The sequence below is a fragment of the Cariama cristata genome, unplaced genomic scaffold (genome assembly GCF_000690535.1).
Source record: "Cariama cristata isolate BGI_N322 unplaced genomic scaffold, ASM69053v1 scaffold12793, whole genome shotgun sequence".
Lineage (NCBI taxonomy): Eukaryota > Metazoa > Chordata > Aves > Cariamiformes > Cariamidae > Cariama > Cariama cristata.
In genome coordinates this window covers 1-52,495 of record NW_009607902.1, presented here as the reverse complement: position 1 = coordinate 52,495, position 52,495 = coordinate 1, and the positions used below count along the sequence as shown (strand labels likewise).

At 45.3% G+C, this 52,495-nt stretch overlaps 1 protein-coding gene across 1 annotated transcript; it reads right to left on the bottom strand.

The window, feature by feature from the left end:
- Positions 1-2,034: 2,034 nt before the first annotated feature.
- Positions 2,035-25,933, bottom strand: SLC5A9 (solute carrier family 5 (sodium/sugar cotransporter), member 9). The gene is made up of 14 exons (XM_009696927.1): positions 25,856-25,933; positions 24,375-24,446; positions 21,724-21,828; positions 19,722-19,886; positions 16,789-16,894; positions 16,129-16,209; positions 15,139-15,344; positions 14,064-14,199; positions 13,049-13,156; positions 12,714-12,864; positions 11,336-11,504; positions 10,606-10,821; positions 4,204-4,351; positions 2,035-2,243 (listed from the first exon to the last, which is right to left on the bottom strand). Exons 1-14 carry the CDS (start codon positions 25,931-25,933, stop codon positions 2,035-2,037), a joined length of 1,950 nt encoding a protein of 649 aa, XP_009695229.1.
- Positions 25,934-52,495: the final 26,562 nt, after the last annotated feature.

Here is a 52,495-nt window from a genome sequence, read left to right as displayed (position 1 = left end):
CCGGCTGTGGGCCAAGCTCAGAGCTGCAGTCACATGTCTCAAAGAGTGCATTATTTTAACTGACATAGACATCATCATTTTAAAGGAAACATCAGTTTCCAGGGTCCATGGGGTGAGACAGAGAGGCGAAGAGGTCAGCATCATATATGCAAAGATCAAAACTATTTGTGTCATTAAAAAAAAAAAAAAAAAAAGGCTTAGTAAATTTCACTTCTATTCTCTGTAAAACTAGAAGTTTCTTAGGGGAAAAGAATAATTGCAAACATTTAAACAACTGCCCCAGTATTCCTCAGCCTGCTCCGCATTGCCTTCCCCATGGCTTTAGTGTCTGTGTTGTCCAAAAAAGCCAATAAAGCCATTGAGTTCAGTGCTGCTGAGGGGCTCTGTGGCTCAGGATCGCTCAGCACCTCGCTGCTCTAGGCAAGGAGGAGAGAGCCCTGGTATTTCTAAATGCATTAGAAATGTGTCCGTTATTATTAGACATTTACCAGCTATTAATCATAGCTGGTAACCTGATGTCCTCTAAATGTTTTGAGGCACCCTCTGATTTGGGCACCACCTGCTTGAAATTGAATAGTGGAAAGGTAAGGCAAGCTCTGTGTCTTATGTTTCTTCCCATGGAGATGGATGGGCGACTGATGGGGCTGAGATGTCCCTCATTCAAAGGAAGGCTACTTTTTCCTTTTAGAAAAAGCAAATACTTTTATTGAGCTGTATGAACACAGCACAGACCCTATCCTGCATGGCCAATTCAGTTTCCTCCATCCAAACTGAGGATGAGTGGGGTAACCTTGACCTGGGCTCGCTGTGCCAGGTGGGCACAGAACCTTGATTGTCCTCTCCTTGCTGGATCATGACTCATTTTCTTCATCTTTATGGCGTTGTGCTTCCTTCACCACATGCCCTCATCTCCCCACACAGCCCATGCTTGGTGGCTTGGATGTGCCCCTCAGATGCTGGAGTGGACGGTGACATCTCCCCGGGAATTTTTAGCCTTCTCCAGGTGAGCATATTAACCACCAGACAAAGACACTAACTGTGAGTACTGCAGTCTCTTCCTCTGGAGTTGTTTTAAAAGGTTATGGCCATGCCACATTACATGATGGCACCAAGATGGGTCAGAGAAGCCTGGACTTGCTCAAGAAAGCAAGGTGCAGCCTTGGTCCTGGCCCAAGGAGGGATATTTGTTTTCCCTACCACTGCCAGGTCACCGTGGTCCCAGGGAGACCTTTGTGCGTCAGTGCAGGATATATAACCACAATAACCCAAAGTCAGAATCGGCTTTGTTACTAAGGCACTTTTATTGCTGGTAATGCTGTTAAGGGGCAGGATTGGCCTGATGAGTAAACAGGCTCATGCGGTTGTAAGACCCACCGTCACACAGCAGAGTGGGCAGGATGGGGGGGCTCGGGGAGGGCGGGGAAGCCCCTGTCCCCACTGCCAATGCCAACAGTGGTTGGAGGTGGAAGGGGTCCAACACGGGTCCTGGGGTGCCTGTGGGAGCCAAGGTTGTCACTGCTGAGCTAATCCAGTGGTCTCACACTAACCCCATCTGAATTTTGGCCATATAAAAAAAAAAAAAATGCAGGTAGTGCTTGAGTCTCTTTCCCCACACCAGTGTGAACCAGAAGAAGTCCTTCCTCTAAGAGCAGCGTGCAAAGTCAGCCCTGAGCTGGTGCATGAGGGGAGCCAGGACCCAGCCATGCCACAGCTGGGCTTTCCAAAGACTTTGCTCCTTGCTGGGCTCAGCTCTGCACCTTTAAAATTGACCCCAGGTCTCCTGACTTGACCCACATGCGGTCCCACACATCCCCTGCATCCTGGATGTGACCGGTGTTGAGGCTTGGTCACACCTTATCTTACAAAGAAACCGAGCCCCACAGTCATTTCCAGCAAGCCGTGCCTCTGGGGAAGGGCTGCACCAAGGCATCTCTGGGGACCATCACAAGGGTCTCTGTCACCCGATGCTTCCTGCTTAGACATGAAATGAGGACCCCTGAGAGAAACCAAAGCCACATGCTGCCTGACCCCACCTCAGCCAAAATATGCCCACAGAAAGACATTAATAGTCAGCAGGAGAATAGCATTAACATTGCAAACGGTCTTCCACAGGGGCTTTTCCTCAATGCTGGTGAGTCTCTGCTCCAGGGCAGCTCTCTCCTCCTGGGACAGGGTGGGCGTGGGGCCGGTGGACAGACCACAGAACCATAAGTACAGCATTTTCCAGCAGGGAGGCTTGGCTGCTGCAAGAGATGGACCAAAAAATGGGTGTTACCATCTAGCTGGGACCCTTTCCTCCCTCCTTCCACTAGTTTGGAGGTGCAGTGACCAATCTGGAGTGGGGCTTGAGATGCACCTTGGATGGGAGCTGCGAGGTGATGATGGGAGATGGGAAGGGAAGGGAAAAGAGAAAGCTCTGCCTCAACCATATGCAGCACACCTGATTACAGTTGGTTGATTGCAACTCCAATCATTCATTCGTTAATTAACAGACCAGCTTCCATCCACTTTCATAAATTCCTGAAAGCATGATGGTCCATTTAGGGATAGCCTGGCTTATTTATTACATGTGACATGCCAGATGAAGTATGTATTTTAATTGTCAGCCCTGTGCCGTGTGTATTTCACTGGCTGTTCTTTCCAAATATAACATTTTTTGAAAATGCAGAATGTCCTAAGGCCTTGAAAAAGGTGTTACCCGGAAAAAAAACCTCATTAAACTGTCAACTGCTGTATTTCGCATTTCCTTTCCCATCATTGCTAATTACCAAAATACCAAGACATTTGTTTAGAAAAAACTAAGCTAGTTAAGTGAACGAGGAATCATTACGAAATAATAAATAATGCTGAATGTCTGCATACAACTTAACCCCAAACTTATTCTATTGGGAAAAAAATATTAAGAGATTTTGTTAGCTGTTCACTTCTGTTTAGCTTGGCTGTGATTGGTACCAGTGTCCTTTGGACTGACCGGCAAAAGGAAGGAGTGAAGAAATCTTGTGTATATGCCTTTCTTCTGAGACTTCTGCTCTGTAGCCTTGGAAGGTCAAGCTCAAAACCAGAAAGCTGCATTTATTAATGGGTTTGCAGAATAAACCTCTGTCCACTCTGAAAAGAACTTGTGTATGTAGCATCTCCTGCTACTGTTCTGTCTTCTGACAACTCTTTAAGTTGATTTGACTCTTTGCCTTCCTTCTAATTAATACTCTTGGTAGGACACACATCTATTTAAGCAATTTGGGTCTCAGTTTTAACCATGGTTTGTGTCCTGAGGAAAGATGAAAGATACTACTGGCATAATGTAAATGTGAAAACTGAGGCTTGTAGATTTATCCTAGGACAGTCACGAAATGCACATGTCTGCTCCCAGTGTTTCATTATCCCTTCGGACCATGATGCTGTTTTGATACAGTATGTCACAGCATCACTGGGTGAGTTTGACCAGCAGAGCCCGCACAAGGGTATGGAGCTGGCATGTCTAGCACATAGACAAGGGGTTTATCTCCTAGCAATGATGAGGACAGGAAGGGATGCCACTTTTACGTGCTGGAAGTTGAAATTACAGAGCCTGCCATGACTGTCATAGTGCTAGTGGTAGCTGCTGCTTTGGTTATGCCTGCAGTAGTGCTACGGAGCTCCTCAAGAGCATCTTGGTGAGACAGACGAACAGATGCAGTGCCATGGCACAAAGCCCCAGTGTCAATGGGGCAAGGAGCAGTGTCCCAGCAGCACAGACCTCCACCCTCCCGAGGGATGTTCATAAGTGGCCATAGACTCTAAGGCCATTGACATCTAAGAAGTCCAGCACACCACGAAGTGTCCAGGCCTAAAGTGCTAAAATAATGCTGTGACTTGGGAAGAACTAGACTGGGGTAGTTTGCGTGGGTAAATAACTTGTTCTAGGGAGGAGGAAAAACATTCTACCGAATGGTGGGTTTTCTTTTTTGTCTGGGAACAGCAGCTCTTCTGAGCCATTCAGAGGACTGCAACATGAAGGTAAATGCTTGCAGATATGTTGGGAGGACCAAGAATCACAACACTTTCATTTGTCACATCTTTATAACTACTATACCCGTAAATACAAACCCCAACTCCAGTGAATGCAAGAGATGGCCTCTCATGAGCTATAGAGGGATTTGCATGAGATCTTGACTGTGCACTCACATGCACATGAGTGTGCTTGCTCACAGCCAGCCACCCTACCTGCCTCCTCCTTATCGACTGAATTTGTACTTTCAACCAAATCACTCGCTCCGTTTTCTGCATTGATCTGTGCTGCTTCACTCTTGTAGTTTTTCAGGTCAATGGAAGGTGCTTTTCTGTGTCTTGTCCACCACGTCAGGCAAGCGAGCTGCGAAGTGGGACAGAGAACAAACAGGTTATTGCCTGTCAGTCCCAAACTGGCATGCCAGTCATCTCCCTCTTGGAGGGGCACAGCTCCAAGACATTCTGGATCAGAGACCTATTCTGGGGCAACGGTTGTTGCCCCCCTTTCTCTCACATCCCTTCTGCACAAGTGTCCACACCCTGGAAAAGAAGGCTGGCACCAACCAGCTGGAGCTGAAGAGCTGAGAAGTGTGAATTAACCTAGTTTCTTTCCTTCTGTTTTTTTAATCAACCTATTCCATCCCTGTCTCTACCAGGAGTAACCTTTTAGTAGACATTGAAGAAGTAGCTTCCTATTTGCTAGGCTCACTTGATTGACATGAAATAATGATGATCTGCATCCAGAATGGCAGCCCTTCAACAGGGAAGGGTAATAAAGTCAATTAAAAAAAAAAAAAAAAAGAAAAAGCCAAGATAACCCTCTCTGGATACGGGCAATTGCAGCCATTGTACCCTCAGCAGAGAAAGATCAGTCGGGTGTTGGCAGGCAGCTATATGGCCATAGGGGCATGACGTAGTTACATGGCCATAAGGGCACAATGCAGATATATGACCATGGCAACACTGGTATTCGAGTAGCTCCTTCTCTGGGACATGGGGAGGGACTGGAGGATCTTCTGTCTCATCTCAGTTGTTGTTTTATCGGAAAAGAAAACCCAATGTGAACATTAAACCCCACAGTTGAGACAAGCTCACATCAAAGCGACAAGCTGCACTTCCAAATGAGCTTATCTCAGGGCTCTTAGTAGGAAAAGCAGCAGTATTGTGTTTCTGCTCTGTGACTGCAAGTATGTGCTCAAGAATTGCAACTACGTGGGCAGCGCCATGATGGCAAATAAGTCACAATTCGCAGGGAGGATTATACCGTACATTTGACTGAGAGGTGTAGTTAGAAGTAGAAAAAAAATGACCTCTGGGCACACACTGTAAGACTTGCCCATCCAAACGCCTTTTCTCTTTTTTGTTTGTTGGTTGGTTTGGCTTTCTCTCCTTTGTTTTTTAATTCCAGTTTTCTCTATTGGGCCAAAACAAGACATTACCTCTCTCTGCAGTCTCCCAGTGAAAGAACCATCGAAAGCCATGAAAGACAGTCAGTCCTGGAGAGGCTGCTGTGGCTGCAATCTGCTCTGCTTTACAAAAGCAGGAGGTCTGAAACTCTTATCCTAGGGCAACTCTGAAAGTCTTCTCCTCCCTGGGACACAGGCAGTGCACAGGCCACAACAATCTCGCAAACCTCACAGTGGTCCCTTTGCAGCTGTGGGGTGGGGTTAACCATGCCAGGGGCTCAGGTCTTTGAATTTAAGCCAGCCCTGCTGCTTCTTTGGCTGACCACGGCACACCAAGCAGCTTGGTGACATTGGCACTTCCTAACTCCTGCGTGCTCCAGCCAAGCCAGGCAGCAAGGACCACGCTCATCAATCCCACTCAAACGCAGCAGCCCATGTCCGTGGGCTGCCCTGCAGAGGAGCCCCAGGATGGGACTGGGGCGGTGAAGCTGCAGTGGTCACAACAGGTCAGGCAAAGTCACGTATTTGCCTAACAAGCGGCTGCCTCCCTGCTCTGCCCCTATGGAAACAAACGTCTCCAATGGGTCACTTACAAAGGAACGTGAGATTAATCTTTGAATTTTACACACACAAATCTAGGCAGGAGTTTCCAGCTGACACAAAATGTTGCATAATTTCCAGAAGATTTATAGCTTTATTTAAATCATTTTCAACCAAGATGAGCATTGGGCAGGGCTAATCTTTCTTGTCACGATGTGCTAAATTGCTTTGATTTGATGATCCTCATCTTTCTCAGGGATTCTTTTTTTTTTTAATCTCTTAGGAAATGTCAGTGGAACATAGCAAAGTTTCAGGGTACTAAAGGATTTCCAAAACTTTTTTCTTTTCCCTCCTTTTCCCGTGAAATCTGCAAGGGACAGAGTTTACCTGGGGCTCAGACTCTGCCAGATAAGAGCGATTCCCAATTGAAAGCAGCATAGACACACACCTAACTTCATCTCATATCATCCCACTGACCCACCCAGGAGCTGGTGCTTTGACCATGGCCAAATAAAGCAAACCACCACCCTAGAAAGTGCCTTGGTGAAGCATCATACCAACACTCCAGCTTCAAGCTCCCCTGTGGTGGGTTTTGGCTGGCTAAATTCCAGGAGATCCCCCTTTCTCCTCTTTGCCAGTGCCAGAAGGACATGTGAGAGGGCAGACCGGCAGCATTGTGTGGACATAGAGGCCACCATGGGGCTGGCTACGCTTCCCTGGCACAGACTCATGAAGGGATGGGGATGGGAGAGACAGAGGATGGCACCTGTTTTGCATGTCTGAAGAAAGCAAGCAAACACATAAATAAGGAGAATTGCTGATGGGGGAGCTGCATTAGCATAATTGACTTGAACCTTGGAAATGCTGCCTGAGGCTGCCATGCCCAAGGGCAGGGGAGTGTGGAGCAGCCACTTGGTGGGTCCTGGGGAGCCCTGGGGCTCTGGTCCCCACTGCAGAGCCATGCATGGGCACTGCTCGGAGAGCTCTGTGTCTCCCCCCCTTTAGTTTGCACCTCTACGCGTGCCTGGTTCCCACAGGAGCTGAGCATGCTTTGCTGTCAGTGGCACTAAATGATGCTGTGGGAGCTTCAGCTGCAGCACCTTGAAGTGCACGGTGTGGGTTCAGGCTGGACAAAGCAGGCTTGGTGCTCGTCCCAGGCTATGCACCTAAAGGAGCCACTGAAGCCAGACCTCAAGACACAGGGAAAACATTCCTGACCTCAGAGTACATCAGGTGGAATTGCCAATTCATCAGCCTGTCTGGATGAGCCCTGACCCCTGGGGAGGTGACCTGCTCATATAGCTCTCGTGCTTTGTGGGCTGTTTTCTCCCTTTTCACCCTCACATCCTCCTTGGACAAGGGAGTTTTTGCAAGAACTCAGCAAAGTTTTTCTTTTGTTGTTTGTAAACTAGAATAAATCCTTCTGTTCCAAAATGCCATCTGGCACCTGACAGTTGTGTTTCAGCTTCACAGTCTCAAATTTAATTGTAAGCTCTTTTGCAGGGTTTTCAAGGACAGCATGACACAATATGGACTACCTACAATGAAGACATATGAACTCTGGAGCATACCAAACAAATTCCTTGCATACTTGTTTTCCAGCACAGCATCAATCACCACAGAGATGGGAGAGTGTCCAAAACAGCAGGAGAAAATGCTACAGCTTGCAGTTCTTGGATTGTAATTCATTTAAAGCCAGGCACATTAGCTGTACCACTCTAACATCAGATACAAATCTCTTTTCTCCTTTTCCCCATTTACTATCTCAAAAGCATTGAGATTCAATATTTAAAGTTGTCCAGTGCAGATCCTCAGCTGGTGTAAAGCAGCATAACTGTGCTCAACAGCTGTTCCTGGTCTTTGAAGGCAATGGAGCTATGCTGATTTACATCTGCTGAAGTACGATCTATCCCTATATTTCCTTGGTTTTTTCTTTGGTGGCTTATTTTTCTTTTCCTTGTGCTTGACAAAATAAACAGCGTAATTCCTAGCTTTTATACGGTGTCTTTCATCATTGCATCTCAAAACACTGCACAGCTAAGGGCTAGCAGAACTAGACCCGTGCAATTTTATGGGGGAAATATCTGAAGCTCATAAAGTGAATTGACCAACACATGGGATTGGGAAGCACCAGGGCTTCAGGTATCCTCAGCCAGGACACCTGCTACCAGCCTCCCCCTCTCAGCCACTATCATGGGGACACACAGTCTCTTCACCACAGGTTTGCTCAGTTGCATACCAAAAATCAGCAACCCAAGGTTGCTAATGGCTAAATAACAAAAGTTCAGGTGCTAGTTTCTACCCATAGGGTTAGACCCTGACACGTCCATTCTGATTTCTAACTCCTGCCCTTCCTTCCCAAAACCCTTCTGTCCTTCAGCCATCTCAGCACACCCAGAGACTAACTTGAGATGAGACAAGCCCTGCTTGCAGGACACCGTGAGAAACCACGCCACCAGGAGTGATGGCCTAAACCTACATCTGCACTCATGTCTAGGGCAAAAGTTGGGGTGAGTCTGACTGAGGGAAAATGAAAATGTTGGGTTTAATGCTGCCCACTCAGATTCATGCCAGACAGGCGGCAACCCAGCAATGTTGGCACCGACCTCAGCTTAAAACCCACACCTTCGCTTTGGCTGTCCTCTGAGGAACAAGGTCAGAATTTTCCTGTTGAAATTGGGAATAAATAGTAGAAATTGAATGGAAATCAAACTAAAAGCAAATAGGGGCAGGCTCTCCCATTCCTACTGAGTTATGGGAAGAGGACATTAGCTACCACTTAGTGGCACAAACTGCTTGGCAGCCCATCCCATTTTGCTTATGGTGGGAAGATACAGAGGGAGCACATGGGACATGGATGGTCATCACCACCATCAGGTGATTGATCTGGGTCTCTGTGTCCAGCCTCTCACTGCCACAGGCAATATCATTAATTCTCATTGATTTTCTTCAACACAATCTGTTATACAGAGGTCAAGCACTGAGCTCAGCACTTTGTGGGGTCCATATCCTACCAAAAGGTTATCCTGAACATCTGTCTTTAGAAAACTTCTCCCAAAAAGCCCAGCCTACATTTGTTCATGGCCAGCACTGCCTTTTAGCAAGCTCTCCTCCCTCCCAGGCTCTCCAGATGTATCTGGAGGGCCAGCCATCACCCGTCCTTTGTTCCTCTGAGATAACTGCACACAGATGTATCAGACAAAATCCTATCCTCCCTGACCATCCCATTGGCTTTCCTCCCTGGACCGTTTCCAGTCTGAATCCATGTTTTCTGAGCATTGGCTCTTCAAAGAATATGTCAAATAAAGTCATTTAATTCCAGCATTTATAAAGTCACCTATTTCTACTGAAAATCTCCTCCAGGGAATCTCTTATGATCATAGCCTCTCTTTTCCCAATTCTATTATAGCAGGTCTTCATCCTGAACTCCTCCTCTTAAAATGTGCTTTAAATGTTCCTATACCTCCAAGGTCAGACTAAAAAGCCTGTAGGTGCTGTGGCCAGTTGCTTCAATTCCCGAACTGTTGGTATGATGTTCACTATTTGCCAGTGCTATGTTAATGCATCTTATCTTGCTATTGCTGTGGGCAGGGAGCACTGCACATGTTTAGTTATCACAGGTCAGATGATGAGTGGGAACTCATTAAACCACAGTAATTAATTGCTGGCAACCATCTGGCCACCCCTGAGCAGTAGTGAACAACGTAAGCAGCAGAACTAATGGTACCTCCTTGCCAGTATTTCTCTCTCCCATGTGGATCCTCTGATAGCTAATAAAAGCTGAGACTTTATCTCAAAGCAGACACAAAGACATCCTCCCTCTCTCTCTCTCCCCCCTCCTCTCCTCTATCTGAGTACCTGCTTTCATGTAATCTTTAGGAGCAGAGTGTCTTTGACACCACTAACATTCAATCAAACATTGATGGAACCAGTTAATGCTTTACAAATTATGAGGAAGCAACAGATAGAAAAGGCTATGATGGCATCACTCTCATTTCCTCATGCAGTTAGACAGGAAAAAAATAGGTCTTTTAAATCTATCCAGTAACCTTTGTTTGGAGGTAGATGGCAGTTTTGTTATATTGACAGCTGCTTTAAAACTTGGGACTGGGAAGAGTTGCTTTAAGGTTTTATTATATAAAGCCTCCCAACTCTGCACCATTTTAATGTGTTAAGTAAAAGAAGGTTGTGCCTGATTCAAAGTTATTAAATGTAATTGAGATCACATTGGGACAAAATGTTATTTTCCTAAATGCCCATGTTCCAAAAGATATTAATCTAGTTTGCCTGCAAGACTGATGCTGGCTCTGCTGAAACAGGGTAGATGCTACAATTACATATATTTAATTCCTCCTCAGCAGTGCTCTGTAATATGATTTCATCTCCTTCCCCTTCCTCTCTTTGTTCTATTTCAGTTATGATGGGCTGTGGTGTCTGCCCAGCTCCAGGCACAGCATGGGAACTCACACTCAATTTGAAGCACTCAGTGCCTCAGGAAGCATTAACACTATGCAACCTGGGGAACAGAAAGCTGAGGAGCAAGGGCTTCTTTGCAGCATACGCATTATACACCATTTCTTAACCATGGGAGGAAAAGAAAAGGACAGATTTCAGAAAGTTTTGGAAACAAAACAGGGTCTCTGAGAAAAGGATGCCACTGCAAGTCACTTACCTTTTCTTCAGGGATTGGTGGGGTGCAAAGACTAATAAGGACAATGACAATTGCACTGAGGACACAGAGGATGAGGGCAAAGTAGAGGTAGTGCAAGTCCTTTAGCACAGCTGGTCTTCCATCCTCCTCACCACAAGACGGTGTGCTATACATAAACTCGATGATCATCCGCACAAGACCAACAGCTAGCCCAACCATGAGGCCCCAGAAGGCACCCTGAGAAAAGGCAAGCATAAAGAAAAGGTCGCTGCATGGTTTTTTTTCTCTTTTATTTTCTTGACCAAGACTTTTATTTCCGATGCTAACCCATACTGACATGCATCAAAGGAGGATGTTTTCAGGTAAAAATCCTCATTTTTCTCTTTCTGCCCTTGACCATGGAACAGATAGAGAGCACAGACAATGCAAGATTCTCCTCCTAACAACATGCCTCCAACTAGATTTTGACACATCATCCCGAAAGTGCGGAACAACTTAGCCTTTCGTGCTTTCAAATGACACTGCCAAGAAGTACCACTTGCAGTGGCCCCTTGGAAGCAAACGCACATACACTAGAGACTGGGCTAAGATCCACTAATGCATGCCAGGGAAAGGCTGTCTAATTGACACACTTTAGCTGGACTGGTTTTGAGTTTAAAGAGTCTCAAAGGCTAGGTACTGATGGGAGAGTTAGTTATTTACTTTATCAAATTAAATATGTATATCAATTGGTTGTTGACACCGCACTTACAGGCTCATTAATCCTCTTGCAGAAGATTGCCAAAATGAAGAGAGCTGTTATCGGTGGGGCTAGATAGCTGGTTACGGACTGAATGTAGTCAAAGAGCTTGCCGCTGTTGGCTGACTGAATGATCGGAATCCAGAGAATACTGATGACTACAAGGACGAGAATAAAGACTCTGGAAGATGAGGATAAAATTGTATTAGTTCTGCAGGTGGTGGAGTTCATGTGAAAAATGAAGTTTTGCAGCAAAACACACTTCCAATTGCTCTCAGGATTTCCTAAGAAAAAATCCACAGATCACTCTCAAGAAGAACCTTTCCCTGTGTACATGAGAAAAGAGAAAATTGTTCTTGTCTATGAAGTCAATTCAACCAATTCCTAAAGCTAACTTCACAGATTTCAGAGTGAGCTGAGCTAGGATTTGCCAGTCAACATGCATGAGAGATCCACAATGGCATGGTAGCTCCCACCGTGAGCTGGATGAGTGCAAGCCCTTCAACCTGACATGAGAGTGACATGTTCTTCGAAGGACTAGCTCTTGGATGTGACAGAAAGAGGGAGTTGGAAGTGTGTGGAAGCAATCTTTCCACCACCTTTCCAAGCGGATAGCATGCTTCTCTAGTGCCTTTGCCAAATTCCAACTCATTTGTTGCTTATTAAAATTGCTTCTGGGGTCTCAGGTGCATATCATAACTCTCCTTCATCTTTGCACTGTATGTTACAGAGGTTTCTCCATATTGCTGAACAAGAGGCACTTCCCCACTCACTGCTTTACAGTGGTGGAGTATGAGATTGCCTGCAGCCTTCAACCACCCCACAGCAAAGTTTAGAACTTAATGCTCACGACCGGAGAGGAAAAGCACCACAAACGTGCAGAATGTAGCTTAAATTCTGCTATCAGGAGGATAACTTCATACGCCCCTGATATAACACAGTATCAAAGCTTGCTCACAAGGGGCACTATAACTTATCACAGACACAGAGAGCTGGGAGGCCCAGCTCTCTGCACTTTTCCTGAAAAAAAAGAAGTAATTGCAATGTATCACTCCTATCTGATGCAAAAATAACATGTTCTTAAAGACCTCTGGTGACAGTGACTCCAGAGTACCTTTGGCTTTTCTAAAAGGAACATTTAAGGCAGTATTTATGTTAAGTTTAGAGAAGGGAGAGACAATGATCTACCTAGCTCAGTGGTACACTCAGTGTTCCTCTTCCACCAGGTCTATCTGACATCAAGCTGGAAAATGTAATGCTCTTTCCCAGGCTGTGCTCCTGCTCTATATTTTAGGCACCAGACTTTTCTCAGTGAGTCCAGACTGAAGAATGTAAATGCTGCACTCAAAACAGATGATGAGAGCAATGAGACATAAAGAAATGTAAGGACCTGCCCACAATCATCAGCTCCTGCTCTGAAGCCTTTCTGCGGATCCGCTGCCAGATGTCTATAACGAAGAGAGTGCTGCTGCTGTTGAAAATGGAGGTGAGGGAACTCATCAAGGCTGCCATCATCACGGCAATCATCAAACCCCGGAGCCCTGGAGGAGCAAAAAAGGGAAGGAAAATCAGAACTAGACCTTTGGCCTCTCAGCATTGTTTTTCATCCAGATGTCTGGTAACCACAGTAAGATTTCATCATCCTAGGACAGATAAGGGCAGTCTGATCCCCCCCCATGCAGAGCATGGCTCAAGCCCACTTCCACAAGTGTAAAGGTTTCTCACCATCAGGCATGAGTTCTACCACGAGTTTGGGGTAGGCAATGTTGGAACAACCCACTGCAGCTCCACAGACCCTTTTACAGATGTCTGGGTCCACACAGCCCACTTCATCTGTAGAATACAGGAAAATAACAAGAAGTCAGTGTAAACCCTGTTGAGCCATGGGTTGTTTAATTCAAGAGCACAAATCTTGATGCCTTTTGCAGTTTCATATAAATTCAGAGGTGCAACTGGAATACAGCTAGAATAAGTGAAGCTGAAGAACATTTTACATCGTAAAATAAAGGTGAAACTTCAAGATGACATTTTGCAATTCTGTTCAGGGTACAGGTATAACTCTCCTAGATCTTGCATAATTGTAATTCTTGATGATTTGTCATCTATGGGAGCTGGACTGTTTCCATGAACCTGTCAGCTGGGTTATCAAGCATGTTGGAGGCTGACTTATTCCTATTTGAGGAAATCTGGGAGAAAGGCACCTTCCTCCAGGAGTGATCCTCCTAACTGGGGTATTTTTCTGGGGAAGTGGCATGCTCTCGAGAACCCAGCAATGAGAGCTCCTTGGGAGACAATAGGAGAGGAACACTTACTCTTTCACAAAATAAGCTGGTTTGCATAATGCACCAGAAATCGAATGAATCTGTGTGGTAGACTGCAAAAACTCTCACCAAATACCTAATGAAAGTAATCCATAGGACCTGAAGGACAACCTCAGTGCTCTGTGTATTTCATCTCACTGGCTTCCTCCAGACAGAAAGATGCATGCAATGTCCACAGCATGGAGCTATATGCCCCCAATGGCAAAATATCCCCTGTATGGATACTCCCAGTGATTCTGCCACTGTGGGAGCACTGGAGGTAGAAGAAGGACATGGGAACACCATTGTACAACAGGAATCTATACGAGTATGCCTGCAGGACAGCAGTTTCTGAGCTGTAAAAGTGCTGCTGGACCTGTGTAGGATTAGTGGTCATGGCAGGTATAAAGCCCTATGGCAAGGAACATGGGAAGGCTTACCTGGGTAAAGAGCTCTGCTAATCATTCCTGGCATGACAATGAAAAACATAGGGAAGATTTTCAGATATCCTCCCAGCACTGATCCACCTTTGGCATGGGAGAGGTTCTTGGCAGAGAGAGACCGCTGGACTATCACCTGCAATCAGTGCAGAAAGGGAGCAGAGAGTAAACCAGGAGGACTACAGTGAGCGCAGGATCTGTCCTCTCTCTCTCTCTCTCATTCTCATGGATGACTGTCACCCGGCAGGATCCCAGGGTGTTTTGCATGCCAACAGCAACTTTCCCATCTCGGTTGACTGCAGCCTGCTGCCACCACTCAGAGCTCAGTGCACAGGCTATAGGAGAGGGCAGCGTGGAAATTTCCTTTACAGGAATCATTCTGCCCTTGACTGAAATGAAACTACCTTGAGGACTGGAGACAGCAGCTGTATAGCAGCAAGAGACAAGGAATGGAGCAGACTGTAGGTGTTTTGGTAAAAGTTCAGTGGTAGGTTTTCATAATTATGCTGTCTAAAAGCACAAAAGCACTGCGTCTTGAGAAAAAACCACAGTTTTCCTTGTTTGTAGCTTGGAAAGGAATAAGAAATGTGAGACCTCCGGGAATATGAATGGCTTGTGTGGAGGTCTACACAAGGTCACTGCAGAGCCAGCTCCAGATTCACCTTTTCATACCCTTGTCATGCTAACTGCATGAAGACTCCCAGTACTCACCAGTCCACATGGGACAAAGACTGCAGAAAATAATCTCTTCTCTCTGCACTAAGAAGTGCACAAAATTAGCAGCTTGAGAAGGTGGAAGGAGTGAGATATGCTGGTCTAGACCAGTAATTCCCAGTACTCACCAGTCCACATGGGACAAAGACTGAAGAAAATAATCTCTTCTCTCTGCACTAAGTGCACAAAATTAGCAGCTTGTGAAGGTGGAAGGAGTGAGATATGCTGGTCTAGACCAGTAAAAAGGTAGTAACTCCTGCACAGTGAGACACAATTGTGTTTCAGCTCACAGATCCACAAACTGAGTGGGCTGGAAATAACAATGTGGTGGTTTGCCTGCAGAGGGAAAGACTTTCTTTACCTGGTCAGTACACCAGCACCAAACAGCCAGCACAGAGAGACCAAATATAAGGCCAGGCCAAGGAATGTCTCCTGTGACTGGATCCCTGAACAAATGAAAGGCATCCGCACGTGGGAGGTGACAGGTTGTGTTTGGGACTATGATCTTTGGTATTGCTGTGCTGTATTTCTCCTGAAGTCCTTCATACCAGCCAACTTTTTCAAATCCTGAAAAGAAAATGGCAATGATTTAAGGTCTGGTGCATCCTGCAAAGTTATTTCCTTATCTGAGTCTCATGATTATTTTTCTTTTCTCCTAACATCCTCTTATCTCCTTTCTTTTCATTCCACCCTTGCTTTTGGCAGTCAAGGTTTCTACAGGAGTCAGTTGGATTTTGCCCAGACTCCTTGTGGTTTTAACAGTGCATCCTGGAAGAGGATCAATGCAGGAAAATCTCCATGATCCTAATCCCCACAATGTCCTCAGCATCTAGTCTTTGCTCATACACCCTCCAAGAGCTAGAGCAGGAAGGTATGACATGACACAAGATATAGATATATGTTTTGTTTGCCAAGAAGGCTTAAAGCAAAGACTGATGATGGTCAGTTCCTTGTTGCTTTTTTATTTTTTTTATAATGCTCAGTTACGCCCAGGTGAATCTGCAGTAATTCCCAAAGTCAACAGGGAAAGTCAGCAGAATTACTCTGAATTTACATGAGCAGAGAGAGCGCTGAATTTGGCTCTGGGAATGCAGTGTTGCAAGCTGTTTGGTAACTCCTTGTAAACCGAAACTGGCAAGATGAGATTATCCAGAACCTCACCTCTATACAGTCAGTGCAAAGGATGAAGCAAGTCTGATGACTTGGAGAATGAGAGTTGTGCTGGCACCACTTCCATGAGAGGTTAAAACAAATTTCTGCACCATAGTTGAAAGGGTGAGGTACCCTGCTAAGGTCTAATGACTTTGGGACCATTAAACTAGGGCAGGATGCCACTGCAAGCTCCCCTTACCTATGAACATAAGGCCCAAAGCTCCCAGGACCATGACCAGGGTCTGCAGCGCATCTGTGTATATCACAGCTGTTAAACCGCCTGTCAGGAGAACCAAAGACAACAGGCAGAGTGCATCACTATGTACAATGAAACAGGTACTTCACCTGGAAAAAGGTTTTTCTTGGCACCAGCCCTGTGATTTCAGGACAGACTCGTTAGGAGAAGCTGGCACTGAGCTGGTCCCCAGGAGCCTATAGCTGCCATAAACCCTCCCGTGAGGAATGGCTTGAAGGGCTTTTCCATGTTAATGAGAGGACTTGGAGGCAGTTCAGCATCTTAATATCTAAAGCTGCTAATGTTGCAAAAAGAGAAAAAAAAGAGCAAATATGGGCAGTGGTAACTATCTGCACAGAGAGAGCCCTGAGCCTTCTGTAGTGTTAGAAAATCCTCTCAAAAACAGTGATGTTCCCCCCATACCAGTTTCCCTTGGGCCAGGAGGGGAGAGGGGAATAGTCAGAGGTCTCCAACAGCTGGGAACAACAGGGCAGGTACTACCGGCAACCAGAGCAATCTCTCTCTCAAATCTCAGGACCTGAATACTTTCCCCTATGTAGGAAAGGGGAAACTTATATCCTAGGCTCCACTTTATAATGTTTCTTTTAAAAATCAGCTATTTACCAGCTATAGTGTAGACAGCAGTCACTGCTAGCAAGACCACAGTGGACAAGTAGAGGTTCCAGCCCAAAGAGATTTGGATGAACAATGCTCCGGAAAAAATGTCTGTCTGGAATAAAAAAAAAAATCAAGGGCAGTCTGGCATTAGTAGTGCTTCGTGCAAGTGAAATCTAATAAAGCAGCCTGCAGCCCTCTGCGGCTAAAAGCACTGACGAGGGAGGACACCACGAAGGTGAAGTGGAAGAGGAGGAGAGAGCACAGGGCTGTTGGCTGCGAACCTTCTTGTTCTCGGTGTAAGGAAAAGTTTTCCTTCAGGTCAAAGCTCTCAGCATCTGGGAGCTGGGGCAGCAGGAGGGTAAAAATCAAGGTCCTGTGGCAAGGGACTAAAAAGTAATCAAAATAAAGACTCTCTTACAGGCAGCCTTCATGGCATGTAATTGTCACTGGCACAGAGAGGTATTGGTGGAAACTGTCACTCCTTTTGCTGGCTGTGAAGACATCTGTGGGGAGCAGGAGCCCAAGTATCCACAGGCAGACACAGGAGGGAAATGGGGGGCAAATAGCAGAGACCAGGTTCTTCCCAAGACTACATCTTGGTGGTCTAGTGGCCAGGAGACACTCCTGCTTGAAAGACCCCTAAAGAATCACTGATGTCTTGTGCCATAATTTATTTATCTGAAAAGGTCAACAGCTTGCATTTCTATTCATGCAGTTCAGCATACTAGAACGACTCCAGAAAAACAGGTTATACCTCCTGAGGACCTCACTAGAAATACAGAAATCCCCATTGGCCTTGTTTTGTTTGGACCTACTGGCAGAGAGAGTGAAACCCGAAACTGGGAGAAACCTGGAATTACACAGATAACATCATTCAAAGGCAGAAGGTGATATGGGAGATGTTTATGTTGGGAAATCAATTTGAAGGAACCCTGCAAATCTGGTATGGGGTGACAGACAGGTAAAGACATCTGCCAAGGGAGATAGAAGAGATGGGGCAAGATTTCTATTTGCTGTGCCTGAAATAAGCACCTTAAAAGCAAGCACTCAGTGTAAATCCTGATCTCTGCAACCCTGAGACAGGACAAACACTGTCAGTACACCACAGGAACCACAGTGTCTTCTGGTTTTTTACTTCCCAGCAGAAAATACAAACACCTCTGTAGCCAGGCAGGATCAGTCCTTTGACAACACTGTTTATGGAGATCTCTGTTTTTCTTTGCAAGCAGGAAAGACTCTGTAATGCCCTAGTTGCTAACCTATGTTTGGGCAAAAAAGCACAGGGAGAAAAATCCTTCTTGTAACCAACTGCCTGATGTCCAGCCAGCCGCTAAATGAGCTCTCTACAAACAATAGCACCGCTTAATAGAAAGCACCTGTCATGCCCATAAACTCCACCAGCCACATCCATCAGCCACGCGTGAATTAGCTGCACAGAGGAGAAACCACTGAGATGAAACATCAATGACTGAGGCCAGGGTCCTGCTCTGAAAGGTATTGGCAAATGCTGCTCTGCTGAAGGTCATTTTGAAAGACTGATCTGTTTTCACCACATACGTTGACCACGTAGCTGTGCACATTGTGGTGCTGCTGCAAGACAGATCTTCCATTTACCTCTCATGGGTAAAGAGGCTTCAAGTACTTCTTTGCAAGACCTCATCCTGGGCAATGCTTCAGTCCCACAGAGCAAAGCTCCTGGAGGCAGTGGTGACAGCAATCATAGAATCATTTGGGCTGGAAGGGACCTTTAGAGGTCATCTAGTCCAACCCCCCTGTGGTGAGCAGGGACATCTCCAACTAGATAAGGTTGCTCAGAGCCCCATCCAGCCTGACCTTGAATGCCTCCAGGGATGGGCCTTCAACCACCTCTCTGGGCAACCTATTCCAGTGCTTCACCACCCTCCTGTAAAAAATTTTTTCCTTATGTCAAGTCTAAATCTACCCTCTTTGAGTTTAAAACCATTACCCCTTGTCCTGTCACAGCAGATCAAGAGCTGCCCATTAGAGGAGGAAATCTACCCCACAGACCCAGCTTGGAACTCCTCTTAATGCACCTCCCAGGACCTGAGGTATAGTAAGCCTGGAAGAAGGACCCTGAAGCCATCTGCGAAAGGCACATGGGTGCCTCATCTCCAGTCAAAGTCTTCCAAGGCAACTTGACATCTAAATACTTCCATAGGGTCTAGTGAACACCGACTTATACTGGCCATGGGACAATCAGCTGGCGACAAAGGACGACAGTCCTCTCCCTCCAAGGGCACGGGTAGTTCTTAGCAAATTTGTGAGCGTAAGCTCTGCCTCTTTATTAATGGCATTTAAATGAAGGGAAGTAGCTTACATTGCTTTTGGCTACCAGCAAGGTACACTGCTAGCAGCAATCCAGGAAAGATGCTGAGTTTTGTCTTAAGCCACAACCTAACTCTCTTTCACCGTACTCCTTTTATACGACACAAGTGACAGAAAGACAGAGCAATAACAAACCTACTGCTGAAAACTCAGCTACTAGAAGAACAGCAGATTTATGATCATTTAAGAGAATTTCACATCTATGAGATACAGCCAGCCAGATCTTCAGATAGGGTAATGCTGCAGTTCCCCTGTCTGTCTTGCCTAAGGTTTGATCTGATGAAAAGCAGGCAGACAGTTTACGGTACTTATACTGTTTAGTAATTAGCTGCCATATCCCTGTAAAGTTCTCTCTGTGCATTGCTGTTTAATGAGGGCTCTCTCTCTTAGGATAGGTCTGCATGATCAATACAGAGGCAGGTATTTACTTGAGCAAAGCAGCACATTAACACAGTGCTACTGTTTCTGGTAGCTGAACTGGTCCTTTCAAGGACATCTGAGTTATCTCTGAGCAGCCCTGGATTGTACCAAGATGATCTACCCCTGCCCTAGACACAAGGGTCATGTTCAAGGGTGCGTTTCATGATACATACGGATATCTTGGTGAATATATAGAGAATGAGGGACAGTACAGACATGTAGATTTGTATCCTCTGCCCTCCAAATCTCTTCTGCAGGTACTCAGGCATGGTGACCACTCCTGCTGCAATGTAAACTGGCACAAAGATCCATCCGAGAGACAGAAGTGCCCAGGTAGCCTGTTAAGGAGACAGAGAAAATAAAGGCACGTGATTCAACACATGGGAATGTCCTTCTCTGTTCTTTCAGTGGACATCCTAAGAAAGCAGAAAGGTACAGTGCCATGCAATATATTTGGGAAGCAGTCTGACTTTTTCTCCCTGCTCAGAAGATGAAATGACAAATGGAGCAATTATTACAACACAATTAGAAGCTTTTGAAGTGATCCTCCTAAGTCCTGTGTCTCTCTGTCACAGGTGGCACATCCTGTTCCATCTCCTGGACTTTTTGGCAAGATGGTGTACTCTGTTGCTCTGGAGCTCTGAAAGATGGTGTTGTATTTGGTGGCCTTTGAAACCACTGATGCTGTGGCAGTGAAGCGTTAAGTCATTCAGAGAAGGATGGGAGCATCTGTCTGTTGCTTGATTAGGAAGTGACGAGGCTGAGGCAGCAGATTGTCCCTGTGGAGCATAAAAATAAGCAAGAGCAAGACTCTGCTGGGATGTTCTCCTTGCAGGCTTATGTAGATATGCTTCTGTCACTGGTAGATAAAGGGGCAGTTCAGTTGCTTTGCAACAGGTGAAGGGTCTTATGGAAGGTGTAAAGGGATCTCCCATCGTGTATTTCTTCTCTGAAACCCAGCAAAAGCCCAAACAGGAGATCTTGAACATAAATAAAAGCCATTGGATTATTAAAGCTCACCTCCTGGCTGTCTCAGGCCATTACCTTTCATCCAAGTACCTTACATTAGTCCAGATTTTATTTTGATCAGCTATTTAAGTTATCAGAAACGAAACTGATCCCTGTGAGTTGAGATTGTGAGTGACCGAGGAGAATAGCCATGGCTCCTGCAGTGGCAGAGAGTGGCTTCGTAAAAGTGGCTCATATAATCCCTGCAGCTGAGTGATGTCCCATGACAAAGGGAGAGAATAATGACATATCTAAGGTCCTGTTCCAATCTGAAAGAAATTAATATAAACTCATGAAGTTCAATCTGCCCTGACATACAATCTTGTCTTCATGGGCTTCTAAAATGACTTGCACAGTGATATTGGTATGTCCTACATGCACCAGGCTGAACACAGGCTCTGGTTTCTTCACAAAGGAATTAAAAGTGATCTTAATGGTTTAGAAAAAAAACAGGGCAGTGAACAGATATCCCAGGAAGGAGCTTTTGGTGGGCCCTGCCTGTGCTTGGCAAGTATCCGGCACTATTAGCAGTCTCTGCTGACACAGATGAGATTTAGAGTTAGGTGAGTGATGTTTAATGTGAGGCTGGCACTAATCTCACTCCTCATCACTGCAGCTGAGAAATTTCATTAGCATCACACACAAAGGGCCTGGTTTTCATGCTCTGTGTGGTGTTAGTGGCAATCTTCCAGGCCACTTCACTAGGGCAGAATGAGACCTGCCTTCACACCCAGATGTTCACCCTAGAGACATCACATTTTGGCAGCTGACCGGTGAATGCAGAGTTGCAGATTCTCATGGCTTTACACTGAATTTAGGAGCACATGCTGCTTTTTTTTCAAACTCCCTGTACCCAGAATCCTGTGATTATCCATGTACCTTTTCAGCATTCATTGTATTTTATTTTAATCTTCATGAGTGCAGACTAAAGCTTAAAATATGGCCATGTGCTTCTGGGAAGGTCAAAGAGCTAATAATTTTAGTGGATCCCACTTAAACTAAAATAAAAATCTCATGTTTTTAAGGCTGTCTGAATGTCTGGAGGCTTCTCTCCTGAGGCTTGAGAACTTGTAATGGCTGATACTGTTAGCATCTGATTTTGGAGACAAACCCCCAGTCCCTTTGCAAACAGTGACATCTTAAGTTGACAACATAACTGACTCTTACGTTCCACTCAAAGCCCCCAACAGCAAGGCCCCCAGCTGCTCCAGTGCCCGCCAGGCCGATGAATAAGCCACTGCCCACGTTGCTTGACATCAGGGATGCTCCAATCTGAAACACATTGCACAGGCACAAAACCCAGAAAGTCACTTTGAGGAACTCCTGTATCAGCCCAAGCATTTTCCCCAGGCACTCTCTTTCCCGAGGGGCTCACCTCCTTGTAGGCAGGTAGCTGGGTGCTAACAGAGAGTTGGGTTTTCCTTCTCCTTTTAAAGAAAACTATGTTTTTATATCTTAAAGTGGGTGTGTCTGCTCTCTTCCACCACCCGTACTCCAATGCAAAGTTTAATGTCGGAGTCGGGGTTCACTTTGTCAATGTTCTCCTGAGATACACACTTGTTATGGGGAGTACAGCGGGGTGAGGGAAGTCTGGTGGCCGCCACAGATACCTCAGTGTCCACAAAACGTGATGGATTTCTCCATTTCATTACTTAGCCAGCAATGTGCCTTCCCCAACCATTCTGACCCTCACTCTACCTTCCCATGTCTTGCTGGCAGCCCAGCCTCTTTTAAGTCTTGCACTGAACATGCATGTGGTGGATTACACAGCCATGGCAACAGGAGTGCTCTGTTGGAGCTCCTCCTATGGAAGGAGATTCCTGAACCATTGCAGGGAGAATGTTAGAAACATGCAGGCCTTTTGTGTTTAATGTCTACACATAGGTTCAAAAATACTCAGCTCTGCAGTAGGCTGGAAAATGCTAATGCCTCAGGTTAACTTTAACTGTAGGCTGTGGGCATGGTAGGCTGTCCCTATCATGGCTCATTGACACCCTAATTGGAAGAATGCTAGCTCCAAGGCGCTTTAATCGGGGCAAAGACTATCTGACTTAATTACTACTTTTATTTGGCACAAAGTCTCACCTCCTTTCTGTATGCCAACATCAAATCTCTCTCAGGGTCAAATGAGAAGTTACCCAAAGGACAAGTCTAGCCCTTTTGCCTCTAGAGAAAGTTTGCTTTTAGCCACATCGCCTACGAGGAGCTTTTCTCTCTTTGGTACTGCCACATGTGAAACAAGGAATGATGGAATTTGATCTGCTTCTCACCTTTGAGTAAGGTAAAACATTAATATGGCATCAACACCCACACTGATTCCTGTCAACAGCTCTGCTTTCTTCTCTAAGAAAACTCTTGATTAGAGAGCTGGCTGCTGCCACATGAATTTGCAACTGAGGTGGGGACTGGTGCTCTCAAGAAATTTAAACAGTTTTCCATCTATATCAGACACAGAAATACAAAAGATACATTGCACAGGAGTAGCAATGTAATACCAGGGTTTAGTCGAGGCTGTCTAACACACAGCAGAAATCTGTCACCCCTGTAAAAAAAAAAAAAAAAAAAAACACACCAAAAAACCCCACAAACAAACAAAAAAAACCCCAAACCAAAACAAAAAAACCAACACGTAAGCCAGTCGTGTACTCACAGTGACGGCCACAACGGGCTGAGCCTGCAGGAGTGCTGCAGAGGTGGAATCAGCTCTCTGACAAACAAAACTGAAAAGTCAGCAGCATTCGAGGTTGCTTTGAATCTAGAATTGTATGTCAGGAGAGCTGAGAGCCAAGAGCCAACCTGTACCCAAAAGACTCTCTGGCCACCTGTGGCTAGAGCCAAAAGCAATGAGAATGTTTTTGGGGTTTTTTTAAAGAAAAAAAGAATGACGTCGGGGAAAAATGTTCCATTTTAGTATCTTAATTTTTCCCCTCCTAATTAAAGAAAACTGTCAAGCTAAGCTTTTCCATTAAATGTCACTTGGCCGAGACAGAAGTATAAAGAACATTTAAGAAATAACAGATTTTGGAGAGGTGTATGTGTCTCTGATGGAAGAGGTTGAAAATCTAGCCTAGTGAATTTATGGGCAACTTACCTCCAAAGGAAGAAAATTAAAAAATACAGTGTTTTGGTTAAGAAGTGCATTCTGTTACCCATGACTCAGTGGAGAGATATATGGTGTTAGAGTCTGGCATTGGCTGAGAAGGATCTTTATTCCTGTGGAGTTTTATTCCTTTCAAACTTTAAATTATCTTTATATGTACCTTTCACTCCCAAGAAAAGGTGCCTTCAATAGATTTTTTTTTTTTTCTTCATAGTGAAGATTTATACTTTGGTGGTTTGGAGTTTATATACTCTACATCGTTAGTCAATAATCTCAACTTTACTCTAAATAGCAAAGGCTTAGAAAGTCCTGGGCTTTGGGATTGTTTTTTTCTTCAGTTTCTAAATGCCTTTTTACTGGATAGCACATTCCTAGATTACCTAATGCTGTCTTGGCTTGAGGACAATGGTATCTTTGGTGAGCTGGGGCCAAAGAATTTCAAACCCAGCTCAGTGTTCCCTCACTTCCATCAGTATGGACATTTTTGATGCTGACTTTAGCAGAGAAATTGAGTTGAAAAACCATGAAGATGCTGAACTATCCTTTTGGCCCAGCAGCTCCACACTGTAGCCCTTTAGCAAAGCTGTAGTGGATGATTCCTGTCACCTCAGGACTACAGTCAAAACATGTATGGACTGGGTCTCCTCACTAGACCTGCCCTCCTTACGTCTGGAATTGCTTTTGAACCATGAGAAACAGAGGGATGCATTCCACTCACAGGCCACCAAGTCATGGATCTTCCAGCTAGGAAATAGCCTCCAATGGTCCCCCGGCTTGCTCGTATCGATGACTAGAAGCACAGGAAAAAGAAAAATGTTTTCCTCCATTCACTCACCCTCATCCATCCCAGTAGCCTTGAAACATCCCATCATCAACCTCTTGCACCACTATAGCCCTACTCCCTTGGGTGTCACTGCAGTCAGCTGCCTCGCCCCACTCAGAGCAGCACAGACAGGTAGTCCTTGGCTCTGGCACAGCCTGAAGCAAGGCCCCTGTGAAAGGCATCAAATTTTGAGAACTCTAGGGGTTTGTTTGCTCTCAGACATGTGAATATACATGTTTGCAGCTCCAAGAAAGGCTGTCCACCCTCTGACGATGGTATGCATTAAGAGAAAGCACTTCCCTTCCTATTCAGCACCCCTAGCAAATGCCTTCAGAGCCAAATAAGCCAGAACATGGCACAGGGGTGAGAATCAGAGGATGACCATGTTTCCCATGGGATGCCATCAAGGACTGCATTTGGGCCTGACAGGCAGGTGCACTCCAGGATGACCCTCAATGCCTTGCTGCAGCTCCTGCTCCCTCGCTTCTTCCCACTACTGTGGATTCAGCATGTCCAGGGGCCCCACACTCGTATGGCCACATCACACAGCCCCATCTAGGAACTGCATGAGAACTGCAGGGAATTTCAGGAGCAATAGGATGTCCATAGGCCAGCAAGCCCCTCCGATGTGACTGACTGAGGCTGACTGTGCTTGCTGTTTGCAGCAACCAGGAACTTGCAGTCAGGCACTGTAATAAAATGGTTTGCTTCAAAATGCCTATGCACATGGCAGCACCCAGACTGGTGACCAGCACTGCCACCAAGCCGGGAGAAGCCTGAATGCCTGGCCTCATAATCAGCTCCGAAAATATTTTTGTGTATCTGTTAAGTATGCCAGGTTTCACCCATTGCTTTTGCCTCTCTTTGTGCAGGTTTCTGATAGTCCAGCTTTGGAAAGAAACTGCTTGTACCTATTTAATGACTTCTTGAATGTACCAACAGGGAAAGAAAAAAAGACTTCAGCCAACCAGAACACTATAAGTCTCTATGAAAGAGGCCTTCACAAAGCAACATGAACAAATAATTAGCAATAATCTTTCCAAAGCTTTTTAAAGTCCCATTTCAGTCTTCCCCACTCCAACCCTCACTTTTCTTTTGCCCCCTGCCTGCCCACACCCTGGTGTGAGACTACTTTGCAGTATGGGAAGTAGACATCACCTCCAGAAAAACCTCTAGGGAATGACCTCTTGGTCATCCCCATGTGGGGGTGAGAGCTCACAGGAAGATCACTGTCACCCCCAAAACCTGCTCAATAGGCTCTAGGATAACGGTGTGGACAGAAGATGCCCTTTGCAGGCAAACACCGTTGTCTGCAGGGAGGATCAAAGGCTCTTCCACCTCAGGCAGACCTAAACCCAGTCACCTCAGGGACTCACCCATATCCCGACAGCGAGGACAAAGATGAAGTAAAAAACCACGACGATGATGTCTGCCACCCCAAAGGCCACTGTCATGTCCCCTGGCAGCGTGGGCAGCTCCGTGGTGGTTGGGGTCGGCTGGCTCATGGCTGCGAGTGAGCTGCTGATTTTCTCTCTCACACTGGACTTTGGTGCACATTGGCCTTCATCGCTGCCCTTGTAATAATTAACAGGGTAGAGAAGGTGTGAGTGGGGAGCAGGAGCCAGGCAGGACTGTGGATAACATTTTCCCAGCAGGATCTTTGGCTCCACGGTTCATCAGTGAGGACCTCTCCAGAGCTCTGTGGTGTGAGCATCCCTCCCAGATGTTTGTGTGTCTTTTTACCAGTGACCTCCTCTCCTGCCCATTTACCCATCGGTGACAGCCACTGGGATGGCAAATGGATAAGTGTTACATTGTCTTGTCCCCCACCCCTCTTTCACATCACTTTCTCTGCAGCATCCTATAGGGGAAAATTCCTCCTAAGAGGAGCTGCCATAAAGGGGAGTTGGGCTTTCTTCCCGGTGCGGGTGGTAAGGATACTGATCTGTGCAGGATGAGTGCAGCACCTGGACCCCTCTCCAGGGTCAGGACCAGCCGCAGGTGAGGGCAGCGGTACCCCTTTACTCACTGGGTCCAGCTGTGTGCTGCCTCCTTCCCCACCCCGTGCTACAGCTCAGGGATACGCTGTGCTGCAGAGAGACCCACAGCCCCGGCAGATGGTCAGCAGACAGGGAGCATGTGTTACGCTGTACGTTCATTTTGCAGATAGCAAAGATTGGTGGGAGGAGACAGCTGAGTTTTCTTGGCAGGCTCTCCAGCGTGCATATGGCCAGGAGTGAAGGAGTTAAGCTGCTTGTTTGACAAGCAGAGTCAATGCCAGGTCACCTACCGAAGGAGCAGCAGCTGTCTTGGGGCATAGGCAGGTAGGAGGGGGTTGTCCCCTACCACACAGTAAACTGCGAACCACAGGTCCTCTTCCCCATCCCACCAGCTGCCTGGTACAGCGGAGCCATTTCTCAGCGGTGTGGGATGTCTCGCCCTTCTCCATCTCTTAATGCCAGGGCCAGGCAGGACCTCTGCACCAGAGCCCTGCTAGAGGCACTGAGAGGAGTCCAGGACAGTCCCTGTGGTGCTTCAGTTGATGGTCATAACCCAAGAGCCCAAGACACGCAGACAGGCACAGACCTGGCTTCTCAGTGTGGCTCCCAATGATGATAAAAGACATTCACCTCCCACAGATTTTGGCTCCAGACACCACCCCCAAAGCCATGGGGGCTTGTGCCATCCATTTCCTCTTTAGTATGTAAATACAAACATCTCCAGACCATGGCTGGCCCAGGTCTCCCTCTGGAGATATCTCTCCTTTCTCTCCACTGGCTGAGGAAGAGCTACTTTTCTCCTTTCTGCTAAGGGCCCACAGTGCTGTGAATGCCCCTCCAAGACAGTGTCGGTTCCCTGCCTCACTTTCCCCACCTGCAGTAGCAGCAGAGAAATCACAAGTATGCTGGAGATGTTTCCTGAGCACTCCTATGGAGGGGATGCTGCTGTAGGAGAAGACAGGGCAGTGGGTTGGGCTAGCAGGCAAAAGCAGGGGCTACAACTGATGTCCTTGGGAGAGTTTGGTTTGGGGCTGCCACCCTGGCAGGCTCAGGGGGGCTTACCCTGGGGCCTGTGAGAAAACAAATCATGAAAGGCTCTAGCTGGAAGCTGGAAAAAAAAAAAAAAAAAAAAAAAAAAAAAGAGGAGAACACTTGGGACACACATAGGCTGGTTCTGACTGTAACACCAGCCACCAAGACTCAAGCTCGGTCGTGGCTGCAAAGGTCCCTCCTTTACCTCTGTCTGCAGCTATCTCATATCTGTCAATGGGGGACAGGACACCTCAGCTGAGGGCACCAGCCTGATTTGAAGACAAGGTGGGGACCCTCCAGCACCAGCCCAGCTCTCCTTGTCACCACCAGCCCTCTGGGTGTGGGTCACACCACCCCTCCGCTCCTTTGTTGGGGCAGCTTTGGGAGGATGGCCCAAGGCTCCTACTGGGGTTTGCAGAGCCATTACAGAGCTGGCTGCAGGGCACAAGCCTTCTCCAGGCAGTCCCTTGGTCCTCAAAGCAGAACCATCTCCTACCTCCCCCACGCTCCGCCACCCATGGTCCCTCACCCCATGACATATCAGGTGGGACATTTTAAACTTAGGTGAGCTTTGCTTGTTCTTGGTTTCAAGGGAGGCAACTAAACCTCTCTCTCATTTTGTTTTATCCCCCTCTCTCCCAGTGTTTTCTCGCAAATGCTGGCTACCTACTTGCTCATTAATTGCACTGCTAAAGCAAGGCCCCTGTCCACCCCTGCTCCCCAGTCCGAGGCTCTCTGCGAGCGGTGCCTCCCCATAGTCTCATTATCCACAAGAAGCTCTTCAAGACTGAAATGTTTCAGCAAGCTGAAGTACAGTTACCAGAAATTAAATATCTGGAAGCCTAAACCCCCTGGTGTAAACAGGCAGCTCTCCCTGGGCAGAGCTGATTTATACTCACCTACACACTTCTACCTTTTAACAACAAGGCACCCAACAGCAAACAGACAGTCACCCAATCTTGAAACGCATTAAATTCCTGCTCAAGAAGCAGAGCCAGTATCTCCGGTCTTCCCAAACCAGGAATCCTGCTCCCCATGGGGAGCCCAACCCAAAGTACTTGCCGAATCCATCCCTTCACCCCACCTTCCCGAGGTCCTGTACCAGCAGCATTTAACACTTGCAAACATCTGAAAGTTTGCACCCCCCAAAAGTAAATACATCTAATAAGCCATTCCCAGCAGCTGTGAGCTATCATGAGTCCGTTGGACCCACTAGAAAGACATTGGTTTATGGTGGTGGGACGCTCTCAAGTGTTATTACACTAACTGCAGCATCCCAAGCCATAGTTGCCAACCCCATTGCTTGTGCAATTGGGTAGGATTGCAGCAACTGCACCTCAAACATGGACGATACCTTGAGTGCGTCCACGGCAGTCCTCTTCGCTGCTCAGCGGTCTCGTGGCCCTCCTGCCTTTGATCCTGTTCAACCAGGAGTTGCTCCACTCCTCATTCCTTGGGGCCAGCTGCAGTGGTGCACTCCTCCCGTGTTTCCCCCAGGACGTGGCCGCCGTCCCTGCCCACAGCCAAGGGGATGACGCATGTCGGTGTTGCATGATCCTCGCCCTGGCTCCCAGCCCCGCGGCAGGAGCCCCAGGAAAGAAGCGCAGTGCACGGTGTGAGGTGCACGGCTCCACCGGGCCTCAGCAGCAGGGCAGTGCTTATCTCCCGCTCCGTGCACTGTTAAGTCAACACTGGCCAGGAGTCAACATCCACGCCCAGTAGACGTGGCACTCCTTGCCCTGGGAACAGATGAGGGAATTCACGTGCCCAGGAAACAATAAAAATTCAACACAGCTGACAAGCAAACAAACAGCCATTGACATGAAAGATATTACAGCAGCTTAAGCCCAGCAGGTGCAAGGAGGTGCAAGAATCTCTTGATTCTGGGGGAGGCACACTCCTTTGCTCCCGCTTATCTCTAGGGGACCTGGCAAGATACCTTGAATGCTCTGGTTAACTGCTACAGCAAACCCATCTTCCCCAGCAGGCAGAGCACCTCAAAGCTTCTTGGTCATGTAGGTAAAGCCGAATTTTGCTTCCCCAAAGCTAAGGGACATGTTGGCTTACATCATCTCTGCTGGTGGGAGCGGTGGCAGTGGCAGAGGAAGTGCTGGGCATGGTGGGGAGGGGTGAGCTGGTGAGCACAGGGGACAAAGCTGTTGTGGGGTGTCACCCATGGCATCAACAGGTGATGGTGGAGGTGTTGGCTGTACTCGTGGGGGTAATGGGCACAGAGGGCTGAGCTGAGGAATACGGATCTTCATCCTCTCCCCCTACCCCTCCTGAGAAATTATGCCTCTACCTCACAAAAAACCTTTCCTCCTCCCTCCAGGACTCACTCCCTGGTGCATGCCTGGCTTCATGCAGTCTTTCTTTTGCCTTTGTGAGGGCTGAGAGCAGGGCTAGCAAACGGGGGGCAGAAGACAGCCTCTGCAGCTCAGATGGTGCAGCTGGGGCTACCTTGTGTGTCTCACCTCCTTGGCCAGAGACAGGCCCGTTGACACTGAGCCCTGCAGCCACAGCCTCTCCCAGCACCATCGTCATGCCCAGCAGAGCTGCGGGACAGGCTGCAGAGGAGCAGCAACCCTGTAAAACCACACAGTTTAAGCAGTACCTCGGATCTGCAACCCAACTGCCAGAGGCCTCCTGCAGCACAGTTAATACGCCCTTCTCTCCTTGCAGCAAAAGTGACAGGACGTCTAGTGTCCTCTTGTGGAGTGTGCTCCCTCACTCATGTCACAGCAGCTGAGAATGAGTCCTTCAGGGACTGGAAATTTTAAGTCGCTTTTCAAAGTCTGTAGCAAAAAAAAAAAAAAAAAAAGGGGGGGGGGGCTGAAGAGCAAGTGTTTCTGGGGCAAAGGCTGTTTGGTTAAGTAACAGGCAATTATTTTTGCAAATGTTAACGAATAAATGGATTTCCTCTTCATTACAAAGCTACTTCACAGTCGTCAGCAAATAGCTCCAATGACAATTAGTGAATTTCTAAATGGATTGAGAAATTGGCTTATATACAGATAACAATGCAATGGGGCAAGGTGATAGCCAAGCCTCACTTCTCACCTTACCTCCTGGGGGGATTTTTTCTGCTTGCTGGATGGGTGAGGCATTCAGCTAACCATCCTTTTCTTCTCAGCCCTTTCTCAGGGGGAATGGCTCTTGAATAAAATCCAGCAGTTTAATTTTGGTTTGATATGAATGGGCTTTAAATGTATTTAATGTTTAAAGGCAAGCCATTCAGCTGAGAGCCTGCTCAGGAGGAACAGGGCAGTGGAAAGAAGAGCAGACCCCCGGGAAGCTGCAGCGGTGCTACCACAGCTCTTTTCTTCCCTCTGCAGGCTACGCTCTGAGTTTCACTCCCGGACCATCTCATAAACCTGGAGCAAGTCCATCACTTCAAGTGTCCTTGCAATCATTTTTTTTTTGTTGGTTGTTTAACCCTGGAGCGAGTCAGGGATACCTGTGCTGAAGGCAGTGGTATAAACACCGTGCAGAAGAGCCAGGGAAGGTGCTGGTTTCGGTGGGATTCTCAGTACCTTGGCAGACTCCTTTGTGCTCCCATCACACCAGGGGGAAAGCTCACAGCTCCGTGTGCTGGAGACTACTCCTGTCCGCTCCTGGGGCAGGGGAGAGCCCCGCAGGGGATGCGTTTGCTCAGTTTCAGCCACGCAACGCAGGTGCAGAGGTAGATGGGTTCACATGGGATGTGCTTTGTTTAGGCTTTCCTCTCAGCAGGGAGCTGCAAGCATGGACCTCTCCCCGTAAGCAGCACTGACCATCACTTAACCCCTCCTCACTCTGTCCCAAAGATCACCTGTAGCTCCCACCTGAGCATGGTGGACTCATGACCCCGTCAACTGTGTGTAGATTAAGGATAGCCTTGACATACAGGGCAGTTCCAAGTTAGCATACAGTTTTTTCTGCACTTAATTGGGAAGTTAAGTGAGAAGAGATGCCTTGGGCTAAGCATGGTGTTACCAACCTGTCAGTCTAGGCTGAAGTGAACGTTACTGAGAGTAGAGTCTCATCCTATCTGCCTTTATCCAGACAACTCATCTGTCACCCCAAAAAAGAGTTTGTGCCTCCCTATTCAGCTGAGCTGCCACAACTCCTCTGGTTGCCCCTTCCATCCTCATGTGTCCTGCTGGGAAACTTCTGTGACTGCTGGGAAAGTAAGGTGAGAAGCCACAGGAGGAGTTTCAAGTCACACTTCCAGCTGTGGCTGCCTAGAAAAATCATTCTAGGACCGAGTAGACTTAGTAAATGTGACATATTTTATCCAGCCTGAGTGACTTTTCTGACTAACAGCCAGACTTTGAAAGATATTAGCAAGGGTAAACCATTAAGTGACAGAACAAGGACACTTTAGATGAAGGATGTTGTTCTCCCTTTAATTTACTCCCCTGTACAGCCTTGCAAAGATCTCAGCAGACTAAGTGTCCTTATTGATGGATACGCTATCCTTGTTAAGATGGGACAATATACTTATTTACAGCTTTCATCATTGTCACGAAGGCACAAAGCAAACAGATATAACTAATGAAGATTTAGCTATTACATAATGTCTTTGCCAACTCCATGCAGAAGTCTGGGTAAAAGCCCTGGGAATAAATCTCTTTATAAGAGCATTTTTTAATGAATTTAAGACATGAAGACATCTACTTGTAGTTTGTATTAGGACTCTGGGTATTGCTTTTCTGGAAAGATAGCTCAGGTTTGGAGTACAAATGAAATGATGGCCTGAGAAACACCAAGGAAGTGAAAGCCACATAAACCCTATGATCTGAGCTGTGAATTAGCATGTTCATGGTGATGCTCCACAATGAGGCTGTCATGAGCTGTGACCGTTAGCTACCACCAGCAAGATGAAGATTCAGTAATAACGAATCAAGAAGGAAAAGAGATGGAGGAGTTGCAGTAAGAACATGTCCACTTCATTTTATCCTCACTGGCTGCCTCTGAAGATGACAGACAGCCAAGGAGGAGGGCAGGAGAGGGCGAATCATGCTGCCTGGGACAGTAACGCTCCACAGCAAAGCAGGTAAGGTGACACTTCACAGCCCCTGAAAGGACACTTTTGGTAGGTACTACAGGAACAACCAGTTTCCTTTGGTGTTCTACTGCAATCCATTGTCTGAGAATCACGAGGAACTTAGATCAAGACTGGTAAAACTGGAGGTGGTGCACAATCACCTGGAAAGCCCCTGTGTGGCAAGGAATAGGATGCCTATCTCTGTTTCCTGGTATGACTTTGCACAACCCTTTTACAGATCACACAGTGGGGAAGAAAACAGTCTTTGCGGAATTATTTTGACATATGCTCTGTAAAAAAAAAAAAAAAGAAAAAAAGCACTCCCTACACACAACTAAAAAGTGATACAATGTGTTAAAATTTTCACTGTGTGGCCCATTTCAAGAGAAAATGCCCGATGACAAAACCACAGATGTCAACAGCCTGGATGTTTTGGAACGGCAGATTCAGACAGGTTGATCCAGGTCTGCTTGATGACTATTTAGAAAATCCTTCTTCTTCATGTCAGGGAAAAAATGGCAAGGAAGAACTAGATCCTTCATTTTAGAGTTAGGCAGCAGGATAAGGACATTCTCCCTTGTGATAGATAAGTCAATGTTTGGGGGTTTGGCAGTTGTTCTAACCAGGAGGTGAGGTCTGGTACAAACCTGCTTGTTTAGAAATGTTTAAGTCCAACAGAAGGAATCAAGGAAAGGTTTCTTCCCAGCTGGCACTTTGTCCTAGACCTCTGCAGGGCTTTCATTGGTTACAAGGTCTTCCCCATGATCTTCTGTGCTCCTTTCCTTTCCTCATATGCAGTTCCCTCACCCAGTGTCTGTTCCCCACGGCTGCATCAGGGCCCTAGGAAAAACAACTCTGCCAGCATGATTTGGCTTGTGACCCTCCCTTGAATGCAGACTTGAGGGTCTGGGGCAGGAGCTCCCCTTGCTCTAGTGAGCAGTCTATGAACAAATCTAATTTCTTTTCACATCCAGGCTCAATGAAAGACAACTATATTTCATTGTCATTCCCAGTACTCACTGTGTTACCGACTCATGGAACTGGAAATGAAATCCATGTCTTTTGAGTCAAAAGACATGGAGCAGCTGAGGAACTGGGGTTGTTTAGTCTGGAGAGGCTGAGGGGAGACCATATCACTCTCTACAACTACCTGAAAGGAGGTTGTAGCCAGGTGTGCCTTGGTCTCTTCTCCCAAGTAACGAGCGATAGGACAAGAGGAAATGGCCTCAAGTTGCAGCAGAGGGGGTTTAGATTGGGTATTAGGAAAAATTTCTTCACTGAAAGGGTTGTCAAGCATTGGAACAGGCTGCCCAGGGAAGTGGTGGGGGTACTGTCCCTGGAGGTATTTAAAAGACATGTAGATGTGGTGCTTAGGGACATGGATTAGTGGTGGGCTTAGCTTTGCTAGGTTAATGGTTGGACTTGATGATCTTAAAGATCTTTTCCAACCTAAACAATTCTATGATTCTATGAAACTGTATAGCTGCAAGACCCTCTTTTTAGCTTCTGCAAGAGCTTTCTACAAAGCCTGTCGATCCATTTCTAGTTGGAATGCTCTTCAAAGCAAACTGGGCAGATAAGATACAACTTTTTTTTGTATAAAGGAGAATTTTTGAAGGATGCTGCATTTCCTTTGACTAGTCGATAAAATGAGTGTTGAAAAGGTCTAAGGATGAAGGATATATATGAAGTGAGTACAGTCTTCAGAGATACTATCCCTAACGAAAAGAACCAGAAAGGAAGGCTGAGCCAAAATGGTTGCTGAAAGAATGAAGCGGGGGGGGGAAAAAGAGAAAAAAATAAAATCAAACTTAACGGTTTGTTACAGTTTGTGGGGACTCAGGAAACAAAGTCTGGAACTGAAGGAGTTGTCAGGCAGTGAGATAGGGTTACACTTCCTCCACACAGAGCCTGCAGTGTTGGCTTGATTAGGTGAAAGAACTTGGGATCGCTACAGAGAAAGCCGCCTTGCTCCCTGTGAACTTGCAAAAGCTAATCAGCATCCCAAAATGACAGCTCCCTCCAGGGCTGAGATTTCTTAAACCAAAACTAAAATAAAAAGTCTCTTTGGTCCAGTTTCAAACATAGCTGCATTACAAAAAAAAAATTAGAATGAGGTAGAAAGACTGTAACATTCTCCAGCAACACCCCCAATGCTAATCTTCACCATGAAAATAATAATAACAACAACAATAACTACTTATATGACTCCTGTACCTTAGTCAAGCAGCTTGTATCCCAAGGAATACATCAGACTTGATAAACTACTGCCATCAACTTGCACAGTGTGATGAGACTTGGCGTGGGAGGATGCTGCTGTTTCGTGATGCCCTGGAGAAGCTGAGGAGAAAATGTGATAAAGAGCCCCACGCAGAGCTGGATTTCCAGGGGAGGGTTTTGAGCACACGGAAGGGGAATCATTTGGTTTGGGACACTGGCCAGGACACAAGAAATAATGCCCTTATTCTTGGCCAAAGCATCAGTGGAGTTTCGTTACTGCCAACTCCAAGCCTTCAAAATTCTTGAGCTGGGGGCCAAAATTGAATGATATTGGTTTAGATGTCATGAGGAATTTTTTATTTTTTTTTTCTTTTTTAGCAGTGAAGTTTTCTTTGTTCCTTCTGGTTTCTGTTCCCAGAGGGTGCATTTTTATACTTTTCTCCACCACAAGAAGTTCTAGCAGCGAGTCTCATATTTGCACGAAATTTGGGATGCTTGCTGCAGTCCCACAACTCCAGAAACTGGGACTTTGGGGAAAACAATAAACCTCCCCGGTTCCGCAGGAGAATTGCCAATGCTGATGCCCAGCTGAGGCCCCGCTCTTACACTCCTCCACTCTCCTAGCACAGTCTCTGCTCTTCAATGTGCAGCCTTCCAAGCTGCAGCTCCAAAGGCAGGTCTCCAAGAGGACTCCAAGAAACAAGCTCTTCTGTGAGCAATTAAACTGATGAAACTTGCTTTCCTTTGGATGGACATCCTACAACAGGAGGCTGTGGTGTCAGAGGAAGGTGTGAGCTCTCACACATCCATTCTGGTGGTCAGAGTACACCACTGTTGCGGATTCTCTCCTGGCTAATGAGGCTTAAAGCTCACACTTCAATTTTTTCCTTGCTGGCAGGACTGATAGGGTCTTTCTCCTCTGCTCCATCATTTATTCTCATGAACCTTGTAAGGACTTCATACTTCATATATTCAAAACTATTAGTTCTCTACCACAATGCATGCACTAGGATGTGATGCTCACAAGGACCAATGGATCCTCGCCACCTCCCTCCTTGTGATCACCCCAGGAAATCCCCCTTCCAAATCCAGGGAAATAAATTCCTCAGATCACTTCTGGCAGTATCTGTGGCTTTTCGCCTCCCACCTACTAGAGTCCCGCGCTCAGGGAAGGCAGGAACGGTGTCACAGGGCCTGGCGCTGTCTGGGACATTTGCACACCTATTAGCTTTATACTATAACCCAAAGCAGAAGGGGTGATGTGTTGCGCTGTATGCAGAGGGGACAGATGCCTGCTGGCAGGTCACACAACAGGCCATGCCTGGCCACCGTGTTACGTGACGTACCTGACAAGGTCCGAGATAAGAGGGGCAGCTGCAGCGCATGGCTGCAGGCAGGGAAGAGAGTGTTTCCAGCCCAGCCGGAGACACAAACAGCACCATGAACCTGCTGTTCACACTGTGAGGACAGTGAGTATTCACACGATAGACCTGGGACCCATCTGACTCATACCTTCTTCGGCAAATATGCAGCAGAACAGCTCTGAAGTTGCACAATTCAATTAAAAACGAACAAAAAAAACCCCCACAAACCCCTACTAGTCAAAGACCAAAGCTCTCAATAACCACTTCACTTTTTCCTAACTTGCTTTTCTGTGCCTAAGTGACCAGAAAGCAGCAGAAACATATTTAACAGATTGTTTCCCACCTCTTCCCCGCCTCCCCAAGGCAGATTTAATATCTCTCCAGGAAAAAAATCAGTCTCCAATAAATCACCAAGTTTACTGCAGTGCTTAAACCCTGCTTGTCCTTCAGTGCTCTGCTATAACAGGATTGATTCACCCCCACCCACCTGGAAAGGTCCCTTTAGCTCAGACAGCTCTTTGCCATCTCTTGTGCACTGCTTTGCCCTGACTGGCGTGGGAAGCCAGCAGGTCCTGCTGCAGGTCCCTGGTCACCCAGGGATGCCTAGCCTTCACCCCAGCCAGGGGAAGGTGTCCAGCAGTGAAGCGCTGGCTGTCCGGCTCCGGCACCGTGCAGTTACCAGCAGATGGCAGCTGGAGATCGCTGAGGTGCTGCTTCGCAGTGGCATGGAAGGAAATTTGGGGTTTCTCTGGTCTTACAAGTGCAGCCTGCAAATACTGGGTGACCTTGGCACAGGCATGGCCTCAACATGGAGCAGGGATGTGACCTTCCCGTTTTTCACCCCGACTAGGAGCCCCACCAAGGGCAGAGAGAAGAGGCTGGGAAGGACATGGTGCTTATCCTTCCATGCACAGGAAAAAGAAAAAGAAAAAAAAAAAAGAAATCAACCAATTCACAGCCCACATCTCTCCTCCCTCCACCCCAAGCTTGACCTCTCAAACCACAGAGTCATTTAGATCTCATTTTCCAACCTGATCCACCTCAGACTTGCTCATGCAGGTCCCAGCCAGTCCCCAAATGCATTTTGGACAGAGCAACTCAGAATACAGGAGCAATCCCTGCTACCCCTCCACGCCAAAGCCTTACCCACAACACATCACACTCCTGGGCTGCAGCAGTTCCCCACAGCACCAGGCCCAGAAATAAGCATTAGCCTGTTATTATCACTTCTTCCTTTTGTTTTCAGGCCCCACCACTCAGAAAGGTCCCTCCCTCCATCCTAGTCAGTCCTGCAACAGAAGCATCCCACTGCACCATGCCACAACTCCTGCTGCTGCTCCAGATCCTCTTCTGAGATGTCCTTGTTCTTGTTCATGTCCTTCTTCTTCTTGTCATTCTTCTTTTCCCTCTTCTCCTTCCTCCTCCTTCTCCTCTCTCTTCTTCCTCCTCCTCCTTCTCCTCCTCCTCCCAGCTGATGACCTAGGTGGTCAGTCTCACAGAAGGGAGAGATGCAAATCCCAGCTCACACAAAGCAGCTGTGAGATGCAATCAGCTCCACCTGCTCACCTAGAGGAGCTTTCTTTGAGGAGCTGCAGAAGTGAGAGGATCCACCCATGCCCTGATCCATTGACTAAATAATTGATCCTCTGTCAAGAGGCCATGATGGGCTCTGCTAATGCAACTGCTTGGGTTACCCTCTGAGGCCAGGCAATAGGAATGCTTTATATTAATATATATAAAATTCCCAGAGATACTCCATCAGCTTAAAAAAGTCCTCTGTTGCCCAAGGGCCAGATTCACGCTCAATGCCAGGGTGTACGGAAGCACTGTGCACCAGCTGGGCCCTTACACAAAGACAAAGAGCAGGTGCTGTGTCCCACTAGGGTGACTTCTGGGGAGCCTGCAGCACAGCTGAATCTGGGGCCACTGACCCCCTGAGCAGTGCTTTACCCCCAGGAGGATACTTTCTGTCCTGGCTCCTTGCAGCCTTTCACGGGCAGCACAGAGAATACTCACACACCGAAGCTTTTCTCGGCAAGGTCGAAAAATGGAAATATAATTTCTCCTCCCCGCCCTCCCCAATCCTCAAAGCTTCCATTCTGCAGAGACCAATGGAGCCAAAAAAGGGACTGGACAACACATCAAGCACTACCAGTTTAAGTCTACTCCAGTTCCTCATTTACCAACGTCAGCATCTTATCCAAGCTTTCTGTGGCTTTCATCTCTTCTTTTATCTGCGTGCTGTCTCTGGTTTGCCCCTTCTGGTTGCTACTGCTTTGATCTCTTGAACCTTTGTAATCCAGAGCTGAACCCATGATAGCTTACGCTGAAGAGTTCGCACGTTGTTACACTCTTTAAATTCTTTCTTTTTTTCTCTCCTGAAACTTCAGGCAGATTCCTTCTGTGCAGCAAACGGGCATTTTAGATGTCCGGCCCAGACAAGTGACCCTTTTACAGTTCCCCAGACCTGTGGACCTTTGCACCTCTCTGCTTCGGTTTCTTCCATCACAACGTAGTAGCAGTTCCCACTGTGCAGGCTAAGGGCTGTACCTGGCTTGTGGAGGTCTGCAAGAGCCCCAGGATTAATCACAGAGGTTTGTCTATGCAATGTTATCTGGTCCCTAAATGGCACAGAGAGTGTCTACTGTTCCATGAATAGTTTCATTGGACAAGCATGGGAGAGACAGTGGGAACTGAGTCTGTGAGCTAACTTACTTGATTTCAGCTGTTTTCTTACCCAGAGGTGGATGGTGATTCTTTATTTCATCACGAGCACAGTGAGAAAAGGAAAAAAGACAACAGTGGAAGGATGAAGATAGGCTTTTAAGAAAGTTTTGCTCTTCCCAGGTAGCGATGTAACCATCAAGCAGTTATGGGAGCACTCATCTTTCCCATCCCAGAGAGTGCAGGAGCACTACCATAGAGCCAGAGCACTGCAGTAACCCTGTGGATTCCATTTGAATGGCACTCTTAGCTTGCTTGCTCAAAAAGCAGCCCATCATGTTGTTCACCAGTAGTTTTAGAATAGCTATGTGCAAAGAAAGTGCCCTCATTTTTAATTAAAAATGTGGGAGAAGGAAAACATGAGAAAACATGGTTGTGCCTTGAACTTCCTAATTCTTCAACGTAAGGGACAGTGTCAGGGCAGAGGTTGCCCAAGCTCTCCCTTGTGGTCCCTTGCTGATATGGACTCAGTCAAAAAAGAGGAGTCACTGCACTGAAGTCTCTGCTCCAGCTTTCAGTGGTAACAGACCTATCTGAGACCAGCCATTCCCCCTCATCCCCAGAGGCACGACAGAGTGGGGGCTCTTCTGCCCAGGCCCTCGGACCGCTGCAGGGGTGCGGACTGCTGCTTGGCTGCGTCTCAGCATCAGGGGGTGGCCGCTGATGCAGCAAGATCTGCCTCTCCCTTAGAACCAGCCCTCCCCAGCTAAGGGCCCTGCTGCCTCTCCTCAGGCTGATTCCTTTTGAAAGCAAAGCACATAACATTAGGCCTGTGTTTATTTTCCCCTTAAATTAGGGTGGCTTGATTTTAATTGAGAGATCTGCCAGAATAAGGCACGTTTGTGCAGCTGTCATCAGAAATACATACTTGCTTTTTTTTCTTTTTTCTTTTTCCTTTCTTTTTATTTTGCTTTTTTCTTTTTCTCTTTTTTCTTTTTCTTTTTTCTTTTTCTTTTTTTCTTTTTCTTTTTCTCTTCCTTTTGCTTTTGCTTTTTCCTTCTTCTCTTTCTTTCTCTTTCCTTCCTTCTTTCTTTCTGCCTTCATTCCTTCCTTTCTTACTTCCATCCCTCCCTTCTTTCCTTCATAGATCACCTTTCTTGATGCAACCATTTCCAGGCTAAGGTGCCCCACTTACAGACAAGAAACAGGACAAAAGTGGAATAATTCCCAGGGGATCTCTGGGAAGCCCAGCCAAAGTGGAGGTGTTACCTTCCTCTGAGGCCAACCCTGTCCCCCATATCTGATGTGCAAAAAGGATGCTGTGCTTTGCCTTCCCCTGTTCATGGCAATCTGGCACATTTGTGCTCATATCCTGGGTTGCTCTCTGGTGGGATTGGGCAACCTGTGCACAGTGCCCTCCAGAGAGAGGGCTGCAGGGGACAGCCTGACACAACCCACATCTCACAGGGAGTTTTCCACTGCTGTGGCCCAGACTTCCCTATAATATGTGGAGTTTGAGAAGCCAGGTGCTGAAGGAAGGCTCCAGGTCCATATCATTCCCAGACCCAGAGCTGAACAGCACAGCCTTGTTTCAGGGCTCTGATGGACAGTGGTGCTGGATATACAACACCAGGAATGGCTCTGAAAAGATTTTTGGGAAAGAGGTCTAGCTGGTGTCCTGTATGGCATTGCCACCCCAGCATCCTCTAACCTCTCTAACCCCTTGCTTTATATCAAAGAAGTCTACTTTATGTTGTGGAAAGCAACCGGGGAGATACAGCCCTGCCTGATCATTTTTCTCATCTGTAACAGCTGGAAAAAGACAGTAGCCTGAGAAACTGGCTGACCTTCTTGATGCATTCAGCTGTCTAGTCTTATATTTGTCCTTCAAATAACTTGCCAAAAAACAAACATGCCCAAAACAATAGCAGGAAAAAAGAGCCCAAGCAAAACAAGAGAGACTTCCTTTTCCAGCCTTGCCCTTCTGCAGTGGCTGATCTGAAGTAGTTTAATCTAAACCAGGCTTCAGCAATTGCTGGAGAAAGCAATGTCCATGGTGGGTATTTAGAGACTGAGGCTCGCCTCCTGTACACTATCCAGGGGTTTATTACCTGCTGAAAAAGCTTAATGTGCTTCAGGTGCTATGTGATGTCCAGATGTCGTGGCAGAAGCAGCTTGGAGAGTGCTGGTGATAGAAATGCTGCTGGGTGAATGCAGAAACATTAGTGCTGAATGTGATACTCAGTCCCAGCTCATCTATTAATACAAAAAACACAGGAATGGCCAAACTGGTTAGGACCAAAGGTCCATCCAGCCCAATGCCCTGTCTATGACAGCCAGCCATAGTAGGTACTTGAGGAAGGATATCAGAAGAGGGCATGCAGTTCGTGGCTCAGGGCCAGTGATTTGTGGTGCTGGGATTTCCGGAGCCAGACATAGCGTCTTTGTATTTAATAGCCCCTGGTGAATTTTGCTTCCAGGAATTTATCCAGCTAATTCTAAATCTGTTTGTATCGACAGTTTCCTGTGGCAAGCAGTTTCACAGCTTAACAACAGGTATTGTTTAGTGTTGCCCATTTTTTCATACCCTGAAGCTGGGTGAGCTTTCTCTGTTGGATGCCACTCAAGATCAGCCCCGGATCTGGCTCACACATGAGAAATGGATGGATGGGTGGATGGAGTCTGAAAGAATGTGGCTGTTGTGGTCAGATGTGCAATTATCAGTAGGCCACAAGCAGGGTATGTTTTAGATGCCAAGACCCAGCTCCTCACCTGCCTGGTCACATGTTGCTTTCTGCATTATGGAAAAAGCGCATTTTCAAGAGTGATTAGGAACAGGAGAAGATGGGCATAATCTGGGTAGTGAGTAAAGGATAGCATGGAACAAAATATGTTTGTCAGATCAGTAGAGAGCAGTGTGACTGAAGGCAGCATCCCTTGTCAGGGAAGCAGAAATAGTGTTCGAACAGCTTTATGCCCAGTTCAGGTAAGTAAAAGAGAGTTGCAGGCAGTGATTTGTATGTGAAGACTTGGAAGTAAGACCTTAAAGTGGGAAATCTTACAGGGAGAAAGGATACAGCACCCACTGTTGCAGCATAGTGAGGGCTGATTTCTCTGTGGAGGTCGGTGAGACTGACCTGGCAGACACGGTTGTCCCTTTCATTCGAGAACTGACAGCTTTCTGGCTAAAGCCCACCAAGTAGCTAGGCATTTGCAAGGTAGAATAGCTGTGTTTGAATTAGGTCACCCAAAAAGTTCATCTTATCAAAAAGTCACCTGCATCATTTCCACCCTAATCAGGAACAGTAGTTTTGGGGAATTGTTCAGCAAGCTATGGGTCAGGCATAGGGGATTTAGAAATTATTCTGAAATCCACATATGGTAAAAGTGTCACAGTGTTTTATTTCCCCACCAACACGACCGATGGAGCAGAAGTGCGAATGTTTTCTACTTAGAGTTCAATTTCCAGAATTTCTCAGCTTCCATTTAGGTAACAAAGTCATTGGCCAGATGTGGGAAAGAGTCAGTCAAAGGGTTGGTGCTCAGCAATTGTATGTCACCCCTTCCTTGAATGAGAAATTCAAAGCCTTCTCAGCTGACTGGCAGCCTTGTCCAAGGATTATTTATGGATTCGGAGCCAGTTTAAAAGCTGCATGGCTGACCTCAGGCACACGATAGATGGTCAGCACAACATTTTTCTGGGAAAGTGGAGTGCAATTCAAGATTTCTTGTAATTTTATTTGTTCACCTGACACATGAGCTCCAAAGACAGTGAACGATGAGAAAATAATATGGACTTGATAAATGACCAAAGAAAGTTTCCGATCTGTAGCGGTTCCCATTATTCTTCTTATTCTTGGCATCTGCAGAGTTATGGCAATCTCCCCCCCAGCCCCCAGCTCTTCTCCCCCTTAACGATTTTTTTATTTTTTTTTCTGTCAAATTCACAAGAGTGGCACCTGGGAGCATTTTGACCAAAGGGAAATTGACTGAGCAAAGTTGCCTCTTTTCAAATACATTTTCTTAAGGGACTGGAATGAATAAGAATCATAGTCATAACATGGCTAAACAGTCTTTGTTTAACTTAATGCAATATAATAACCTAAGTGTTGCAACACAGCTCCTTGCTGTGACATCCTTTTTCCATTTGCTTAATTTTCACCCCAAACACACACTGTTAATAAGCTGCTGAGAAAATACAGCTCTTGTGACAAAATCCAGAAACTGAGACCCTGTATGGCGTGTTAGATACACAACTCTTATTTGGACTGGCAAGTGGCACTGAAATTGGTATTGCAAAATAGATCCATTTTTCTTGCTGCCAAATGTGACGGACAGATGAAAAGGGAGGGCTGGAGAAATGGACGGCAATAAGCAGAGTAAAATAAAATCCCTGACAGAAAGTAACATGTGAGTTAGAATAGACATGTAATTGCCAGCAGTGAAATGCAGGATGCGGGGTGCTTTGTCAACAGCCAAAGTTAAAATAAATGTCACACTGGCACTGAAAACTGCAAGATTAAACTCCTCCTGGTGATTTATAATTTAAGAGAGAAAAAGGCAGACAGACACCCAGTGACTGAGCTCAAAAGAAAACTCCTATTGACTTTAGTGGGTTTTGGAGCAGGTCCAGCGCAGTAAAGGTTCAAATCTGATCTCTGGAGTCAGAGGGTGTTTGGCCACTGATTTTAATCAGCAGAATAAGGCTCTTAATCAAAGTTTGGTTTACATTTCCTGCTTTTTTACTTGCTTTGTAGCAAATCTGGAAGTTATACTTGGTTTTGGGGGGCTAAGTGAAAATAAATAAAGACTGCCATAAAATTCATGACATCTTTAAATTAAATCACAGTTTCATTAAGAAATATGACTAAACCTTTCCCTTTCATTTTCCCAAACCAGCCCAATGCTTTAGAAAAGCCTGAAATAAACTGGTTTTGTACAAACAACAATATTTTGAAAGTTTCACAAATTGTTCTGAAGATTGTTGGGGAAGGAGCTTAATATGCAAAAGATTGTCTTACTAAGTGAAAGCTGCAAAATGCTACATTTTATGTAATTTATATAAAACAATTTATACAAAAATTACATGGGACCATGTGGAAGATAGGAAATAAGATGCAAAGACTTTGGTTCCCAGGTCTTTATCCTTCCCACACCTACAGCATTCTGTGACTTTTTCACCAGGGATTTCCAAACAGAGTTCAGGAGCATATTTACTAGGCACTGAATACTGAAGCAAGGACAGAATGAAAAACAATAAAAAATTTCAACTTTGGCCATTCAAACCTTTTCTAAGAGTCTCAAGTATGTTTTAAACAAGATCAGTGTTTGTGGACAAAGTGTTCAGCACGTTACAACATTTGTAGAAAAGGAAATGTCTTAGAGAGATGTCCACCTCAGTAAGAGTGTATAGTTCATAAGCATATAGAAAACAAAACACATAAATACCGTTAAGGCTTTCCACATTCTGCAAGTGACTGTTCAGGGGCTCTGATGCTCCACAGGTTGCTCTATTGGCCCTGGACAATTTGACATTGGCATTCTAGCCAAAGCAAAGATTGCTTGTTTGATATTCTTCCTTTGGGAATACTTGGCTGGTGACAGAATGGGAGGGAGCCAAAGGGCGACTGCAGCCTTACCCAAGTGTTCTACCAGGGATGGTGAATTCAAGCATATTTTATTTGGTTAGTGATGGGTTTACTCATTTATTTATTGGATTTTCCTCTCAATTAGACACTCAGAAAGCTGGAGCTTCACCAGGTAACACCCAAGCTATTTTTAAAAGCACACACCGAGGACTTTGGTCACAAAGTCATGGCAATAACATGATCTTCCTTCCTCATTCCCACCCCTTTTTTAGCCAGCTATGCACAAGCAACAATTTTGTGATATCTGTGAAAGCTTTGGTACAAGTTTAGCAGAAGGGGAAGTAGAAGTGCTTCCATACCACAAATTTAAGTCCAATGAACAAACTCACATTGCAGTGCTAAGGAGAAACTGCAATCCACAGAGAGAAATGGACTTTACTAGGTTTCTTTAAAAAGTCTCTAAAAACAGGCAAATTTCAAATCTCAAAAGCCTATGACTTATCAAAAGAAGAAACACATGAATTTTCATTTCATATGATAACTTACAAAATTACTTGGTTTGTACTTAGTTTTCTGTAGCATGACTGTAGATTTCTGCAGAATCTCTTATTTCTATCTGCTAAAAACAAATAAAATGGATGATTAAAAGCTTCCAATGTTTCAGAAGTTATATCAGGCTTTGTCAAAGAGCTCCTGGGCAGTTCAAAGGGCTGTCTGAAGCAATTACAGCTCTTTCTTGTCAGTGGGACTCTCTGCACAGAGACCTAGCTCAACAAAGCTGAGTCAGAGTTATGCTTTTGTGAGTAGAGCCCTTTCTAAGAGTCAGGAGAAAGTCCTTCTCCATATCATGCTCCTTCATGGTTTTGACTCTTGCATAGAAATATAGACAATTCTGGAGCAGAAATTTCTGGTGGACATGAGCCAACATATGGCGCAGGTATTGTTCTGGCCCAGAGACCATGGCTGCAATCATCCAGGAGAGGAATGACTAACTGAGTGAGATAGCTAGAAATCACATAGCTGAGATGGGAAGATGTCTTAATACCAACACTAGGAAAAGAAAGAAAAGTTAAAGACATAAAAGAAGGTAAAAGGTTTTCCATGCAGTTGAATGAAAAAAGTTCTTATAGGAGTTGCTCTAATGCATAAACATTACCAAAACTTCTAGAAAAGATCTCTACTTTGAGGAAGGGAGACATCTTCATTGTTTGAAGAAGGAGTTCCTTGCTGCTGGAGACGAGAAGTCAGCGCAGCTGCAATGTTTTACAGGCCTTTGGTTCGAAGGACAAAATTACTCAGAGTGTGGGCAAGACTGCCCCCATAAGCTACAAGTGGAGACAAGCACTAATCATACAGACAAATAAAAACTCCAAGAAGCAATATCCAGAAATGCAGTGATGTCTGCCTCTGTGAGACTGGGATTAGATCACACATTAATTATGATTTTTGTTTGACATTAAAAATACCTTTGAAGCAGGTTTTGTGTAGCAGGGGCATTGCTGGAAAAGAAAAGGTCCTGAAAAATGTCTTCATACTTTTCTATGTATGTGTATAAATATTAAACTGCCTTCCTTTCAAACATGCCACTGAACTCTGCGCTTATTTGGATGTTGAACCTGGAAACTTCTCAAAAGTTTTGCGTACGGATAATTCATGAGTTAAAGCCCAAATTGAAATGCCATGTTACAACTTGTAGAAATGTAAGACAAATATAATGACCATATTTTCCAGTTACCTAATACCCACTCAAAATATAAAACCCAAAAGAACGGAATTGTTTTCGTTGCTGTTAACCAGACAATATCACTCCAACTAAATATAGTATGTGATGAAACCAATTTAAATATTGTCCAAGTATTTAACACTGTAAATATTAGACCTAACACTCCATAAAAACAGGCTTTGATGATGCAGGCTGACAAAAGGAGACTAGTTAATTGCAGATTACATCATGGCTAGGACAGCACCACTGCTAGGACAGCCACGATAAATGTGAGGTGCAAGCAAATTAATAAAATAAAAACAGTCTCTGTTCAGTGTTCACCTTTATCAGTTTTGCTAACCTTTCTTAGCAAAGATGAGGGGGAAATGTAGTCCTGGGTAAAGGAGTATCCGGAGTTCAATGTACTCGTGAAGCTTGCATTTAGGGCCTGATTCCGTAAAATATCCAAACCTGTGTTTGACTTCTAGGATGTGTTTATGTCCCTTTCACTACAATGGGACTCATCTGTACTTCTGACATTTTCCTACGTTGGGAAATTTTCCTGAGTTGGGGTCTGAAGTCTGTTAAATCTACTGTAGGTTTCATGAGGGATAACCGCATGCTATTGTAAAGCATGGCACAGCTCTATCAGAGTTGAGAAAACAAAAGTTTAAAGTTTTTGGTTATTGAAAACTTAAATAGATTTCTTAGATTCTGAGCTCAGATAACTTTGTTGAAAATGGGGACAACTTCCTGGTATTACAGGTCTGATTTTCTTCTTGTAGCAATCTTCCATCCTTGTGTGTCTGTCAGCTTGAGTTAATCTTCATTGATATCTACCCAGATATTAATGTCAAGATGGATTCTCTCCTGTGTTTTAAGAAGGCAGGTTCTGTGGTACCAGGATGTCCCCAAAGCCTGGAGGTGGGATGTTTCTACATGGGGCTAGCTTCAGGTCCATACTAGTAGGAGATACAGCTTCCAGGTGAAGCCTGGCTCCTCACTTGCTCTCCTGAATGATACAGGGGCACCCACTTCGTCACCCTCTCCCCTCCACTGAGGGCTCCCAAATGTGCCATATGGAGGCTTGCATTCTCACTTGCCCAAGGTAACAGAAGTGCAGTTTAATGGACCAAAAAAATGTATTGCTTTCCCTGAAAGGTTAGTGAATAACTCCTTGTAAAGTCACAGCTGCTGTGGCGGTGAGCTGACAAAGTATCTCGGGGGGGCAGTCATTTATTGTTGAGATCACTGAAGGTGCTTCTGGTGGTTGACGCTAACAACAAGGGGTTGCCACCATATTTAGGACATAAAGCTTATGTACCTCCCAGAGTGTTGTTTCCCTCTCTTATTTCACGGATCTTTTTTTCTCTCCTTCTGCTCTATATAAGCTGAGTTCCTGCACTTTCTACAACATCCTTCAGTGCCTAGAAAAACAACCAGAAACGCTGATGCTGGAAAGAGTTTCATGCTAACAAAAGGTCTGGTCCCAAAGTGGCTCGTGAGGCTTGTTAACATGTCAGAGTGATATCAAAATAATGGTATTATTTAGAATAAGTGAGTCCAGCTGTCGATGTTGACACTCTTGAGCCATGAAACAAAAAAAGTGATATAACTTAGGATAACTGTGGTTTGTGCAGGCCCAGCTTCGTTGCCTGACTTCTTTGTATTTGCATGCACACGGGAGTGGTTACCTGCAGATATGCAGTGGTTTGAGTACGTTCATCTTGAGCTGGTGGTCAGCATTACTTCCACAGCAAAGCTAGTAACTGAAGCCTGCACCTCAGATAAAAACTGTCTTTTTTATGTGTGTCTTTGCTCCTCCTCCGTGTTGAGTGATTACCTTCCTCTGTCTTGAGGGATGCAGGATCACCCACAGCCATGGTCCACCTTGGTAACTGTTGCTGAAGAGGAGTATGTAGCACAGATTGCATCAACAGAACACGTCTTCCCCAGGCCAGGAGCACACTGGTCACAAGTGCAGGCAGGAATGGGATGCAGGCACCCCTCCAGCTTCCCTTGTTTTCACTGTATTTGTCTTTCTTAATTAACCCTGCAGCATGTTACTGACCCAAAGACATGGCAACAGCACTGTTGAGAACTGCAGGGATTAAGACATTTGCGTTATAATGCCTCAGCCGTGAGATCATAAATGCCCTCATGCTCTATTTTGTTATGCTGGGTTGATAATGGAGGCTGATAAAACTCCCACTTTCTCTCTGTATTCAAGTGAGCTAATGTGTCTGGGCTCGTGAGATCCTGGCAGGCGGAGAAAGCAACAGCACAAAGTCCCCAATCTCGGATGTAATCAAATAATGAGGCTGTTTGAGGACATTACTTGTTAACATATTAGCAGGTACCAGGGGTAAGTGAGTGTTTATTTAGTCCTGGTGTAAAAGCATGTCTAAAATGATTTATGCCGGAAGCTGTTTCACAGCAAACAGGCTGCTTTCATGAAAGCGGGTCAATCACCATCTCCCGTCTGCCCTCGTAAATCATATTCAGGTGCTAATGTAACCAAAAGGTTTATATAATCTGCACAATCAGCATGGAAGGTCTGGGTGGATGCAGTAATAGCCTGCCTGCACAAATGCCTTCTCCATCTAAAGGCTGATATTTGAAGGGAGTAAAATGACTGATTTAAAGAAGAAAGAAAAGAAATAAACCGCCATGACAAGTAACAAAGTGTACGTACAGTATTCCAGCCACATTTTACATACATGGGAGTAACTTGCCACTGTCCAGATCTGCTTCTGGAACTCTTTTTGCATAAAGGTAGCTTCCACACATATAATCTAACAGAAAGTAGACTGAAATTTTAATGTAACAATGACAGATACCAGAAGCATGGCACCATGGGATTGGCTTTCTATGTTCCCCAAAATTTCTCTAGTTAAAGGTTAGTGTCACATTATTGACCTCTTTTTCATGCTGGTGGAGTACTCCTTTGAGAGATGACATAGATCTGGAAGGACCTTCTGGACCTACACCCAAAACACAATTTATCAAGTTCTATCTTGAAACTGGCCACATATCTTTTTTTCTGATGTTCGCTTCTTTATCCTCCCTCCTCTTGATGTAGAGTATTACAAGACTGCGTTTCCCTTCTTTCCAGTTTTCAATCTGAACTTATTCATGGCCAGTTTATACTGATAGCCAGATTTTATCCTATTCTATCAGATTTTATCCTATTCCTGTTCTTCATGTCCTCTTTCCTATACCAACATTGTCCTTTGGTTTAAATAACTTTTCTCTCCCATTTGTATTTACATGTGAGGGATATGTTTCTGGCTTGGGTCTTCATGAGGTCTTAGACCACAGAGCACATAACCCCCATAACATAGCATGATGCAGAACTTGCATGATCTGTGTTTCACTTCCTTCAGACAAAAAGTTTATCATTTTGGTTCACATCAGTCAATAGTATCTTCTCTCCACCTTCAGTGGTTCATATCAAACAAAAGAAACCATTTGTCACATAAAACAATTTGGATCGGTCTTACAATGGTACATATCCTAGAGTGTAGCATTAGTAGCAAACACCTTCTACTTACAAAGCTGCAGCTATCTCTTTCGCTGACACATTCATCAGCCAGCAACCTCATTAGTACTGTTAGTATTGAAAAAAGTTTTAAAAATGTTGTACCAAAATATTTTGATTTGGGGACAGTATTTTGTGAATACAGTATTTTGTGAATACAAGTGGCAAATGTATTTGTTCTGAGGAGTTGCATCATTATTACTTGTTTGCTGAAAGTGTCTGGAGACTTATTGATGGACCATGAAGTCCAGACTGTAGGTAATGACTGTGTTGCTAGGACTTCAATAGTTCATTGCTCTTCATTATTTGCTTCTTATGAGTCATATTATGCCATTATGAAGTCAGAAAGCATTAGGAATTGAATAAGAAAACAGAAAGGGATATTGTGCAAAATAAATAACCAGTCATGTGCAAAGATCAGTGAACAGTTGGTATAGGCAGATTGAAGGTAACAAATATAGTTAAAAATTAATATCTGATGACTAGATGTGAGTAAGAAATGAATTTGTGGAAGTATTCAATAATAAAAAAATATTTCTGTGAGTGGTAAAGCTAATGAAGATGTACTTTATGGATTTATGTCTTTTTAAAATTCTCTTCCCATCACAATACCCACGTTTTGTTCTTGGCAATAACCTGCTACTAGGCTATGGATAGCCAAGCTTTTTGTATATGCTGAACTTCTTACAAAATCAAACTAAAAAGGATTAAGTAAATCCAGATTGTAAAACAGCTCACTGGGACTTAAGAAGGTTAAGTTTGTTTGATGTGCATCATAGATAAACAAAGCTGTATCTGGAAGGCATGCGGTAGCTTCAGTTACAAACACTGCATGTTTGTAACAATCCCTGTATTATGTCCTCTTTGGTTAATTTGTGGTAAGCCAGCAGTATCCTTTACAGCAAGCAGAGGCGCTGGTCAATTGCTAAGAAAGAGGATTTGCAAAGAGCAGAGGAATGGCGAGTCTAGGAAAATCCAGGTCGGTGGGTTAGATGCATAAATGAGATGTCCTTCTTTCTTTATCAGGAAAACTGAATTCAGGATGTTCCTAGGAAAAGAGGCTTCCAAATGTTCCAAACTTTGACTAGAAGATCTTTAGATAGTGACTTCTTTCTTCTACAAGAAAGTAGTGGCATCAGTCCTTCTTGATTTTTTCTTTTTTTCTTTTTTTCCATACTCTAGAGATGATAGTCAAAACTTGTGTTACCTTGTATTTTGCACGGATTTTTTTCTTCCTGTTAATGTGTTGAATTATTTGAGCTAATCTAACAAGGCACATTGACAAATAGAGTTGTCTTAAATATTCTTCTCAAGTCTCTTTGAGTTGCATGTTAACTAGGGTGTGAACTTGGATGGGTGTTGGTTTGACTAGTTCACCACCATCAGATGGGTACCCACCATCAACTGCTCTGTTCTCTACTCCTCCAGAGACTTGCTGTGTGATGTTGGGCAAGCCTTCTTGCCCTTCCAGCTTGCTCTGTTTAGCTTGAAGTTCTTTGGCACTGAGGTTTGTGTCTGGCTGTAGACATGGCTAGCACTCAGCATGGAGATGGGGGGCCTCAAACTACACAGCTCTAGTACAAAAAATGAATTTACAATAAAACTGTTTATTGCACATAATGGACCAGCTTAACTGAGGCAGTTTCATTCTCAGAATCTCATTTAGGCATCAAAGCCATCACCACAGGATGTAAATAGTCTTTCAAAAACTAAGTAAAGATGACACACATGAGCTGATTTTTAATTCTTTTAATCCAAGTCATGCACATATTGAGGCATTTTTCTTTGTCAATCTATTTCAATTTTCTTCCTTTCTCCAAGAACCATTTATTGACTTAAGTCATCTGTCATTTAGACAATCCATGTGATCTTGAATTCTGACTTAGAAATCAATATAATAGGAGACATAATTAATATACCTATTGCCAATGATTAGACAGGTCTAACCTGATTAGCCAGCCAGCAACACGCATACAAAGAAAAATACTAAAATGTGCCTTTTGGTATTACCATTAAAATGTACATTTAATCATCAGCCCGACAGTAATTACTTGTTGTTTATCAGGGAAATACATATTACAGAATGGCACAGAAGATGGAACTCCCTTAGAAATCTTTTAAATGCTGGTTTTGCCTAAATAAAATAAAAATTTAAATACTTGCCATGTTGTTCTCAAGTCATTGTTGTTGTGAGGTACAATACTGTTTTACCTGTACAAAAGAAGAGAGTAAAAATAGGTATTAGCTTCCCAAGACTTGTACAGGTCAATCAATAGTCAAACTGATTTCATTAGACATTATGAACCTCTTCATACATAATCAGACTAGAAAGCAAGCTGTTCTGTGTTGTATGCCACACTTGCCTGCTTGTGGATATATGAATGTGGACTGAGGAAGAGATGAACTTTATTACAGGGGAAATCGCCCTTATTAAAGTCCAAGTGACTCTGTGGTCCAAGTAACCGTACAAACCCCAAACAGTAGGATCGTGCTGCCATGGAGAACTTGCAAACTGAATACATGAAAGAAGACAAATACCAGGAATTTTCAAACCAAAGCGGAGAAGTGACCTAGAGTCATGTGCTAACCCTACATCGTGGGTTGTTACCTTTAGGACCATGGCAGCTACTCTCCGTTTCCTGCCCGAGGACGCTGGGTTGGGCTGTCTCTCACCTCAGTCAGTCCGAACTGCCAGTTGTTGAGCTGAGTTTCACAGTTATGCTAGCCACGATGCCCCAGATGTGACTCTTTCTCTCATTGTGCGTCAGTTCATGTCAGGATTCTTCTAACCTAATTGTATATTTCAAAGTTTGGTTTCTGGACTATGCAATTTATGGAGAATCATAATTGCAGATGACACCAAGTTGGATGGGAGT

What these genes read in the sequence shown, in the direction of transcription:
- SLC5A9 (XM_009696927.1), bottom strand. Translation starts at nt 25,933, where the DNA reads ATGACAGTGGCCTTTGGGGTGGCAGACATCATCGTCGTGGTTTTTTAC. An exon ending in GATCCATGACTTGGTGGCCT is followed by an intron (nt 21,829 to 24,374) that starts GTGAGTGGAATG and finishes AATGTGTTTCAG; the next exon opens with ATTGGAGCATCCCTGATGTC. An exon ending in CACCAATCCCTGAAGAAAAG is followed by an intron (nt 4,352 to 10,605) that starts GTAAGTGACTTG and finishes CCCACTTCGCAG; the next exon opens with CTCGCTTGCCTGACGTGGTG.